Consider the following 54137-nt stretch of genomic DNA (forward strand, 5'->3'; position numbering starts at 1 on the left):
GGTAAATCTCTGTGAGTCGTAATGAAGGGCAGCGATGGTCCAGTGAGTTTCAGTGCTGTCCTGAAGGACAGTGTCCCCATGGCAACCTTCAACCGTGGTGGGCAGGTGTTGCTAATGTGTCTGTCACAGGGTGGGATCGAGGTACCAACCCAGCACCCTGCCCCACGTGGTCCTTCCCTTGTTCACTCCCCCCGTCTCCACAGCAACATCCATCTCCTCTGGGTGATGCCACCGTCCCCCACCTGGGCCGCCCGCCTTCACGCTGCACCTCCCCTTTCACCATTTTAGAAATTGGACTCTGATAAAGCTGACGTCACCTTCTACCTCTTCCTTCCTTACAAACCTCTAATGCTTCCTGGTGTCCACTCCTTTTTTGTTCATGTCTCCACTTGTTACACCCCATAATATGCTTTATTCCTACCACATGTTGACTCTGGCTTCCCTGTATGGTGTCCTGAGGAGAGGACCCTGCCTGTCTGGCCTGTCTGCCAGTGCTGTACCCTGAGCCGCAGACCCGAGCCTGACACAAGGAGCCTGACACACAGTACCTGTTCAGGAAAACGTTAAGGATGGACAGACCTCTGTATCTATTGTTTCCCTGGTCTGACCCAGCTGGACTCTGTCCCTGTTCAGACCAGCCCATCCCAGACTCTGTCTCCAGGGCCTTTGATGAAGGCTGACAAGGGTGCCCTTCCAGGGCCAAGCTTGGGAGGATGAGGCTGCATTCCTGAGCTAGCCATCCTGACTTGAGTGCCAGGGCCTAGTTAGGGCTCAAATTAGCACACGTGCTATCCCCACCATGGGTGTCAGGCGCTATAGTCAGGGTCACAGTGTTGGTTGGTCCCAGAAGTTCCTGTCTCACTTCCCTGCAGGCTGCAACTTTGTAGGAGGCTGTGTAGGGCGTCACTGTGACAACCAGCTTTGGGTGGAGCCCAGAGGTGCTCTGCAAGGCTGTGTTGCCAGACACCGTAGCCTGAAAAGCAGGCCAGGTCCCCTGCAGGCTGGTAATTGCTTCTACAGTCCAGAGGTCTGTGGGCATCGCCTGGTCCTTGTTTGTTCCAGGACTCAGTCCCAAGACCCACCTTGGTGCAGTTTCCAGTAGAAGAGGTGGTGACAGGTGTAGTCACAGGTTCTGACAGTGTGGGCTCATGAGAGTTGGGAGAGAGACACAGGGTGAACGAGCCAGATCCTGATGCCGAGTCTCCAGCCACCTGTGTAGTGAGAGAGGTTGGTGAGGGGTCCAGGTCATGGTGGAACCACAAGGCTCAGGGTGAACAGCTTCCATGCTGTGTCATTCCCCTGCCCCCCACCCCAATCCTGGGGATGGAGGGTACTCAACGCAACTCTGTCCTGTTACCCTTGGTTGTGTTTGTCCATGTAGGACACAGAGCTCAGCCCTTCTTGTTGAGGCTGGGCTTTTTGGAGATGGAGAGGCTGTGTGCTCAGTGAGTCCCCTGGGGCCCTAGTGGGGGTACGGCTGCTTGTGAGCACAAAGCAGACACAGGGAGATGGGTGTCTGGGTTCCCAGTCCACGCTCAGCCACGAGCCCCTCTTCAGGCTGTTCGCCATGCGGTTTCCTCTCTTTCCACTTGAATCCTCCCCTGCCTGCTCTAGGGCCAAGTGGGGAACATTCATGAGGATAGATTAGCATGCTTGTGTGGTTTTCTGGACTGAGTGGAAAATGAGGGGGTACCTGGGAAGTAGAAAAAGAAGGTAGCCAGGGGAGATAAACAAAGAGGGAATGAGCAGGGTCAGGAGACTTCAGAGCTAAGGGATTAGAGAGGGTCAGGGAAGGGAAAGGGTATGTGCCAGCCCCAAGCAGGAAAAGTCTGGAATAGTGTCAGCAGCACTCTGAGGAGGGCCAAGAGAGATGGGGCATGGTGGGAAAGGGGCGGGACGGTGAGCTCAGAAGGGAAGCTTCAGTCAGAGATGGAGAAGGTCCTGTCCCTCAGAGAAGACTGGAAGAGCAGCCCACAGGGGAATTGGGCAAGTGTAGAGGGAAGTTCAGGTGCAGAAGAGGTCTTTGAGTTCTTCTGTTTGCTTTTGCTTTGTTCTCAAACAAAGAGGAGCCTCTCCCAGCTCTGCATATGTCCTCCCAGGGAAGCTCCAGGTTGCAGCTCTGGGAGGTTTTTCTCTAATCCCAAGTCCTTAGTTCTTCTCTCAGAGGTTCCTCTTAGGCTCCTGTCTGCCAGCTGTTCTCCTTTTTATTTTGTACGATCCTAATATTTGCTATTAAGTATATACATATCCATACAGAATTTGCCCTTTGGGTGGCTGGGAGCTCTTAGAAATACAGAAATTCCACCCTCACTCCACACTCATGAATCAGAACCCACATTTTACGAGATCCATAGACGGTTCTTACCCACCTTAGAGTTGAGAGACACAGGTCCGGGGCATGCTCAAAGACACTGGCACGATTTTGGACTTGGGTTATGCCGATAAGGGATCTGTTACACTTCCCTCTGACACGTGCAGCTACTCTCCCTGTCTCGCTCTTTGTGGACTGAAATGCCAGGGACAGCGTCCGGGGGGTTCCCAGTGGCAATGGCAGGCATCTCCCCTGACTTCATAAAGTGCACAGACGAACACGGTGTTGTCTGACTAACAAGATGGATTACGAAGTATTGTCACTTCTTTATTTGACTAAGAAACCTTTGCTTTACTGTAACACTGCATCATAGAGAAATCACAATGATATTAAGCAGGCGTCCGAACATGTGTGCCCTTTTAATCAGTGGGAAGTTATCTGTATAACTCTTATAGGACATGAACAGTATATAACATGCCAAAATGTCAGCACCACGTTTGATTATGATTTTGGATACATTGAAATAGAAGTGAAAGCGTGCATTCAAATTCAGAAGTACAGTTATATACCGATAGATTACGGTTATAATATATTGATATTAATAAAGGTTTGGCATAGAGAACTTTTGGGAGGACCTTGGTGATATTCAATAATTTTTATAAAAATTTTATTTATTTATTTATTTATAGCTAAAGGGAAAGGGAGGCAGAGAGCTAAGCATCAATGTGTAGTTGCCTCTCCTGTGCCCCGTTCTGGTGACCTTCCCTGCAACCCAGCCATGTGCACTGACTGGGAATTGAACCCATGACCCTTTGGTTTGCAATCCAGCATCTATCTGCTGAGCCACAGAAGCCAGCACCGATATTCAATACTTTTGCTTTTATACAACCCGTGTGTGTTGTATTATGTACAACTCAGTGAAATGCCCTTTAGTGATATATAAAAGGAGCCAGCAAAGTAGACCATGGGAGGTACTCCTTTCTGGGGGGAAGGTGTTTGACCAGAGCCCTTAGCTCTGATCCGGCTCTTCCTATTCCTTCTGGATTATGAAATAATTGGGTGTTGCTTTTCCAGAACAAGTTCCTCCCAAATCATGTGTATTTCCTCCACTTTAGGCCTCAAGTACCCATAGGAATTCATTTCTACCCTTCCCTTCCCTTGTCAATGGATGGCCCACAATAGGCGTTCTTGAGAGCTGGTGTGTCTGATCCTGCCATCCCCGTATCATAAGTGCTGAGAAGGTTTCTGTCCTGCTTCCCCCTCTGGGTCTCTCACTGTGCCAAACACCACTGTACACCAGCCAGCAGTGGTACACGGCCTCGTCCTCAGGCTGGGCCCCTGAGAGGGTCAGGGCAGCTTTGCCCCCGAGAAGGGAACCTGAGAACCGGGCAGGGGTCCAGGAGTGTTTACTGCTTGTATGATAAAGCAGTGTCTTGGGGGCTTGGCCAGACTTCTGCTGGAACCAGTATGGATCGTGACCACTGGTGACAGCTCCAGTGCTAGAGGCACAGGTGAGAGTGACTGTCCCTCCTGGGGACACAGTCAGTGAGGGCTCCTGAGTCACCACAGCCTGAGACCCGGACCCTGAAAGAAAAACAGTCACATGTCAGGAATAAGGAAAGGAAAGCAGAGGATCTCCAAAGGCTCATAGCTAATATCCATATGCACCTGGGCAGAGGGTGAGGAGGGGGAGCAGGAGGACCAGAGTCCAGGCCATGGTGGAGACTTTCCGAATCCCCTGGCCTGAGTCTGGGGCTGCTCTCTGGCTGTCCCTTTATGTCCTCCTCAGCTCCCTGGGTGAGGGGTGTGTTTGCTGGGCATTATGCAAATAGGAGCCCAGAGCACCATCCAGTTCTGGGTCCTGGGCCCAGTTTATAGTTCTACTCTCAGGAGGAGGCAGGCTTCGTTGTGAGCTCTGAGTCTCCCCCTTGAGAGGAAGCACCTGCTGTCTCCTCTCACTGAGGCCCTGGATGTGCGCTCAGGTGCCATTGAATTAGAACCATTTGGGTTTGTTTCAGTCCTTGCAGCTCTGAGAAGTCCCACAGCGCCCCCTGGTGACATCCTGCACAGATGACTCATGGTGTGGGAGCTGTTCAGTAGCAATTGAAGCCCAGTTTTCATTTCAACAATCAATCAATCTGTAAATATACAACAAACAAATAAAGTAATTGATACACTTTATGTATCCTTGATTTCTTCATTGGTTTATGAAACTTCATCTTTGGTATTTTTTAGTTCTGCATTGCCATTTGGCATCTTTATCATGTCTCCTTCTATTTGAGTTCCTGTCCCTTTTTATTTTTTCCAAAAATGTCTGTATTTGCTGGTTACATGGATTTTATTACTATTGCTAAAGAAATATGTCACACAATTTTATTATCTGAGTCATTCTGAGTTGGTTTCAGTAGACTTTCTTGGTTTATTCAAGTTTTCATTTTCCTGGTTTTAGATGTGACCAGTGTTATTTCTTACTGGGTCCAGGACATTGGGAGACTGCATTAGGGTCCCTGTGTCCCATTTCCTCTGTCCTCCATCAGGCCGCCTGCCTGCTAGCTGCAGCACAGAGGTCAGGGGATGTATGTTCAGCTCCCACTGGCCCAGCAAAGGTGGAGCACTGACTCCCCTGCTTTGACAACTTCCTCGAGAAAATAGGGCAGTGACTGTGACCAGTTGGTTCCCTTCAAGTTAGGGTGAGTGTTGAACCCACAGCCAGGCCCTGTGGACTCAGGGAGGGAAGCACAGGGAAGAGGCGAGCTGCTGTGCTCAGTGGGTTGGCCTCCCAACTCCCCACTGGGTCCCTTCAGGGCAGCGCTGACTCAAGGAGGATTGGAGGCCCCTGCATGCCTCACTCACTTGTCTCCCACCCCTTACTCAGAGCTCTGAGTGCCACTGGGTGGTCAAGGCTTAGCTCCTCACTGGTTCCCATAGTTACAAGCAATGGGAGCAGGAGTGCAGACTAACTCTGGCCTGTACCCTGTATCGAGTCTCATTGCTGAGCGGTGAGGTTGAAGTTCAGGTCCCCACTGGGTAGCCAGAGTCATGAGTGGGAGAACTGGAGTGCTAACCAGCTTCAACTGGCCCTACCTGGCTGAGGCTTGTTGACTCTCTAATGGGAGGGAGTCACCTTCCACTGAATCACCCACACTGTCCCAGGTGGCAAAGGGACACTGCCAACTTGTGCTGGGAGGGAATGGAGAGCAACACCCTGGCCCTTATGGCTGACACCCCTGGATGGGGGTGCAAGTCGGGGTTTCTGTAGTGTGGGAAGTCAGTAGGTGGGTATCATACCAAAGATTTTCTCTGGCTAGGCATCTGGCTCCCAGGTTCTTCAGCTAGAGAGAAAGGGTCTTCTAGGAGCCTCTATCTATTTATCTATCTATCCACCATTTTGTTTGTATCTTAGTTGTTTGAAACCTTGAGGTCTCTGCACCTATCTGCTCTGTCTACAGGGAGGTAATGAGGACCCAAGGACTCCAAACCAGTCTGTTCCCCAGTTTGACAATGTAGGAAGTCAGCCTTCTTCTTTTCACATTGGAAGTCTACTTCTGCTTTGATTGACTAGGTCCAGTGTATGTAAGATTTCCTTGGCCCCACAGACCAGAGAAGGAGACTGACTGCATCATTCCATCAGGAGCTCATGAAGGGAAGTCACACTCAAGGTGCATTTTGGGCAGTGCCTTCCACAGGCACCCCCAGGCTATCTGCTATGTCTTTGAACCAGTGAGCCTACCTGCTGGGTAAGGAATGTGTCTTTAATCTAAGGGTGGGGCACCTTCAGGTGCCTCAGGCTCTGTGACTAGAGCTGGTGCAGAGACAGATAAAGACAAGGGAGGAACACAAAGTCTTTGTGCCTACTGGGGGCGGGGGCGGGAAGATACTGCAAAAGTCAAAAGGGCATGTTGGCTTCCAGATGGAGTTGCTTTGGTTGTACAGCCAGGAGCTTATACTTGAAGAGACTGTGGGAACAATGGGGCTCTTCATAGGGACTCAGTCCTGAAATTCTCATGGAATAGAATCCTAATGGTTTATTTCAGCCCTTGGATGAATGAGAGATTGTGCTTTTCTGGTTCTGCATAGATTAGGTATATACAAATAAGTGAAGATGATTAATATTGTCATATTTTTTTCTTAGCAAAGATGAACATGAACATAGAACACGTGGCCATGGTTTGCATGTGAAAGGCTGACTGCCTGCTCAGAAGCCTTGCCCTGCACCAGGGGCTGGCATTGGACTTCACCCTCCCAGGAGAAAAGGGAGTATATTTTCATTCCCATGTGAGTTATTTGAAACTTTTAATTTTGTAATAATTTTGCACTTACAGACAAAATGTCAGTAAAAAAAACCTTTTCCATATCTATCACCCATATTTTTTCTAACATTACAGCTTTGAAACACTAGTTCCATTTTTACAAACTGAGATGCTAACATTGGTCAGACAACATTAACTAAACTGCAGGTTGGATTGAAATTTCATGAAATACCCAATACATTCTTTTTACATTCTTAGAACCAGTCCAGGATTCCATAATGCCGTAAGTGCTACAGAAAACAATCACAGATAAATATATATATTCCAACATGCCAGATATTAAGGATTTTTCTTTTAAATTTATTTTGTGTTGAGTTGAAATAAAGTTCTTTTGAAGATTTTTTAACAAAGGTGAGTCCAGTAAATAAAAGGACAATGTCACACTCTGCTTCTCCCGTTGAGGCCCAGTGCCGGGCGCCCTGGGGAACCAGGTGTGGAGACACCGCCTGCAGCCCCTCCCCCGTCCCTGCACCAGGGGAGGGGGCCCAGGGCTGGGAGGCGTGTTTCTGGAAGCCACTTCTAAACAGGAGTCGTCTCTGAGTATCAATAATCATATAAGTTGAAAGGTTTTCTTAGGCTCTGCCGAGGAATAAATGGCTATTAGCAACCAGGTTAGGCAGTGTAGAGCTTTATTGGGGTTTGCGCGCCCGGGCGGGGTTTCCCGGTATCCAAGGTGGGGCCGAGAAAGCTGCAAGCAAACAGGGAATATGGCAGAATATTATTTTGGTTGGCCCTCTTCGTGGGGGCTGGGGATTGGTCCCCTCGGAACAAAGGGTCAACGTATCGTAGGCGGTTCTCCTCGCACCCTGGTTTGACGTCAGCCATCTCTTCTGGTTGTAGTTCAGCTGCCATTGTGTCCTACCCGGCCCATTCTGACATAAGTCCTAGAAATTGTCTCAAATCGTGGTTGTAGTTTTCAATTTAAAAACAAGGGAAAACAGAAATCAGCTCACAGTTTTCAATGATGATCTGAGATTTTAAACCTATTTCTGATCGTTTCAGATTTATGAAGGTTGATTTAGGAGACATGGTGACCACAAATTTAACTTGATTAAAAGTTACACAAAAGTGTTCAGGAATAATTTTATAATAATAGAAGTGTAGGTATATTTAAAACTTTAGTGTTCCTAAAATACTTTAGGAGAGACCTTGTTAAAACACTCTTTTGCTAACAAACACAGTTCTGACTGAGCAGGCCTAGTGACGGGACAAGCATCGCCTACAAGCTCCCAGTGACACTCTCATTTAAATGCCAGTAAAATATTTCCATTGTCTGCAGGCTCAATCAGTACATGAGTACATCTTGTTAAAGCTCCTGGAATGCATTCAGGCTTACAAGGAGCAATGTGGTCTCTGGGTCTCTCTGATGGTTAATGTGTCTGCACTCAGCATTTACCCCATCATGGATCTAGGGAGAGGGGAGGAGAGGAAGCCCATTGTGCCAGGGTCACATGGACACATGGGCACACCCTGGGGGAGACTGGAGAAAGCACATGCACAGGAGCCACTACACATGGGAATGGGGTCCTGGAGCCCCCTCTACTTGCTGTGTTGAAAGTTTCCACTTTCTCTCTTTCCTTCTGTCACTAAAGCTGAGCTATTCTGAGCACAAGAGGAGGTTTTGGTAGCCCTTCCCCATGGGTTCACATCACTGTGTAAGTGTAACTACCCGTGTACAGACTACAGTGTTAGTCGGCCTCACCCTCAGGCTGAGCCCCAGTGATGGTGAGGATGGCTTTGTTCCCAGAGATGGATCCAGAGAAGCGCTCAGGGACTCCAGAGATGTGGTTTGTTGTTCTGTAGATGAGCGTGCGGGGAGACTTGCCTGAGGTCTGCTGGTACCAGCTGGGGTAGTAACTACTAAAGGCTGACCCAGAGCTAAGGACACAGGTAAGTGTGACTGTCCCTCCTGGAGAAACAGACAGTGATGGCTCCTGGGTCAGGACAGTCTGAGAATCCACACCTAAAACCAACAGGAAAGACACGGATGTTGCTATAAGATACAAGATCACCCCGAGACCCAGCTTTGCTGTGTTCCCCAAAAATGCAGAGTCCCTTCCTCTGACCTGAGCTGTAAGCAAAGCGCCCGAGCAAGAGCACCATCCAGGCCATGGTGGGGACACTCACAGGACACGGTCTGCTCAGGATCCTGGGGTGGAAGGAGGTGTCCTTGGGGCCTTTTCTTGCCTCCCAGACCCATAAGGAGGAGGAGGTGCTTCATGCAAATCAGCTTCCTCTCTTGGAGCCACAGTGTCATCCTGCTGTCTCCTGGGGAGATGTGGAAAGAGGAAATCCTGGGACCTCACACAGACCAGTGAAGATAGAGTGACACAGGCACTGAATGAGCAGAGTGACCTCTGTCACCTAATCAGGGAGTGAGGAGGGTGAGGAGCAGAGAGACCTGGGCCATGATGGGGAAGCCCCAGCACTCTGCCTGCTCAGGCCTGGTTGTATCAACTGAGACTCTCCCATCTCCAAAGGTCTCTCGGCCTGTGTCCAGCAAGACTCATGGACTGAGCTTATTCATGCAGATTTGTCTATGTTTTGAGTCAGTCCACCTGTCCCTGTCTGTCTGCACATCAGGCAGGAACAACTCCTTGAAGGGGGAGAGAAATGTGAAGTAGGTGGGAGTGAGACCTCAGGGCTCATGTAGCTCCTGGGGACCCTGGTGATGACAAGTCACACACTGTGAGGATGTTGCTTCCCTCACTGGGCAAGATTCAGAAAAGTATTTTCCTAGTTGTCCTGTCACAGAACCCAGTCCTCCCAGCACCAGGCAACAGCACCCCTACTGTCTTCACAGCCCACATGCTCCAGGCCTCCTGAACCTCCCAGCTGTCCTGCAAGGGGCAGAAGGGGATGACTTTTGCACTTGAATGTTATCCGGTGTCAGTGACTAAGGCAGTCCCTTGAGTAGGTCCCTGCAGCATGGTGGAAGCTGAGGCACTGATTTTCTGCATCACTATTGACATCTGAAGAGTTAATACAGGACGTGGAGCACAAAGCTTGTTACTAGATATTTCAGGGCTACCTGGGAACACCTGTGCACTGCTCATTCTTACAGGTTAACTTATGTCCCTCTGTTGCTCTGGAGAGGGTCTACCGTTATCTGGGATTGTGTGTTCTGCTCTTCGTTAGTGCTCTGGGTCATTATCGACCCTCCTCTGTCAGCCTGGTGATGTCTTATTTTCTTGTGACTGTCTAGTACATTTCAGACATTAGAGTGTGATTACTGTTTTCTTCAGTGCAAAAGCTATTAAAAAACAGATAATCAAGTCTTTATCTTCAAATGACCCTGGAGTTTACAGCATCCGTGCCCAAATAAATTGACAATTATCCGACATCCTCCCACCCACATTACTGGAGAGGGAAACGCATTGGAAGTCATGACGCTGAGCTGGGACAGAGAGCACTCAATGGTCTGAGAACCTCTCCTCAGTGGGAGGCTTAGCCCAGCCCTGGGGGATGCAGGGGCCCCGAGGAGCTCTGATCTCAGGGGACAGGGAGACCCAGCTTCTGTAAGGTCTCAGAGCTCAGGGAGCTATCAGGGGAGCCCAGGCTGGCACCAGGAGACACACAGGGCCCTGGGCACGGGCTGCCTGGTTCTCTCAGTCACACAGGATGCACTTCTGTCCTCCTCCCCTCCCAACCACTCAGCTGGAATTTTCCTTTTTGTTAAAAAAATTTTGTTTGCATTGGGAGACCAGTGACCCTAAAGCAGATATTTCCATTTACTTTCTCAGGGGAGACTGAGTGGAGGCCTGCCCTGGCTGCCAGCTTTAGTAGCACAAGGGACAGCACAAGCCCAAAACTGAGCTGGTGTTGGTTCAGGGGCAGGGACAGGGCAGTGATGGGTCAGACAGGAGGTGGCAGGGGGCGGGGGCAGATTGTATCACGTGTCCCCATGGAGCAGGACCTCTCTGTGGCATTGGGGTTTGTCCATCTTTCTGACGATGAGCCTCAGACTGAAGGCCAGAGGTGATGACACAGGTTCTGGCGACAGACCTGGGTCAGGACAGTCAAGGTCGAACCCCTGGATTTCTCTCTGTGCTGTCTCAGGTAGGAAAGCTGGGGCCCTTCTGGGGGCCCTGAAGCCCATTGCCATGGCACCTCCGTGGATCTGGGGACCCCAGTGCAGGAGAAGATGACCTCAAATCTGAGCTCATTGAGAACTTCACAGGGAGGGTGACACAGGAAGAGTTTGGGGAGCACTGGCTCCTGCTGCCCCCCCGACCCAGCCCCCACCCTGGCCTGTTGGAGAGCTGCAGGAGGTGTGGGAGGGCCAGGGGCACAGTCAGTGCCCATAGACTCAGGGTCCACTCCCAGGAGTCCCTGTGGTCCTGAGCTGTGTCAATTGTCAGAGCGTCTCACCCCTGGACCCACTTTACCCTGGAGCAGGCTCGGCAATTCCCCAGGAAATGTAGACCATCCCCCATCCTTTCCTGAACTGTTAAGAAGTCTCCTGATCTCAGGACCCAAATTTGCCCTTGAATGAGCCCTCCTGTCCATGACCCCACAGCTGAAGGCCCAGGTACCCAGCCAGAGGTCCTGGCTGCTCTGTGCCTGGAGTTCTCCCACATCTTTGTCCTCCCCAGCATCTCACCACCCTGTACTGCATCCCTTGGGCCCAGGGTGCTCAGGCAGCCTTGAGTTCAGAGACTGAAAGTGAAGGGATGGGCTCTGCTTTGACCCCCTTTTTGGTCTCCTGACATCAAACCAGCTCCATATGCCTCTCCTCCCTCAGATGCAGGCAGGTCACGTGGACATGGAGCAGTGTTTTCCCAGGGCTCTAACATCCTCTATGATTTTATCACAGTTTCCAGTTCTTTGCTGAGATTTCCTACCTGGTCATTCATTACAGGTGGATGTCACTTGAATGGTCTCCAAAAATGTACACGTTCATATGGGGATGATTGATGTTTAAAGTATGACCATAAACTGGATGTGTGCTCATTTATTTAGGTCTTCTCCATATATCTCAAGAATGGTTTGTATTTCTCATTGTTACAAAACTTTCAGCTCCTTAGTTTTATCTTTAAGTACTTCTTATTTTTAATGTAATTATGGTTTTAAAATTTCATTATTAGTTTTTAAGTTTTATTCTTAATTTTTTGATGGTTTCCTGCTAGTGTGTACACTGCTGTTCATTTCCACATATTGTTTCTGGGGTTCAAAGCCCCAGTTAGAGCATTTAGGGGGGAAACAGTCCAGAGTCCTCCTTGGACTCAGGGCCGGGCACCGTTGGTCCCAACCACTGTCCGCACCTCCAGCATCTCCACTGGGAGATGTTTCTCCTGGAAAGGACTCTCTGACGCTGAGACAGGAACAGCTGAGACATGGTGGTGACAGTCAGTCTAAATGAGAGATGAGGGGAAGGTCAGATTGCTGTTTAGAGGAAACTCAAGTCCTGTCTGCAGAAGTCACAAGAGATATCATCATGAGGGACACATGATTGCAGCAGAGGAGGGGTGACTTCCCTGGCAGAGGGAGCACAGGTGCTGTTATAGTTTCACCAACCTTTAGAGCCTTCAGACTCTCGGCAGAGTGTGAGGATCAGGGCTGCTGTAATGGACACAGCAGCAAAGCCAGCCTTGTCCTCAGGCTGTAGCCCAGGGATGAGCAGGGGCCCTTCCCTGGTCGAGGGTCCTTCTATCCAGAGAAGCTCCTGCAGGCCCTGGAGCCCTAGTGCTTGTCACAGTCTGGGAGGTAGGACAGGAGATGCTGGGAAGGGCTCCCTGACTTCTGCTGGAACCAGTCTGTGTGGAAGCTGCCAAGATCAAATCCACTTTTCAGGGTGCATGGGACTCTCACTGATATTCCATGGGATGCAGAGAGGGAGGGGCTGAGCCACCACAGGCTGGGAGAGGGAACTTATAAACAGGAACATTCAAGGGTGATGGAGCGGGTACTCAGGGTCAAGTTTGTCAAGGCTCTGGGCGAGTAAAGGAAGACGCAACCTGAGTAGTTATCCTGGCCCCCAGAGTCCTGTCCCTACCTGTGCAGTGAGAGGGGAGCAGTAGGAGGAGAAGGGTCCAGCCATGATGCACACAGCCCCTGAGCCCACAGTGGGGCTGGGCTGCCCAGGCCTCCTTTTCTCTGCTCCCTCTGCCAGGGGAGGGGCTGTCCATGCAAACGTGTGTCCATCCATGGACAGCCCATCCCCTTCCTGAGCCCTGGTGGTAGAGCTCAGCTCATACCCCAGACAGAGGATGGGGTTGGCTTCATCCCTGGGGAGAGCCCTGGAGGAAGCACCTGCTGAGACCATTCAAAGTTCTTTGTTCAACAGACCCTGCCAGGCCTGAAAGAACATAACTGCTGAGTCTCTACCCATGATCACAGGGCCCAGCTCCCTGGCCCACATTCCTTTTGAGAGAATGATCCTCATTGAGCAACTGTTTAGACATTCCTGGGCAGTCCACCAGTGCGCCCTGCTGGTCATGGCCCAAAGCCCTGAGAGCCCAGCTTGTTTCTGCAGCTCACCAGGTGGCAGTCTCTATTCATAAATCCAGAGCCTCATGTGTAAATACTGTTGATCAATCATGTGGTGCATGATTATCCTACTTTTTTTCACTGCCAGAAAGAGTTCTGGTCTACAGAAAGTGAAAACATGCACATGTAAGTATTTCAGATGTCGGCATCCCCTGAATACACAGTAGGAAAAGTTAACCCCTATGTTCCATGAAGTCCAGTGTTCAGGATTAATTTTATAATAATAGAAGTGGAGATATATTTCAGTCTTTAGCACTCCTGAAATACTTTTGAGGGAGCTTGTTAAAACACAGAGTTTTCTCACAAACACACAGATCTCACTCAGCAGGCCTAGTCAGGGAAACAGCATCACCTGCAAGCTCCCAATGACACTCTCATTTAAATGCTAATAAAATATTCCCTTGGTCCACAGGCTGAAATCAATAGGTGAGAGCATAACTTCTTATAGTTCATGGGATACAGGCAGGTGTTAGGTCGCAGTCAGTTAAGAAACCAGGTGGAGGCAGCGAGCTACGGGGCAGTGTTTATCAGCAGGGAATAAGAGGAGAAGTGGAGCCAAGTGAGGGAGGTTGGACTCCCTGCATCTTTCTTAGGGCAGGGTTTTTAAGCACAATAACCCATGAAGGGTAGCTGTTTGGGTGTCAGCATCTGATTAGCTAGAGCTGGATGCTGGGTGCCCTTTCTGCTGCCCATTGTTATTGATACATCTTGTCAGGCTCAAGCAAAAGCCCATCGTGTTATGACAGATAGGAAGACCCCAGACCCCAATCTTAGCCAGGCATCTGTCTGTCCTGGGAAGGGTCTGCAGGCAGTTTCCCGAGGTGATTTTCCATTCCTCCTGGGCCAGCCTAGACCTGTGAACAGGCTGACAAGGGGCAGTGGGGGCTCGGAGTCTCTGTAATGGTTCATTGGGTCACATGGGATACATGGGCACACCCTGGGGGAGCCTGGAGGAGACATGTAGACAGGAATCACTGGACATGGGAATGGGGCCCTGGAGCCCCTCCCCTTGGTGTGCTGACCATTTCCACCCTCTCTCTCCCCTTCTGTCACTAAAGCTGAGCCATTCTGAGCACACGAGGAGGTTTGGGTTGCACTTCCTCATGGGGTCACATCACTGTGTGAGTGCCACTACCCATGGCCAGAGCGCAGTAATAGTCAGCCTCATCTTCAGGCTGGATCCCTGTGATGGTGAGGGTGGCTTTGTTCCAAGAGATGGATCCAGAGAAGCGGTCAGGGACCTCAGACGGCCGGGTATTTGTGTGGTAGATGAGCGTGCGGGGCACCTTGCCTGGGGTCTGCTGGAACCATTTAGGGTAGTTATCACTAGAGACTGACCCAGAGCTAAGGCCACAGGTGAGTGTGACTGTCCCTCCTGGAGACACAGACAGTGATGGCTCCTGGGTGACCACAGTCTGAGAATCCACACCTAAAACCAACAGGAAAGACATGGATGTTGTTATAAGAGACAAGATCACCCCAAGACTCTGCTTTGTTGTGTCCTGCAAGAATGTAGAGTCCCTTCCTCTGACCTGAGCTGTAAGCAAGGACCCCGAGCAGGAGCAATGTCCAGGCCATGGTGGGGAGACTCACAGGACAAGGCCTCCTCAGGCTCCTGGGCTAGAGGGTGGTGTCCTGGGGCCTTTTCATGCCTCCCAGGCCCATTAGGAGGAGGAGGTGTGTCATGCAAATCAGCTTCCTGTCTCCTATCCTGTCAGTGTCACTGTTCCCTGGGAAGATCTGAATATGGGCAGATGCTGTGACCCCAAATATATAAGTGACTGCACTGTGACTAAGGTCCTGAATGAGGGGTGTTGACCTCTGTCACCAAATCAGTTCCCCCATGTCCCTGGTGGCCTTAATGAATAATGTCTTTGTGAATTGGCTGTGGCCTTTACGATGGGATGACTGTATTTCCCTCCTGGTCCCAGCAATCTAGTTCATCTCAAATCTCATCCATCCCTAGATTAGAAGACTTCCTCCTTATTCAGGGAAAACCATTCTTCTCTAATTTGCAGGGGGTAGCAGGCACTTTCCCCTCCTACACGGAGTCCACGGGGAAACCACAGAGTTCATGGGTGGGGAGTGAAGGCACGGGGTCTCCCCTGACTCACCCTGACCCAGCAGCCGCAATGGAGGAGCAACCAGGCTGAGAGTGGACACAGGGCTGCACCACCAGGTGGGGAGGGCGGCTCTCCTCTGTGCTGAGAAGCCGGCAATTATGTGGCACAGCTTCATTTTAACCGAAGATTGTAAGTAAAGTCACCATGAAGTCCTGAGATACTTCACAACATCAGACATGCAAAGTAGGAAATTACATCTTATGATCAGAAATAAAAATAACTGTAAATCATGCTTCTGTGTGAACATGATGGAACTTCTAAAAGCTCTGTTTCCCTCTGCATTGGGCTGAGGGGCCGAGGGAGGGAAGGGCGGACGAGGGATCTAGGACGTCAGAGGACGGGCAGGAGGCAGAGCGTCTCCAGCCTTCGGGGAAGACCGCACAGTGGGTGCGTCAGAGGGAAGTGACATTCTGCCTGGGGGTCCATTCCCAAATTGCTAGTGCAGTCGTCTCTCGCTATATGGCAGTTCACTTTATTGTTTTAAAACCTGAGATGCAGTGAAGCCGCAATAAGTGAACCACGATATAGCGAGGGATGACTGTGCACTTCACTGGTGAGCACCCATATAGAATTTTATGTTGTTAAATTACGTAGGTTTAAGAGTGTACAAAGTGTTTAAGAGCATATGAAGTGTTTATAAGAGTGTGGGAAAGGTTAATAAGAGAGTGGGAAAGGTTTATAGGAGTGTGGGAAAGGTTTATAAAGCCTTAGAAATTATATAAATAATAAAATAAATATAACGCCGCTACTTCGTGGATTTTGACCTATCTCGGGGGTCTCTGGAATGTAACTCCCGCGATAGTTGAGGGATCACTGTAAATTGTGTGTGGAAGAGAACTTGAATGCTCATTTTTCCTTTCCTTTCCTATGTGTTTGAGACCTGAGTTCACAGGAGACAAAATACTCACACCGAATTATTTTCCCATTATTCAACTGTATCTGTGATAGTGTAGAAAGATATTTGAAGTGTACACCCATTGTACTTTGAGATTACGAAGAGTGTTAAGACACAAGAAAAGCAGAGAGCTGAATGTGTGATTAATACCAGTCCCATAGGTCACTACACCATCGAAATGAATGAGAAAGGGCAGACCAGGAAGAAATAACAACCTAAACACTGAGAGAAAAAGATGAAGGCCTTTATTACCAGTTTCATCAACAACACACTTGCAAGTATAGCAGCAAATGACCCTGCGTTTTACCACAGGTACAAACTGTCTCAAGCTTCCTCTAGAAACCGTGTGTCCCTTTAAGGATTAGGAGCCAGTGTGGGATGGAGGGAATGATAGGCTGGGTGTAGGGACTCTCCCAGGACCCCAGGAGCCCCTCCGACACATGAAGGAGACAGAGCAATGTCCCCTGTGGGTCCTGAGGAACACAGCCTGACTCAGCGAGCACTTTCCTTCATGAGGTGCTTTCACCTCTGAGAGACACACTGCTGCAGGCAGACCTCGGTCTCTTCATAGCTGCTGTCCCCAATTCCAGGTCCATCATAACCCAGAAGGGTGAACATATTCTAGCCTCAGCCCAAATTCTCCCTGTGAATCAAGGGGAAGGTTTCTTGATGAGACATGGGTTCTTTTTGCTCATATGTTGAGTCATTTCTGAAAATATCAGCTACAATGAAAAATGAGATACTTTGGGTAATTCTCCAGTAATTCTTTTGAGTTAAGCTTCTTTGATCTGCTAGAATTAAAACGTTGGTATAGGTGACATTCTCTCTCTCTGTGTGGCAGGGACAGCACTGTGTAATCCAGGACCAGAAGCAGGGCTAGAAGGTGGCAGAACTAATGGCACAACCCAGCAGCTGTGCCCTGATTGCAGGAGGAAAAGGCAGTGCCAGTGCCTCCCCCCACGTATCCTCTCAGGGTCCACGGGAGCAAAGTCCTTCTGCAGTGAGTGAGGATGTGACTGAAGGATCCAGGCCATGGTGGGGAAGCCCCAGAGCTCTGCTGTCTGAGGCCTAATTGTTGACATTGAGACTGTCCCTGCCTAGGCGTCTCCTACCCTGTGCCCAGGGACAACCATAGGGCACGTGTTTTCTTTTTTTCAAGGAAATTTATTTTCATTTTGTGATTGCCCACCTACCTTGTCCTGTGAATCAGGCCTGGACAACGGCTACATGAGGGGAGGAGGTCAAGATATGAAGCATGTGTGTGAGTCAGAGCTGAGTGTTCATGTGGCTCCTGGGGACCAGGTGCAGGACAGTCACACTTCACTGAGGACACTGCCTGCCCAAGTGTGCAAGGGCCTGTAGAGCCTTTTCCCATCCTGCCTGGCCCAGAGCCCTGATTCTCAGGCCAGTCCACCAGCTCCCCCTGCTGGTCTGAGAAGGCACATCCTCCAGCTCATCTCACACCTGCAGCTGTCCTGGGAGGGCTCTGCTGTTTGCAGTTGGGTCTTTCTGATGTCACCACTCAGGGCAGTGGAATGAGCAGGTCCCCTCTGTGACTCTGGGATGAGTCATTCATTTTTTCAGGTCACTAATGACTTCCATGGAGCTACATGAAATGCTGTGTTCCCAGATGGTAAAGGATTACATGATAGTTGAGTTTCCTTCTGTGAGGCCCCTGGGTCTGTTGCTGGTACATGACCACTCTGAGTCACTTTTGAGGTTTAAAGTTCCTCAGGGAGCCCGGTTAGTTCATAGCTGGTTCTATGTGGGTGATTCTTTCAGGTGGAAACACACGGTGTTGTTTTTCTGTTGTTGTAATTGTGAGGGTTTCCTGCTGGGTCCCTAGCCCCAGGACCAGGCCTTGGCTTTCTCTTCCTGCCTTTGCCATGAAAATGCACACCTGGGAGGAGCTCACGCCTCGTGTTCAAGGGTAAGTAAGGATTCTCACTTACCCTTGAGTGTGATGCCGACAATACTTCCTTCTGGCTCTGGACGTATTTAATATTTTTTTTGTCTAATTTTATAAATATTATCAACACAAGAAATGATTAAAAATAACATTATTAGGAATGGTATTCCACATGTTTTTAGAGGTTCTTTCTCCATTGTGGGATTTAGAAACCCTCATTTTGTATTTTCCAGTATCCATTAGCCCTGATCTGGTTACTTCCGATACTATTTTGTATTGATTTCTGGTGCACAGCCGAGTGGTTAGACAATCAGATCCTCTACAAAGTGTTTCTTGTGATGTTCCCAGTCCCCACGGGGCCCTGTCCCCACTGGGGCAGCATCACTGACCACACTCCCTATGCTGTGCTTCACATCTTTGTGACCCCCTGTTCTTAGGGTGCCTCAGGGGTGTGAGCTCCACACGTGTCCCCTTCCTGTCTGAACCCCAGGCTGTTCTGCTCCCTCTTTCAGACACATTGCTTTTGGCGCAACAGGGAGACAACTGAATGAGTGAGTGAGGAGCAGGATGCACCACGCTGATTTCTTCAAACCAGATGAGGGCATTTCAGGACAGTGTCTCAGTGTCTGGAGGGAGTGCGGCCTCCTGAAGCCATGTGACCAGCAGAGAGCCCACCCCCTGGAACCCTGCCCTGGGAGGAGGCAGTGGGGGTGACAAAGGATGTGGATGAGCAGGTGTGGAGGCAGATAACAGAGACTGGACACCCTTCCCTGCACAGACACAGAATCCTGTGTTTGTGCTGCTCTCCTCTTTTTCCATCGGTTTTTATTTCCCTGCCCCCAGAGCCGGGGCTGCCACCAGGGTCCTGACCCACAATGACACCTCCAGCATTGTTAACTGTGTCCAGAGTCAGCCCTGAGTCCCCTGCCTGCCCTGTCCAGTGGCTGCTCATGCTGCCCCTCCCCCCTATAGTGTCAGAGGTAGCTCTGTTCTTCAACTGGAGACAAGTAGCCCCTGCAGTGCGTAAGTGCACCCCAAGAACCTTTGTGTGCCCCAGTACGCAAAACCCCAAGCCTCAGCACTGTAACTCAGTAGCAGGTAGCCATCTGTTCTTCCCGTGAAAAAGTGACAGTTCAGGTGAGTCCCAGTGAGTGGGAATGAAGGGCAGTGATGGTCCTGCGAGTCCCTGTGCTGTCCCACGAGGAGCGTGTTCCTGTGATACCTGTGAAGGGGGCTGTTCACCTTCTGGTGTCTCGGGGCCACACTGGAAGAAGAAGAGTAGTCTAGGGCCACCCATAAATACACAAACACTAAAGACAACTGATCAGCAAAAAAGGGTTCGTGCATACTTTACTTGTTATCCAGTGCTGCAGATAAGCAACACGGTCCTCACATTGTAACCCTATTATGCAGTGGCTCTTTTCATGACCTTCTACAATCATCTGGCAATGGTAACTGAAGCCACGCATGCATATGTATAGTGAGAGTGAACACACGTTGATTTTATGTGACATTGTGACACATAATCACAAAAATCTCCTAAAGTTTTTGGTAAATTTATGATTTTGTTTTGGGCCCCATTCACAGCCATCCTGGGGCACATTTGGCCCGTGGGCCTCACTGTGGAAACCCCTGGTCTGTAACTTGATCACGTCTGCGTGTAGCTCCTTGTCACCTCTTCACAGCAGGCTGGGATTCTGAGTGTAAAATTCATTTTCCACACTTCCACATGATGTAGATGGAACCGAAAAGGATTATTCTCAGCCATTTGGAGCCCAACTGCATGGGACACCCTGTCACCTGCGCTCCCCAGTGACTCACCACTGACGAGTCCAGCCTTGGGGCCACCACTGTCCTCACAGGGCTGCTGCCCTTGCAGCTCTCCCAGAAGAAAGTTAGTATAAATAAGTCTTTGCATAACTTCCATTCACATTTTCTCTGGCATTACATTCTGGCATTACTAGGGTTGTGTTTAAACCCTAAGAAGATAACTTTCGTAAAATAATAGTAACTAAACTGCAGGTTGGATTTCAATTTCATGAAATACCCAATGTACCTTTTTTCTGTTCATAGAACCAGCCCAGGAATCCAGTAATGCAATAAACATCACAGAAAATGAGCACAACCAGTATACATATTCCCAACATACTAGATATGATGCTTTATTCTTGTATTTTGTGTAGCCTTGATACAACGTTTTTGTAAGATGTTCTTAATAAAGATGGGAAGTGTTAATAACAGGACAGGTTCACTCACTGCTTCTCCCCTCACGGCCCAGTGCGGGGTGCCCTGGGGAACCTGGTGTGGAGACACTGCCTGCAGCCCCTCCCCTGTCCCTGCACCGGGGAGGCAGCCCAGGGCTGGGAGGAGTGTTTCTGGAAGCCACTTCTAAACTGGAGTCACCTCAGAGCATCAGTATTCATGTAAGTCATGGAAATCCTCTCAACTTCTGGCTGTAGTTTTCAATTTGAAAAGAAGGAATAAAAGAAATCAAGTCACAGTTTTCATTGATGATCAGAGATTTTAAATCTGTTTCTAAAGGTTCCTGGATACAAAGATTGATTTAGGAGACATTGTGACCTCGATTTTAACTATATTAAATATCAAAGAGAAATGTCCAAGAATGCTTTTATAATTATAGAGGTAGAGGCAGTTTTCAAACTTTAGTGTTCATAAAAAAGTGTAAGTGACTTGTTAAAATACAGATTTTGCTCACAAACACACAGCTCTGACACAGGAGGCCTAGAGTGGACCAGTACAACCTGCAAGCTCCCTGGGACATTCTCACTGAAATGCTAAATAAAACATTCACAACGTCTACAGGGTGAAATCAATACATGAGAGTACATCTTGTTAAAGCTCCTGGAACACAGGCAGGACTACAAGGGGCAGTGGGGGCTGTGGGTCTGTCTGATGGTTAATGTGTCTGCACTCAGCCCTCATCCCATCATGGATCTAGGCAGAGGGGACCAGAGGAAGCCCATTGTGCCAGGGTCACATGGGACACATGGGCACACCCTGGGGGAGACTGGAGGAGGCACATGCACAGGAGCCACTGGATGTGGAAATGGGGCCTGGAACCCCTTCCCTTGATGTGCTGACCATTTCCACCCTGTCTCTTTCCTTGTCACTAAAGCTGAGCCATTTTGGGCACAAGAAGGGGTTTTGGTTGCACTTCCCCATGGGGTCACATCACTGTGTAGATGCCACCACCCATGTATAGACTACAGAGATAGTCGGCCTCGTCCTCAGGCTGGGCCTCGTTGATGGTGAGGATGGCTTTGTTCCCAGAGATGGATCCGGAGAAGCGCTCAGAGACCCCAGAGATCCGGTAGCTTGTCGCATGGATAAGTGTTTGGGGAGCCTTGCCTGAGGTCTGCTGGTACCAGCCAGGGTAGTAACTAGTAGAGACTGAGCCAGAGCTAAAGCCACAGGTGAATGTGACTGTCCCTCCTGGAGACACAGACAGTGACGGCTCCTGGGTGACCACAGTCTGAGAATCCACACCTAAAACCAACAGAAAAGACAAGGTTTTATTATAGGCGACAAGATCACCCCTGAGCCCTGCTTTGTTGTGTCCCCCAAGAATGCAGAGTTCCCTCCTTTGACCTGAGCTGTAAGCAAGGAGCCCAAGCAGGAGCACCTTCCAGGCCATTGTGGGGACGCTCACAGGACACGGCCTCCTCAGGCTCCTGAGGTAGAAGGTGGTGTCCTTGGGGCCTTTTCATGCCTCCCAGACCCATTAGGAGGAAGAGCTGCTTTATGCAAATCAGCTTCCTCTCTTGGTGCCATAGTGTCATCCTCATGTCCCTTGGGTGATGTGGAAAGAGGAAATGCTGGGACCTCACACTGACTAGGGAAGATAGAGCTACTCAGGCACTGAATGAGCAGAGTGACCTCTGTCACCTAATCAGGGAGTGAGGAGAGTGAGGAGCAGAGGGATCTGGACCATGATGGGGAAGCCCCAGGACTTTTCCTGCTCAGGCCTTGTTGTAGGAGCTGAGACTTTCCCATCCCCAAGGATATTTCGTCTGTCTCCAGCGACTGATGGGCCGAGTTTCTTCATGCAGATTAGCTTCCTCTGTGTGTATTTCCACCTAACCCTGTTTGTCTGCACATCAGGGGGAAAAACTCCTTGAATGGGTAGATGAATGTGAAGCAAGGGTGTGAGTCAGACCTCAGGACTCATGTAGCTCTTGGGGACCCTGGTGATGGCAGGGTCCCCAAGGGACACTGATTTTTCACATCCCTAATGACATCTGAAGAGTTAAATACAGGACGTGGAACACAGAGCTTGTCACACACTGTGAGGACACTGCTTCCTTGAGTGGGCAAGGTTCATAAAACTGTTATCCTAGTTGTCTTGTCCCAGAACTGAGTCCTCCCAGGTCCAGTCAACAGCACCCCCTGCTATCTTCACAGCCCACATGCTCCAGGCCTCCTGATCCTCTCAGTCCTGCAGGGTTGGATGACTTTTGCACTTGGATGTTATCTGCTGTCACTGACTAAGACAGTCCCTTGAGTAGGTCCCTGCACTGTGGATTGGGCCCAGACACTGATTTTTCACATCCCTAATGACATCTGAAGAGTTAAATACAGGACATGGATCACAGAACTTGTTACTAGATATTTCAGGGCCACCTGGGAACACCTGTGCACTGCTCATTCTTACAGGTTAACTTATGTCCCTGCTGTTGCTGTGGGGAGGGTCTCCTGTTGGTCCCCATCCCCCATTGCACAGGCTGTGGCTGTGATTCCTGTCTGTGCATGAGACTCATCGTTGTCTGGAATCGTGTGTTCTTCTCCTCCTTACTGCTCTGGGTTTCCTTTGGCCTTTTGTCAGCCTGGTGATGCATTACTTTCTTGGGACTGTCTAATACATTTGAGACATTAGAGTCTAATTACTTTTTTTTGCCGTGCAAAAGCTATTATGAAACAGAGAATCAAGTTTTTGTCTGCAAATGAGGCTGAAGTTTATATAATCCATGCTCAAATGACTGACATTTATCAGACATCCCTCTACCCAAACTACTAGAGAGGGAAATGCATTGGAAGTCCTGACACTGAGTTGGGACAGTGAGCACTCAGGGGTCTGAGAGCCTCTCCTCCATGGGAGGCTTTGTCCAGCCCCGGGGATGCAGGGGCCCTGCAGAGGTCTGATCTCAGGGGACAGGGAGACCCAGGTTCTGTAAGGTCTCAGAGCTCAGGGAGCTATCAGGGGAGCCCAGGCTGGCACCAGGGGACACACAGGGCCCTGGGCATGGGCCACCTGGTTCTCTCAGTCACACACGATGCACTTCTGTCCTCCTCCCCACCCAGCCACTCGGCAGGTATTTTGCTTTTCGGTATAAAAGAATTTTGAGTTCGGAGACGAGTGACTCCAAAGCAGATGTTTCCACTTACTTTCTAAGGATGGACTGAGTCGAGGCCTGGCTGCTCTGGTTTTAGTAGCACAAGGGACAGCACAAGCCCAAAACTGAGCTGATGTTGCTCATGGGCAGGGACAGGGGAGCAATGGGTCAGACAGGAGAGAAGAGTGCGGATTTGACCATGTGTCCACATGGAGAAGGAGCTCTTTGTGGCATTGGGGTTGTGACTGTTTCTCCAATGATGAAGTGCAGCCTGAGCCTCAGACTGGAGCCCAGAGGTGATCACACAGGTTCTGGTCGCAGACCTGGATCAGGATCGTCAAGTTGGACCCCCTGGAAGGTGCTTCTGTGCTGTCCCAGGTAGGAAAGCTGGGGTCCTGCCTTGGGGCCATGGGGACCTTTGCCATGGCACCTCCTGTGGGTCTGGAGCTCCCTGTTCAGGAGAAGGTGACCTCATCTCTGGGCTCATTGAGAGCTTCACAGGGGGTGTGACACTGGAACAGATTGGAGAGCACCCACTCTTGCTGCCCCTCTACCCAGTCCCCACCCTGGACTTTTGGAGAGCTGCAGGAGGGTGTGGCGGGGCACAGTCAGTGCCTGTGGACACAATGATCCACTCCCAGGAGTCCTCAGGGCCCTGAGCAGTGTCTGCTGTCAGAGTGTCTCATCCACGGACCCACTTTACCCTGGAGGAGGATTGGCAATTCCCCAGCCAAGGCAGACAATCCCCCATCCTCTCCTATCTTATTAAGAGATCTCCTGAACTCTGGTCCCACCTTTTCCCTTGGATAAACCCTACTATCCTTGACCTCACTCCTGAAGGTGCAGGTACCCAGCCAGGGGTCTGGACCACTCTGTGCCTGGAGTTCCTGCCACACCTGTGTCCTCACCTGGCATCTCAACACCTTTTACTGTGTCCCAGGGACCCAGGGTGCTCAGGCAGCCTTAAGCTTAGGGACTGGAAAGGAGGGAGGGGCTCTAATTTGAGCCCAGGTTTGGTGTCTTCACATCAAACCAGCTCCATATGCCTCTCTTCCCTCAGCTGCAGGCAGGCCACGTGGACATGGAACAATGTTTTCCCAGGGCTCCAATGTCCTTTATGGTTTTCTTATGGTTTCTACTTCTTTGCTGAGATGTCCTACCTGTTCTTTCATTGCAGGTGGATGTCTCTCCAGTTGTCCCGTGAATGTGTAAATATGTATGGGGATGGCTGATAGTGAGTGTCTGACCATAAACTAGATGTGTGTTCATTTATTCTGGCCTCCATGTATCTCAGGATAGTCAGTACCTCTCATTTTTACAGAACCTTCAGTTTTTTAGAGTTGTGTTTCAGTGTTTCTTAATTTGGATGCCATCATACATTTTTTATTTTATTTTGTTTTTTTAAAAAGTCCTCACACAGTGAAATGATTGTTTATTTTAGACAATGAGGAAAATAGAGGGAGACATAGAGAGAGATTGAGATCAATGTGAGTAACGTCAGCCAGTATTCTGCCATAAGCTCCCAACTGAGGACAAGCCTGTGCCCTCAGTGTGTCCCCTGCCCAGGATCACCCCGCTGCCTTTCTCCATGTGGGCTGATGCTCCAACCAACTAAGCCCCCCAAGCAGGCCCATTATAAATGCCTTTGCACTTGTATTGTTAATTTTTGTTTTCTTTTTAATTATTGATGGTTTACTGCTAGTGTGTACATTGCCGTTCACTTCTGCATGCTGCTTTTGTACCTCAAAATCCTGATTAAAGCATTTAGAGAAGAAACATCACCAATTGTTCCCAGGACTCAGAGCTGGGCACGGCCGGTACCAACCACTGTCCACACCTGCAGCATCTCCACTGGGAGGTTTCCTCCCTGAGAAGAGCTCTCTGCCTCTGGGAGAGGAACAGGTGAGACATAATGGCGATGGTGAGTCTCAGTGAGAGATGGGGGAAGGCGACATGGCTGTTACAAGGAAGCTCAGGTCCCGTATGCAGTAGAGACAACAGATGTGAGCCCCGCATTAGGCTTGGATTCACTCAGAGCAGAGGTGAGCTTCCCCGGAAGGAGGAGCCCAGGGAGGTGTTAGTTCCACTACTCTGTGTAAGGGAACACTGTGTAAAATAACTGCTACTGTGAGGTACTCCACAGCAATAGACCTCTTGTTCTCAGACTGGGCCCCTGTGATGGTAAGGATGGCTTTGATCCCAGGGATAGATCTGGAGAAATGCTCAGGGACCCCAGGGAGCCAGTGTTTATGTTGTTGATGAGCGTGGGGGGAGCCTGGCTTGGGGTCTGCTGAAACCATCTGGCGTAGTTACCACTAGAGACTGACCCAGAGCTAGCACCACAGGTGAGTGTGACTGTCCCTACTGGAGACACAGACAATGATGGCTCCTGGGTGACCCCAGTCTGAGAATCCACACTGAAAACCAACAAGAAAGACATGGGTATTGTTATGACAAACATGATCACCCGAGACCCTGCTTTGTTGTGTCCCCCAAGAATGCAGAGTTCCCTCCTTTGAGCTGAGCTGTAAGCGAGAAGCACGAGCAGGAGCACCTTCCAGGCCATGGTGGGGATGCTCACAGGACACGGCCCCCACGGGCTCCTGGGCTGGAGGGTGGTGTCCTTGGGGCTTTTCATGCCTCCCAGGCCCATTAGGTGGAGAAGGTGCTTCATGCCACTCAGCTTCCTCTCTCTTCCTGCCCCAGTGTCACCCTGATGTCCCCTGGGGAGATTTGGAAAGAGTCGGGAGCCTGGGCTTCACACTGACCACTGACTGCACAGTGACAGAGAAACTCAATGAGGGAACTGATATGTGTCACCAAATCTGTCCTCCATATTCCTGATGACCTGAATCCTAAATTTCATTCCCAGAGAATCTGAGGTTCACAGTTGAGATGGCCGTGTTCTCCCCTCCTGCCCCCAGCGATCCGTTCTAGACCATCCCCACCCCACCCTGTGTCTGGGAACATTCTTCCCTCCTCAGGGTCATCCTTCCTCGTCTTCTTTGGAGGATCTTAGCGGTCACTCCTCTGCCCAGCTGCGAGTCCTCTGAGACTTCCCAGAGCCTGTGTCTGAGCTGTGAAGGGACAGGGGCGTCCCCATGACTTCATCCAGGGCGTGCCCCAGTAGCCGTGGTCAGTGGAAGGGGTGGGGGTTCTGACACAGACTGATGCATGGATGCATCAGGCATGGATGTCTCCTCTGCTTTGCTGTATAAACTACCTATTGTATCAAGTGTCTCCGTGAAATTATGAGATCCTATTAGTGTCTGAAAAGGTAGTAGGAACATGTAATTCGTTATCTGTGATGAGAACAGCGCTGTGTGTCAGCCCCTGGGTGTGCACGTGATAGAAGATTTAAATCTCCCTTCCCTTCACGTCCTGCTGTGAAGCCGAAGGAGCAGGGAGGGTGGACAGGGGTTTGGGAGGTCAGGGGATGAGCAGGGGGACGATGTGGCTCCGGTGACTGCAGATGAGAAATACACACGAGGGCGTCCCTCAGGGTGTGAAATAAAACTGTGGCTTGTGGTATTTCCATTGGAATCACTAACAAGTCATCTATGTTTATAAAGTTGATGATAAATCCTTTCTTTTCTCATGAGTTTGAGAGTTCATGGCGTAGAAAAACTCATAGCAAATGATTATTCTGTCATATAAACATGTAACTGATAATGGACAGAAATACAGAAATTTCAATACCTATCAAATTTGGAGATGAGGAATATTAACTGTCAAGAAAAAGAAAGAATGAGAAAGCAAAAGTGCACACTGCCAGTCTCCATAATCCCTCCGAAATGCTGGAGTAACTGAGAACTCAGGGGTGAGTAGAACAACAGCCGGCCTGAAGGCAGATAAGGACGCACGCACTACGTTTTGTAGCAGGAACACACTGGGGTCATGTTAGCAGCAGGTCCCTGAGGGTCCCTGAGGAGAGGTCCAGCCCTGCAGCTGTCTCAGGCTTCTCCAGGCCCCGCAGGTTGCATAAATGTTTCCCGTGCAGCAGACCTGTTTGGGGATTAGGAGACAGTGTGGGGTGGAGGGTTGACAGGCTGGAAAAGGGAGATGCACCCAAGGCCTCAGGAGCCCCTCCCACATGTGAAGGAGACAGAGAGGCGTCCCCTGTGGATGCTGAGTAACCCTGCCTGACTGGAGGCTGGGGAGGATGGGGTGGGGAGCAGGGTGGGCACTGGGGGGAGTCTTCTCAGAGAGATCCCTCATGCCTGCAGGCTGACCACGGCTTCTACACATCTGCTACCCCCACAATTGCAGGTCCGTCATCATTCAGAGACTGCACACGACCTAACCTCCTCCCAGATCCTCCCAGAGAGTCAGGAGAATTTGTGTTGATAAGACTTGGATTCCTTTTGTTCGTACATAGAGCCATTTGTGCAACTATTAACTATGAGTATAAATATTTTTTTGTATTTTTCCCATATGCAACTGTGCTTGTTGTGTTTGGCTCTTTTGATTTGCTAGAATGAAAATATTACTTAGGCTACATTCTCTCTCCATCTCTCTCACGCTTTCTGGCAGAGAGAGCACCCTCTCATCCAGGGCCAGAAGCAGGGCTGGAAGTTGGCAGAAGAAAGGGGACAACCCACCAGCTGCTCCCCGATGGCAGCAGGAAAAGGCAGTGCCAATGCCCCTCCCCACACATCTTCTCAGGGTCCCTGGGAGGGAATTACTGGATCAGTAATGAGTGAGGAGGTGCCGAGAAGGGTCCAGGCTATGGAGGCCCGATTGTTGGCATGGAGAAAATTCCTCCTCAGGTGTCCCCTACCCTATGCCCAGGTACCATCGTAGGTCACGTTCCAGGTTCAAGATTTCTATTGTGTGTGCAACTGTTTATCTCTGGTGACCTGTCATTCAGGCCTGGGCAATTGAATCCATGAGGGTAGGAGGGTGAGATGTGAGGCACGTGATTAAGTCAGAGCTGAGTGCTCACATGGCTCCTGGGCCCAGGTGCAGGACAGTCACACTTCCCTGAGGAGTGCACACTGTCTGCCCAAGTGTGCAAGGGCCAGTAGAGTCTTTCTGGCTCAGAGCCCTGAGCTCTCAGGCCCAGTCCACCAGTGCCCCCTGCTGGTCTCAGAAGGCACATCTTCCAGCTCATCTCACACCCCCAGCTCTCCTGGGAAAGCTGTGATGATTGCAGTTGGGTCTTTCTGATGTCACCACCCAGGACAGTGGAATGAGCAGGTCCCCTCTTGATGTTTGGGTTGAGTCATTATTTTCCCAGGTCACTAATGATCCTCAGACAGCACAATGAAATGCTGTGTTACCAGATTTTAAAAGGTTACCTGCTAGTTGAGTTTCCTTGTGTCTGGCCCCTGGGTGAATTTCTGGTACATGACCATTTTGAGCAAAATTGGATGCTTAACTATTTCTAGAAAGCCCTTTTAGTTCCTACCTGGTAATAAATCTACTTGGGCGATGCTTGCAGGCTGAAATGCTTGGCTGTTGTTCTATGATTGTTTCTGTAGATGTTGCACAGGCGCCTGTTAGATTTCCCCACCCCCAGGGACACGTCTTGCCCTTTAGTCCCGCCTCTGCCATGAGAACCCCACAGTGTCAGGGACGAACGTCTTGTGTTCTCTGTTCCTCCCTCAAGTCCTCATTTTCCCTTGACTGCGATGCTGACACTGCCTCTGACCATTGAGGTGTTGAAGTGAGTTTGCATAATTTTTTAACTTTTTTCCTGAAATGATTCTCATTTCATATCGGTCATGGTTATCAATTGATTGACACAAATCATGTTCCTCTGATTGGAACTCTGCCTCTTTCTACAGGCTCTTCCCCCGCTATGGAATTTCCAATCCCTCATGTTCCCATCTCCAGTCTGCATTAGCCCTGATCTACCTCAGTTGTTGGAACTCCACGGATTTAGGGGGTACCGGGTTTATGAGGTCTAGGCTGAACCAACTACTAATTATCACAAACCATCCCAACAACACAAACAATAACAGCACAAACCAGAGTGAAAAGTAGAACCGGCCTCGGGGACACACGGGAGGAGGGGAGCCAGAGCCTGAGAGCCGGGCCCTTCATGGGGCAGGTCTCCCAGCGCCTGGGCATCAGGCGCTCATCAGAGTGTGATCTCCAGAAAGAAGACAATCCCAGCTTCCCTAAGGGGTCAGAATTGCAGGACTGTCTCATTCCTGCTCACCGCTCTCCCCCACAGACACCCATCAGCTGATCTGTCCAGGTTCATAGGGCCACCCTGAGGTCTGGGCCGCCCTGAAGCAGGCAGCCCTGGGGCAGCAGAGCAGGAAGCCCAGAGAGGGGGCTGCAGCCACCTCCCTCCCAGGGTCCAGGAGAAGCTCTGTCTTCCTTCGACCCTGGCCCGACCAGAGCCTTTTCCTCAGACACAGGTCCTGCCCTCAGAGACCCGGGAGTCTCCGCCTGGGTTTTCTCTCTTCTCAGCCCTCCTGACACAGCTCTCCATAATTCTGAGCTCCCTGTGTCAGGAAATGGTAGTAACGTGTGCACGGTTTTATTCACAACCCACACGTTACCCTCCTGATCCAGGAGCGAACTCACAGGCGGCAGCATCAGGGTGCAAACTGTGTGGTGGGGTCCTTTCCTCAGCAGAAACCTTCCTACTGGGTTAAGAATTCTGCAGAGGTAACCAGTATGGCCCTAAGTGACAGAGTGTCCAGGGAAAACACAATGTCTTTCTCACTGCTGTGCTCTCTTCTGGGGCCACTGAATGGTGCACAGTGCCTTGGGGTCACAGGAGAACACAGGACCTGTGCCATCTGCACATGACACGACCCCATCCCCAGTGTGTGCTCCCCGGGGACCGCAGGTCGTGTCTGGGCTCAGCCAATGTGCCCTGGTCTGGGATCACTCACTGGCTGAGGAACAATCAGGCGATGGTGAAAGCCAGGCTTTAATGCTGGCTTGACTCTGAAAGCCACCCCGATATTGGGGTTCTGCCAGAAGTGAGATTGGGGTACAGCAACGAAAACTGATTTTCCAGGTAATGACCTATGCCCATCTTTCAACAAATGCTGTGTCCCTCTCGGGCGGTCTGGGTTTCTGACACGCGGACATGGCGTCTCCATGTGTGATCTCCGTGATTAGCCAAACTCACCCAGGGAAGAGGTTTGCATGTGAAAGGTGGACTGTCTGCTCGGGAGCCTCGCCCTGCCCCAGGGGTTGGCCTTGGACTTCGCCCTCCCAGGAGAGAAGGAGTACATTTTCATTCCTGTGTGAGTGATTTCAAACGTTTAATTTTGGAAGACTTTGGTACTTACAGACAAAATGTTAGTATAGACAGCCTTTCCAAACTCTCATCCACATTTTTGTGACATTACATTTTTGAAAAACTAGGGTCATATTTAAAACCTAAGAGGCTAACTTTCGTAAAATAATGTGAACTAAACTGCAGGTTTGATTTAAATTTCATGAAATTCCCAATATATCCTTTGTCTATTCATAGAACCAGTTCCAGGAAGCCAAAATGCAATAAACATCATATAAAACAAGCACCCATGAATATACATATTTTTAATATACTACATATAATCATTCTTTCTTGTTTTTTAATTTTTTAAAAAATTTTTAAAGATTTTATTTATTTACTTTTAGAGAGGGAAGGGAGGGAGAAAGAAAGAGAGAGAGAAACATCAATGTGTGGTTGTTGGGGGCCGTGGCCTGCAACCCAGGCATGTGCCCTGACTGGGAATCGAACCTGCCATGCTTTGCTTCAAACCCTGCACTCAATCCACTGAGCTACACCAGCCAGGGGTTTCATTCTTACTTTTAAATTTATTTTGTGTTACTCTGACATGAAGTTTCCCTGAGCAGATTTTTAGCAAAGATGAGAACAGTAAATAAACAAGCAATTTCATACTCTGCTTTTACCCTCACGGCCCAGGACTGGGCAGCCTAGGGAACCTGGTGTGGAGACACCGCCTGCAGTTCCTCACCTGTCCCTGCACCAGGGGGAGCTGCCCAGGGGCTGGGAGGTTTCTGGAAGCCACTTCTAAACAGGTGTCATCTCAGAGCATCAATATTCACATAACCCCGGGAAATCCACTCAACTTGCGCTTGTAGTTTTCAACGTGCAAAGTAGGAAGCAGAGAAATCAAGTCACAGTTTGCAGCAATGAACTCAGATTTTAAACCTCTTTCTGAACGTTCCAGGATTTATGAAGGTTGATTTAGGAGAGGTTGACTCCTGGAATGTTAACTTGGCTACATTTCAAACAGAAGTGTTCAGGAATAATTTTATAATAATAGAAGTGGAGGTATATTTCAGTCTTTAGCATTCCTGAAACATTTTACAGGGAGCTTGTGAAAACACAGATTTTTCTCACAAACACACAGATCTCACTCAGCAGGCCTAGTCCAGGGAAACAGAATCACCTGCTGCTCCCATTGACACTCTCATTTAAATACTAATACAATATTCACATGGTCCACAGGCTGAAACTAATAGGTGAGACCATAATTCCTTAAAGCTCCTGGGATACAGGCAGGTGTTAGGTGTCAGTCACTCAGGAAACCAGGTGGATGCAGCGAGCTAAGGAGCAGGGTCTATCAGCAGGGAATAGGAGGGGTAGTGGAGTCAACTGAGGGAAGTTGGGACTTGCTCCATCGTTCTTAGGGCAGGGTTTTTAGACACAAAAAACCCATGAAGGGTTGCTGGTTTGGGTGTCAGCATCTGATTGGCTAGAGCTGGATTCTGGGTGCCCTTTCTGCTGACCCTTGTTCTTCATACATCTTGTCAGGCTCCAGTTAAAGCTGCATCGTGTTATGGAACACAGGCAGACCCCAGACCCCAATCTTAGCCAGGCATCTGTGTGTCCTGGGCAGGGTCTGCAGGCAGTTTCCCTCGGTGATTTTCCATTCCTCCTCGGCCAGCCTAGGTGTGTCAGCAGGCTTACAAGGGGTAGTGTGGGATCTGAGTCTCTCTGATGGTTAATGTGTCTGCACTCAGACCTCGCCCCATAATGGTTCTAGGGAGAAGGGATGAGAGGAAGCCGATTCTACCAAGGTCACATGGGACACATGGGCACAGCCTGTGGGAGCGCAGAGTAGGTAGGTGAGAGGAGTGACTGGAGAACCTCCCTTTGGTGTGCTGATCATTTCCACTCTCTCTCTTTCCTTCTGTCACTAAAGCTGAGGCACTCTGAGCACAAGAAGAGGTTTTTGTTGCACTTCCCCATGGGTTCACATCACTGTGTAAGTGTTACTACCCATATGCAGAGCACAGTAGTACTCGGCCTCGTCCTCGGGCTGGGCCCCTGAGAGAGTCAGGGCAGCTTTGCCCCCAAGGAGGGAGCCTGAGAACCGGGCAGGGGTCCAGGAGAGTTTACCGCTTGTATCATAAATCAGTGTGGTGGGGACTTGGCCAGACTTCTGCTGGAACCAGTATGGATAGTGACCACTGGTGACAGCTCCAGTGCTGGAAGCACAGGTGAGAGTAACTGTCCCCCCTAGGGACACAGGCGGTGAGGCCTCCTGAATCACCACAGCCTGAGACCTGGAACCTGAAATAGAAACAGTCAATGTCAGGAATAAGGAAGGAAAGCAGAGGGATCTCCAAAGGCTCATAGCTAATATCCATATGCACCTGGGCAGAGGGTGAGGAGGGGGAGCAGGAGGACCAGAGTCCAGGCCATGGTGGACACTTTCCAAATCCCCTGACCTCAGGCTGGGGCTGCTCTCTGGCTGTCCCTTTATCTTCTCCTCAGCTCCCTAGGTGACGGGTGTGTTTGCTGTGGCATTATGCAAAAAGGAGCCCACAGCACAATCCAGTTCTGGGTGCTGGGCCCAGTTTATAGTTCTACTCTCAGGAGGAGGCTGGCTTGTTGTGTGCTCTGAGTCTCCCCCTTGAGAGGAAGCACCTGCTGTCTCCTCTAACTGAGGCCATGGATGTGGGCACTGGACCCTTTGAGTTAGAACCATTTGGGTTGATTTCAGGCATTGCAGCTCTGAGAAGACCCACAGCGCCCCCTGGTGATGTCCTTCACAGATGACTCATGGTGGTGGGAGCTGTGCAGTAGGAATTGTAGCGCAGTTTTCATTTCAACAATCAATCAATCAACAAACACTAACAAACATTCAAAATAACCAATAAACTTTTTGCATCCTCGATTCTTCCATTGGTTTTAAAATTGCATCTGTGGTATTTTTTTTTAATTTATTTTTAGAGAGGGAAGGGAGGGAAACAGAGAGAGAGACAGAGAAACTTCAATGTGCGGTTGCTGGGGGTTATGGCCTGCAACCCAGGCGGGTACCCTGGCTGGGAATCGAACCTAGGACACTTTGGTTCCCAGCCCGCGCTCAATCCACTGAGCTAGGCCAGCCAGGGCTCATCTCTGGTATTTTTTAGTTCTACATTTCCACTTGGTGTCGTTTTACCATATCCCCTTCTATTTGAGTTTCTGTCCTTTTTCATTTATTCTAAGAATATCTGTATTTGCTGGTTACATGGATTTTATGACTATTGCTGAAGAAATTTGTCACATAATTTAATTATCTGAGTCATTTCTGTGTTGGTTACAGTAGACTTTCTTGGTTTGTTCAAGTTTTCATTTTCCTCGTTCTAGAGGTGACCAGTATTATCTCTTACCATTTCCAGGATATTGGAAGATTGCATTAGGGGCCCCTGTGTCCCATTTCCTTTGTCTTTCATCAGGCTGCCTGCCTGCTGAGCTGTAGCACAGAGGTTTAGGGGGTGGATGTTCAGCTCTCTCTTCTCCAGCAAAGGTGGAGCACTGACTCCCCAGCTCTGTGCTCTGACACCTTCCTCGGGTCAGTGCGGTAGTGACTGTCACCAGTTTCTTCCCTTCAAGTTAGGGTGAGTGTCGAGCCTACAGCCAGGCCCTGTGGACTCAGGGAGGGAAGCACAGGGAGGAGGGGAGCTGCTCTGCTCAGTGGGTTGGGCTCCCAGCTCCTCAATGGGTCCCTCCATGGCAGCACTGACACAAGGAGGGTTGGGGGCCTCTGCATGGCCCACTGGCCTGCCTCCCATCACATACTCAAAGCTCTGTATGCCATTGGGTGGTCAAGGCTTAGCTCCCCATTGGCTCCTGCCAGGATAAGAAGTGGAGCAGGAGCACACACTAGTTCTGATCTGTACCCCATCATCCAGTCTTTTGCTGAGGGGTGAGGTTGAAGTTGAGGTCACCACTGGGTGACGAGAGTCATGAGTGGGAGAGCTAGGGTGCTAACCAGCTTCAACTGGCCCTACCTAGCTAAGGCTTATTGAGTCTCTAATGGGAGGAAGTGAGCCTTCCAGTGAATCACCCACACTGCCCCTGGTGGCAAAGGGACACTGTCAACTTGTGCTGGGAGGGAATGGAGACCAACACCCTGGCCCTTATGGCTGATGTCTCTGGATGGGGATGGGGGTGAAGGTCAGGGCTTCGATAGTGTGGGAGGATATGGGGCCTGTGTAGTCCCAAAGATTTTCTCTGGCTAGGCATCTGGTTCCCAGGTTCTTCAGCTAGAGAGAAAGGGTCTTCTAGGAGCCTCTATCCATCTGTCTATCTATCTATCTATCTATCTATCTATCTATCTATCTATCTATCTATCTTTCTATCAGTTTGCTTGTATCTTAGTTGTTTTAAATCTTGAGGTCTCTGTATCTATCTGCTGTGTCTACAGGGAGGTAATGAGGACCCAAGGACTCCAAACTACTCTGTTCCCCAGTTTCAGAATGTAGGAAGTCTGCCTTCTTGTTTTCACATTGGAAGTCGACTTCTGCTTTGATTGACTAGGTCCAGTGTATGTAAGATTTCCTTGGCCCCACAGACCAGAGAAGGAGACGGACATCATTCCATCAGTTCATTAATGGAAGTCACACTCAAGGTGCATTTTGGGCAGTCACAGGACCACTTGCATTTCCTCTGTGCCTTCCACTGCCACCCCCAGACTATCTGCTGTTTCTCTGAACCTGTGAGCCTACCAGCTGGGAAAAAAAGGGGTCTTTAAAGTAAGGGTAGGGCACTCTCAGGTGCCCGAGGCTCTGTCACTAGATCTGGTGCAGAGACACTTAAAAACAAGGGAGGAGCACAGTCTGTGTGTCTGCTGGGGGTGGGGGAGGTGCAGCAGGAGTCAAAATGGCAGGTTGGCTTCCAGATGGAGTTGCTTTGGCTGCACAGCCAGGAGTTTATACTTGAAGAGTCTGTGGGAACAATGGGGCTCTTCACAGGGACTCAGTCCTGAAATTCTCATGGAATAGAATCCCAATGGTTTATTTCAGCCCTTGGATGAATGAGAGGCTGTGCTTTTCTGGTTCTGCAGAGAGTATTTATATATACTTAAGTGACTGGTAAACATGATTAGTATTTTCATATACTCTTTACTTTAAAGTAGATAAAAATGAGCATAGAACACGTGGCCATGGTTTACATGTGAAAGGTTGACTGCTCAGGAGCCTGGCCCTGCACAAGAGGGCGGCCGTGGACTTCACCCTCCCAGGAGAGAAGGGACTGTATCTTCATTCCTGTGTGTGTGATTTCAACCTTTTAATGTCACAATAATTCTGCTCTGACAGGAAAAAAGGTATAACACAAACCTTTTCTGTGGCTGTCACTCACATTTTGTCTAGCATTATAATCTTGCAAACCTAAGGTTATATTTAAAAACTAAGAAGTTAACTTAAGTAAAATAACATTAACAAAATTTCATGCTTTATTAAAATTTCACAAAATTCCTGTATATATACCTTTTCTTTTCATAGAAATATGCCAAGAATCCAATAATTCAATAACTTTTATGGAAAAAATTTCACTCAAATATATATATATATATATTCCTAACTTACTAGATGTAATGCCTTTTAAAAAAATTTATTGTGTGTTGCCTGGATATGAAGGTTCTCTAAGAAGACTTTTTAACAAAGATGGGAAGTGTTAATAAAAGGACAGGTTCACTCTCGGCTTCTCCCCTCACAGCCCAGTGCCAGGTGCCCTGGGGAACCGGGTGTGGAGACACCACCTGCAGCCCCTACCCTGTCCCTGGGTCAGGGGAGGCGGCCCAGGGCTGGGAGGAGTGTTTTGGAAGCCACTTCTAAACAGGTGTCATCTCAGAGCATCAGTATTCACATAGGCCCTGGATGTCCTCGCAACTTGTGGTTGTAGTTTTCACTTTAAAAACAAGGAATAAAAGAAATCAAGACACAGTTCTCATTGATACCCTGAGATTTCAAACGTGTTTCTGAACGTTCCTGGATTTATGAAGGCTGATTTAGGAGAGATTATGACCAGGAATTTAACTTGAGTAAATTTCAAACAAAAGTGTTCAGGAATAATTTTATAATAATAAAGGTAGAGGAAGTTTTCAAACTTTATTGTTGCTAAAGAAGTCTAAATGACTTGTTCAAACAGGTTTTGCTCACAAACACAGTCACTCAGCAGCCTAGTCAGGGAGCAGCATCACCTGCAAGCTCCCAGTGACACCCTCACTTAAATGCTAATAAAACCCTCACAAGGACTACAGGGTGAAATCAATACATGAGAGTAAATCCTGTTAAAGCTCCTTGAACACAGGCAGGACTACAAGGGGCAGTGAGGGCTCTGGGTCTGTCTGATGGTTAATGTGTCAGCACTGAGCCCTCACCCCATCATGGTTCTAGGGAGAGAGAAGGAGAGGAAGCCCATTCTGCAGGGTCACATGGGACACATGGGCACACCCTGGGGGTAGACTGGTGAAGGCATGTAGACAGGAGCCACTGGACATGGGTATCGGGCCCAGGAGCCCCTCCCCTTCCTGTGCTTACCATTTCCACTCTGTCTCTTTCCTTGTCATTAAAGCTGAGCCATTTTGAGCACAAAAGGAGGTTTTGGTTCAACTTCCCCATGGGTTCACATCACTGTGTAAGTATCACTACCCATATCCAGAGCACAGTAATAGTCGGCCTCATCCTCAGGCTGGGCCCCCGTGATGGTGAGGACGGCTTTGTTCTCAGAGATGGATCCAGAGAAGCGCTCAGGGACCCCAGAGGGCCGGCTGCTTGTGCTGCAGATGAGCGTGCGGGGAGCCTTGCCTGGGGTCTGCTGGTACCAGCCAGGGTAGTTACCAATAGAGACTGACCCAGAACTAAGGCCACAGGTGAGTGTGATCTTCCCTCCTGGAGAAACGGACAGTGACGGCTCCTGGGTGATGACAGTCTGAGAATCCACACCTAAAACCAACAGGAAAGACACAGGTGTTGTTATGGGTGACTAGGTCACCCAGAGACCCTGCTTTGTTATGTCCCCCAAGAATGCAGAGTCCCTTGCTCTGACCTGAGCTGTAAGCAAGGACCCCGAGCAGGAGCACCATCCAGGCCATGGTGGGGACACTCACAGGACACTGCTTCCTCAGGCACCTGAGGTAGAAGGAGGTGGCCTTGGGGCCTTTTCTTGCCTCCCAGACAGATAAGGAGGAGGAGATAATTCATGCAAATCAGCTTCCTCTCCTGGTGCCACAGTGTCACCCTGATGTCCCCTGGGGTGATGTGGAAAGAGCAGATGCTGGGACCTAACACACACCAGTGTAGATACAGTGACTCAGACATTGAATGAGCAGAGTGACCTCTGTCACCACCAAATCAGGGAGTGAGGAGGGTGAGGAGTGGAAGGATCTGGGTCATGATGGGGAAGCCCCAGCACTCTGGCTGCTCAGGCCTGGTTGTAGGAGCTGAGACTCTCTGATGCCCAAGGGTCTGTAGTCCAGTGTCCTGCACCTCTCATCAGCCGGGTTTCTTCACGCAGATTTCTTTGTGCTGTGAGTCAGTCCGCCTGACCCTGTCTGTCTGCACATCAGGCAGGAACAACTCCTTGAAGGGGGAGATGGATGTGAAGCAAGGGTGTGAGTCAGACCTCAGGAACTGTGTAGCTCCTGGGGACCCTGGTGATGGCAAGTGACACACTGTGTGGATGCTGCATTCCCAAGTGGGCAAGATTCAGAAAAGAATTTTCCTAGTTGTCCTGTCCCAGAACCCAGCCTCCCAGGCCTGGCACAGCACCCCCTACTGTCTTCACAGCCCACATGCCCCAGGCCTCCTGGATCCTCCCAGCTGTCCTGCAAGGGGCAGGGAGGGATGACTTTTGCACTTGGATGTTATCTGACGTCAGTGACTAAGGCAGTACATTGAGTAGGTCCTTGAAGTGTGGATTGGGCCCAAGCACTGATTTTCCACATCACTAATGACCTCTAAAGAGTTAAATACAGGACGTGTAGCATGGAGCTTGTTACTAGGTATTTCAGGGCTACCTGGGAACACCTGTGCACTGTCCATTGTTACAGGTTAACTTATCTCCCTGCTTTTTCTGTGGGAAGGGTCTCCTGTCAGTCCCCAGCCCCCACTGCAGAGGCTGTGACTTTGATTCCTGTGTGTTCACGAGACGCATCATAGTCTGGGATCGTGTGTTCTGCTCTTCCTTACTGCTCTGAGTTACCTTTGGCCTCCTTTGTCAGCCTAGTGATGCCTTACTTTCTTTTGACTATCTAATGCATTTCAGACATTAGAGTCTAAATAATTGTTTCCTCAGTGAAAGGTTAATAAGAAACAGAGAATCAAGTTTCTGTCAGGTGATGGGTTTGAGTTCACAGGATCCATGTTGAAATGATTGACACTTACCCAACATCCTCCACCCAAACTACTGGGCGGGAATCACATTGGAGGTCATGATGCTGAGCTGGGATGGTGAGCACTTGGTGGTCTGAGAGCCTCTCCTCCATGGGAGGCTTTGCCGAGTCCCGGGGATGCAGAGACCCCACAGAGCTCTGAACTCAGGGGACAGGGAGACCCAGCTTCTGTAAGGACTCAGAGCTCAGGGAGTTATCAGGGGAGCCTAGGCTGGCACCAGGAGACACACAGGGCACTGGGCACGGGCCACCTGGTTCTCTCAGGCTCACATGATCACTTCTATCCTCTTCCCCACCCAGGAACTGAGTCAGAATTTTGTTTTTTCTAAGAACAGAATTATGTTTGTGTTGGGAGACCAGCAACCCCAAAGCAGATATTTCCATTTACTTTCTCAGGGGAGACTGAGTTGAGGGCTGGCCCCCCAGCTTTAGTAGCACAAGGGAGACCACAAGCCTTCAACTGAGCTGGTGTTGGTTCAAGGGCAGGGACAGCGCAGTGATGGGTCAGACAGGAGAGGAGGGGGCAGATTTGATCACGTGTCCCCATGGAGCAGGAGCTCTCTGTGGCATTGGGGTTGTGCCTACTTCTGTAAGGATGAGCTTCAGCCTGAGCCCCAGACTGGAGCCCAGAGGTGGTCACACAGGTTCTGGTGACAGACCTAGATCAGGACCATTAAGCTGAATCCCCTGGAAGGTCCCTCTGTGCTGTGTCAGGTAGGAATATTGGGGCATTGCCTGGACACTTAGGGACAAGTGTCATGTCCAGTCCAGTGACTGTGGGGCTTTCTGTGCAAAAGAAGGTGACTTCAAATCTGGGCTCATTGAGAGCTTCACAGGGGGTGTGACACAAGAACAAATTGGGGAGCACCCGCTCCTGCTGTCCCACCACACAGCCCCCACCCTGGCCTGTTGGAGAGCTGCAGGAGGTGTGGGAGGGCTAGGGGCCCAGTTAGTGCCCAAGGATTCAGGGATCCACTTCCAGGAGTCCCCATGGTCCTGAGCTGTGTCAGCTTTCTGAGTGTCTCTTCCCTGGACCACTTTACCCTGGAGCAGGCTTGGCAGTTCCCCAGGAAACGTAGACCATCCCCATCCTCTCCTGTCCCATTGAGACATCTCCTGGTCTCAGGCCCCAAACTTCCCCTTACACCAACCCTCCTGTCCATGACCTCACACCTGAAGATCCAGGTACCCAGCCAAGGGTCCTGTCTGCTCTGTGCCTGGAGTTCCTCCCACACTGGTGTACCCACCTGACACCTCACCACCCTGTACTATGTCCCTGGGGCCCAGGGTGCTGAGGCAGCCTTGAACTCAGGGACTGAAAGTGAAGGGACAGACTCTGCTTTGACCCCCTGATTTGGTCTCCTGACATCAAGCCAACTCCATAGGCCTCTCCTCCCTCAGATGCAGGCAGGTCACGTCGACATGGAGCAGTTTTTTCCCAGGGCTTTAACATACTTTATTATGTTCTTACAGTTCCTGCTTCTTTGCTGAGATTTCCTACCTGTTCTTTCATTGCAAGTGTATGTCACTCAAATTCTCACTGAGAATGTATAAATGTGTATGGGGGTGATTGATGTTCAGTGTCTGACCATAAAGTAGATGTGTGTTCATTTATTTAGATCTTCTTCATGTATAACAGGTATTAGTTGTACCTCTCATTTTTAGAAAACTTTCAGTTTCTTAGTTTTATTTTTAAGTATTTCTTATTTCTGATGCTATTATAATATTTAAAATTTTTCTTGTTAATTTACAAGTTTTCTTGTTAATTATTGATGGTTTATTTTTACTGTGTACATTGGTATTCAGTTCTGCATGTTATTTTTGTATTTCAAAGCCCCGATTAAAGCATTAGGAGGAAACATCACTGAGTCTCCCCTGGTCTCAGAGCCAGTCACGGCCGATCCCAACCAGTGTCCGCACCTCCAGCATCTCCCCTGTGAGATGGTTCTCCTGGAAAGGACTCTCTGACACTGAGACAGGAACAGCTGAGACATGGTGGTGATGGTGAGTCTAAATGAGAGATGAGGGGAAGGCCAGATTGCTGTTTAGAGGAAACTCAAGTCCTGTCTACAGAAGTGACAACAGATGTCACCTGTGAGGGAAACTTGATCCCAGCAGAGCAGGGGTGAGGTTCCCTGGCAGGGGGAGCACAGGTGCCTTCAGTCTCACCAACCTGTGACTCTCAGCAGGGTGTGAGCATCAGGGCTGCTGTAATGGACTCAATACCAAAGCCAGCCTCATCTTTAGGCTGCAGCCCAGAGATGAGCAGGTGCCCTGCACTGGCCGAGGTGTCTTTGGATCCAGAGAAGCTCCTGCAGGCCCAGGAGCCCTGCTGCTTGCCTGAGTCCGGGAGGTGGGACAGGAGATGCTTGGAAGGGCTCCATGACTTGTGCTGGTACCAGTCTGTGTGGTAGCCGCCAACATTAAATTCACTTCTCAGGGTGCATGGGAGTCTCAGTGATGTTCCTGGGGATGCGGACAGGGAGGGGCAGAGTCAGCACAGGCTGGCAGAGGGGACCTAAAAACAGGCACATTACTGGTTGGTGGAGCAGGTACTCAGGTTAAAGTTCCTCAAGGCTCTGTTCAAGTGAAGGAACATGCAAGGTAAATGGCTGTTCTGGACCCAGAGTCCTGTTCCTACCTGTGCAGTGAGAGAGGAGCACCAGGAGGAAAAGAATCCAGCCATGGTGCACAGAGTCCCTGAGCCCACAGTGGGGCTGGGCTGCCCAGGCCTCCTTTTCTTCCCATCCCATGCCAGGGGAGAGGCTGCCCATGCAAATGTGTGTCCATCCAAGGGCTGTCCAGCCCCTCCCTGAGCCCTGGTGCTGGAGCTCAGCCTAGGCTACAACTGAGGAGGATGGGGGTTGGCTTTATCCCTAGGAAGAGCTCTAGGGGGAAGCACCTGCTGAGGCCACACAAAAATCCCAGCTTAGGGGACTCTACAAGGCCTGAGGACACAGTGACTGTATCTTCATCAGTGAGCTCCATCAGTAAGCACAGTGCCCAGCCCCCAGGCCCCCATTCCTTTTAGAGAATGATCCTCACTGAGCAAGTGTTTAGAGGTTCTTGGGTGGTCTACCATTGCCACCTGCTGATCCTGGGCAAAGCCCTGAGGGCCCAGCTGGTTTCTGTAGCTCACCAGGTGGCTGTCTCTATCCACACATCCAGGGTCTCATGTGTAGATACTGTTGATCAATCATGTGGTGGGTAATTACCCTACTTCTTTTCACTCCCAGAAAGAGTTCTGGTCTGCGGGAATGAAGAACATGTACAAATCACTATTCCAGATGTCAGTGTCCCAGAATACACAGGAGAAACAGTTAACCCCTGTGTTCCATGAAGTACAGGGTCACACAAGAGGAGCAGAGTCAAACGAGTGTGAAAAGAATTTTCCAGAAAGTGAGGCTGGTGGCATATTCAAATCAGGGCAAAGCCTTAGAACTTTGATAGGGAACAGAGAATGTCCAGGGATTTGTGAAGAACTAACACATTGGTGTGCTTAGCATTTACCAGTGTATATACTTCTTTGCATCAAGAATCGATTTTTCTTTTTCTGTATTTGCAGTATTCTGCATATGCTGCCACATTTATTTTGCACATTTTGTCCTAGTCATGCATATACTATGCATATATACTCTTTTTTATGTACATGTGTTTTAATGTTCTGAAACTCCTGTGCATTAAATCCACTGCTGTCACAGCACTGACTTGTGTTCCATGTTCCCAAGTGCTGAGCGATGGAACTGATGAGCTGATGAAAGTCAGGGATGGACAATGGGTCCTCATCATGCAGGTCTGAGGATCACGGAAGCACACGCTGGGAGGAATGAAATCCAGACTGTGACAGAAATTCTCACCTCCTCATTTCTGGCTGTTTTGCCCTCACCTCGCTTTGCAGAAGCCTCTCCTCTGTGGATGCAGAGCACACAAACCCATCTTCACTTCTTTCAAGAATGTTGCCATCATGGTTTTTATGGGATTGGGGATGTGGAGCTGTATACTAGAGTTTCATGGGTCACGTAGTTCTCTGTAGATAACATGTGTGGACAAATGATTATGTTATGGGACCTTAGTGAAGGGAGACAGCAGTGCACATTCACCCAACTGTCCTGTACTCAGCACTGTACTGGCTCTCGGAGGGCATCTGTCGTCCTCAGCCTCCCCTGCCATCTCCCTGACACTGTGGTTCTTCACTCAGGTCCTGGTGACTCATCACAGCCTCTCCATTTTCTCTGCCTGAGGCCCTGGACCCAGGTCCCTGGCACTGTCCCCTTCCCCAGCCCTGGGGCCAGTACCTCACCTACATGGTTAATTAAGGAGCTGAGGACTCACATTCATGGCACTTTCCTGCTTTTCAGACTCTGGGGTCAAATGTTTCACACTTCCTCTAGAACTAACTCAGAACCTGAATGCCAAAATGCCCAAAAGCAGAAGTCTTTCTATGGGCCTCAGATCTGCTCCTTTTCCCAGATCACACATTTAGGCGCCCAGACATATTCACTCAACAAACATGTTTGAGTTTGTCCTTCATGCCAGCCTGTGTTCTGGATCTGTAGATACATTGATAACAAAACACAAAAACATTTACAATCTCAGTTCTCATGGAGCTTCTACACCAGCAGGAAAAGTCACAGGGAACAGAGTCACTGTCATCACAAATGTCCCCACGTGGCTGGAATCCCCACTTGGCCTGGGATCCCCCTCAGATCTGGAGGCAACCCCTGATGGCCGAGAGACAGGAGCCTCACAAAGGAAGGACAGTGTTGGACTGAAGGGCCTCCCACAGTGCGTCCTGGTCCTCTGGCCCCGCTGCAGGGCTCCAGGGATTCTGTGCATGTCCCGTCTCACTTACCAGGGCCACGCACCCATCTCTGTCCGGTGCTGTGCACCCAGCTTTATTTAATTTTTGGCATTATCGTCACAGTGATAGTTGAAATGCATACATACGATGAAGCCTGTCTCCGATTGTAAAACTCCAAATCGTTGCCTCCCTATCATGATTAAATAAAAATCTTTACTGTCTGATTCAAGGTATCTGGGGGCCTGCCGTGAACTGATGCCTGTCTCCTGCCTCACTTTCCCATCGGTAGTCCGTAAAAAACACAAATGGATCCTGTTTGCAACTGATTCTTAACCCTGAACATCTGAGTCTCATTTCATTACACTCTTCACATCTCTCAGCTCACATCCTGAGTGCCCTTTCCCTGGGAGACCATAGGGGGTCTCTTATCCAAATTGAGACTCTGGCAGTGTCTGCTCAGAGCAGTTGGATGACAACCCTCTGCCACTGGGCAAGGACACTCTGTCTTGGAAGAAGCAATCACAGCAGGACAGTGCGCCATCCCCTACGATCCACCCCTATACCATGTAGATCCACCAGTTTCTGTCATCTGTCTCATAAGGTGTTCTTGCAGGACCTTTGGGCAGGTTTCAAGGGCTCAACCATGGCAAGAACTGTAGCATCTGCTGCTAGGTGTGTCTCGAGCAATATGGATGCTGCTTGTCCTCTCCTTCCCCCTCCGGTGCTGATTCCCTGCCCTTTCTAACCACCAGGTCCAGGTGGCTACCTCGCAGGGTGGGTCAGAACCTTCTCCTCGAAGGGTTAATGGTCAAATCCACTTCCTTCTGAGGACGTGTTTGTTGTTGCTGTAGCTGTTCTTTTCCCATCCCAATCGGGGAGGAGAGACTCTCCAAAGCCAAGCTCAGCACTTCTCATCCCCATTCTGTGAAAGCAGCCCCACCACGTCTTGATAATCAAAGTCAACTGTCCCTGCCAGGTTGGTAACTTTTCTCTTCATGTATAGGTCCCAGTGGAGCTGACCTTGGAAATGTTAGGATTTCTCATGTGTTCCTGGAATAAATATTCCTCATCTCCCTGCAGCAACGTGAGAGCCCACAGAGGCCAGCACTGCAGGAAATGGAGGCAGAGACGCCCCACGTGGACCCCAGCCTTGACAGAAGGAGTGGTCTCTCCTCTGCTCCCCTTGTGGTGCTGGGGTCCAGACTATGCTGCAGGTCAGGACAGAGCACCATGTCCATAGTCACAGGTTAGACTTTTATACACCACAGGTGCTGTTCAGCTACCATGATGGGTAACCTGTTGAGGTGGATCCTGAGAGAGGTTGGTAAGGAGTTAGGGAAATTGCTTGACAAGTGGAATATGGGAATTGAAGAGAAAAATATTAAACAAGGTGAAACAGATTGACCAAGTACAGCCAGCTAGTGAATCACCAGCTTTTATGATACGTCACTAAGAACACGTGGAGCAAAAGGGTCACCCGTGGCAGACTATCCTGGGGCAGATCAGCAATTGTCCTGGTCTCTTGTCAATATGTTCTTAAAAATAAAACTCACCAGAAAATATCCTGCCCCTGTATATGTGCATTTTGATGAATCATACATTGCACGACACCTGGAAAGTTAATGAATATTCTGTTAAGACCCCTCTGAGATAAAAACCCTCAGGACAAGGATCCCTGGGGCCATCTCACTGGATCCTTATGTCTCTGCTCTTTCTCCCAAACTTAGTGTGCCCCCATGAGACTTGCAACCAGCGAAGCAGTGGGCAGTGGCCCCTGGTCCTGGGCTAACACACTGTAAATGTCTCCAAGAGCTACATTTATAAAAATTTACTTCATTGTGTTCTTTCCATTAGAATTTATCCATCTCATACCCTCTTCTACCCCTCCCAACCCCACAGTTATCTTACTATTGCTGGTGTCCATGAATTCTCTCTTGTTTTCATTTTTGCTCCATCCCTCCATCCACTCCCCTCGCCCCACGGAGCTGGCGGTGTGCTCTGTTCTCTTCCTTGCATGTTCCAGTCAGAATCAGCATCACTGAGAGTCTGCATATTTGATGACCTCTGCTTGTTGGTTTTTCTGTTATCACCTCTTCACAGCAGGCTGGGATTCTGAGAGTTAAATTAATTTTTGCACACCCAGATGAGGGAAATGGCATGAGAAGGAGATTATTCTCAGCCATTTGGACCCCAACTGTGTTGCACACCCTGACTCCTGTGCTCCCCACCCACTCACCACTGACAAGGCCAACCCTGGAGCCACCACTGTCCTCACAGGGCTCTTGCCCTTGCAGCTCTCTGATCATGAGACCCCTACTGAGCTGCTGAGTGACATCTCCAGAGTACTCATTCTTGTCTCTGTCCCTCTTTCCGGGAAGTTGCTGGGCTCTCCACAACTGGGTGACAGTGTCTGGAAGAGATCTTGAACTGAGAGTTTGTCCTCATACAACCTATCCAAGTGCAGCCCAAACAAGCTCCCACTGGACCTCCAGAGGGTGGGCTCACACTTTCTCACTGTCCCCTGACAGCCTCTGTCTCAGTCCCCACACAGGGCAGCCCACACTCAAGGCAGAGGTCACACAAGGGGGCAGAGGGCATGAGCAGCAGGATGTGGGGCACAGGCTGTCTGGGTGGTTTTTTGCATTCTGACATCCAGAGGTTCACACCTCTCACTCATCACACACATATTCTAGAGCTTCTGTTCAACTTTGCATACACGGGAAGGAGCAGAGCTATGGCTGAACCCAGAGTTTATGTCTTACTTCCTCCTCTGCACCTGACACTGTGGTAATGGTCACTGTGCCACAGAATACAGAAGTACTCGGCCTCGTCCTCAGGCTGAGCCCCCGTGATGGTGAGGGTGGCTTTGTTCCCAGAGATGGATCCAGAGAAGCGCTCAGGGACCCCAGAGGGCCGGTTGTTTGTGCTGTAGATGAGTATACGGGGAGTCTGGCCTGGGGTCTGCTGGAACCAGTTAGGGTAACTACTGCTAGAGACTGACCCAGAGCTAGACCCACAGGTGAGTGTGACTGTCCCTCCTGGTGACACGGACAGTGATGGCTCCTGGGTCACCATAATGTGAGAATCCACACCTAAAACCAACAGGAAAGACACGGATGTTGCTATAAGATACAAGATCACCCTGAGGCCGCGCTTTGCTGTGTCCCCCAAAAATGCAGTTTCTTCCTCTGACCTGAGCTGTAAGCAAGGAGCCCGAGCAGGAGCACCATCCAGGCCATGGTGGGGACACTCACAGGACACGGCCTCCTCAGGCTCCTGGGGTCGAAAGAGGTGTCCTTGGGGCCTTATCTTGCCTCCCAGACCTATTAGGAGGAGGAGATGCTTCATGCAAATCAGCTTCCTCTCTTGGTGCAACAGTGTCATCCTGATGTCCCCTGGGGAGATGTGGAACAAAGCAGATGCTAGGACCTTGCACAGACCAGTGAAGATAGAGTGACTCAGGCACTGAATGAGCAGAGTCGCCCTCTGTCACCAAATCAGGGAGTGAGAAGTGTGAGGAGCAGAGGGATCTGGGTCATGATATGAAGCCCCAGAAGTCTGCCTGCTCAGGCCTTGTTTTGGGAACTGAGACTCTCCCATTTCCAAGGGTGTCATGGCCTGTGTCCAGCAAGACTCATGGGCTGAGCTTCTTCATACAGATTAGCTCCTACTGTGTGTCTGTCCACCTGAAACTGTCTGTCAGCACATCAGGCAGGAACAAGTCCTTGAAGGGGGAGCTGGATGTGAAGCAAGGGTGTGAGTCAGACCTCAGGGCTCATGTAGCTCCTGGGGACCCTGGTGATGGAAAGTCACACACAGTGTCAATGCTGCTTGCCCAAACGGACAAGATTCACAGGAGAATTTTCTTAATTCTCTTGTCATAGAACCCAGTCCTCCCAGGACCAGACAACAGCACCCCCTACTGTCTTCACAGCCCACATTCTCCAGGCCTCCTGACCCCTCAGGTCTCTCCCGCAAGGGGCAGGGAGGGATGACTTTTCTACTTGGATGTTATCTGGTATCACTGACTAAGGCAGTACATTGAGTAGGTCCCTGCAGTGTTGATTGGGCCCAGACATTGATTTTCCACATCACTAGTGACCTCTAAAGGGTTATATACAGACCATGTAGCACATAACTTGTTACTAGATATTTCAGGGCCACCTGGGAACACCTGTGCACTGCTTATTCTTACAGGTTAACTTATGTACCTGTTGTGGCTGTGGAGAGGGTCAATTGTTATATGGGATCGTGTGTTTGCTCTTCGATACTGCTCTGGGTCATTATTGGCCCTCCTCTGTCAGCCTGGTGATGTCTTATTTTCTTGTGACTGACTAATATATTTCAGATATTAGAGCCTGATTACTGTTTTCTTCAGTGCAAAAGCTATTACAAAACAGATAATCAAGTCTTTGTTTTCAAATGACGCTGGAGTTACAGCATCTATACCCAAATGAATTGACCTTTATCCAACATCCTCCACCAAAAGTACTAGAGAGGGAAACGCACTGGTAGTTCTGAGGCTGAGCTGGGATAGTGAGCCCTCGATGGTTTGAGAGCCTCTCCTCAATTGCAGGCTTTGCCCCGTCCCAGGGATGCAGGGGCCCTGCAGAGCTCTGATCTCAGGGGACAGGCAGACTCAGCTTCTGTAAGTCCCAGCTCAGGGAGTTATCAGGGGAGCCCAGGCTGGCACCAGGAGACACACCAGGCCCTGGTCACTGGTTCTCTCAGTCACACAGGATGCACTTCTGTCCTCCTCCCAATTCAACTGCTGAGCCAGAATTCTGCTGCTTGTTACAAAAAAATTATGTTTCTTTTGGGAGACCAGTGACCCCAAAGCAGATGTTTCCATTTACTTTCTAAGGATGGATGGAGTCGAGGGACAGACCCCCGGCTTTAGAAGCACAAGGGACAGCACAAGCCCCAAATTGAGCTGGTGTTGGTTCAGGGGCAGGGACAGGGCAGTGATGGGTCAGACAGGAGAGGAGGGGACAGGTTTGATCACGTGTCCCCATGAGCAGGAGTTGTCTGTGGCATTGGGGTTGTGTCTACTTCTGTAAGGATGAGCTTCAGCCTGAGCCCCAGACTGGAGCCCAGAGGTGATCATATTGGATCTGGTGACAGAACTAGATCAGGACTGGCAAGCTGGAACCTCTGGAAGGTTATTTGTGTTGTCTCAGGTAGGAAAGCTCGGGCCCTACCTGGGGACCCTGGGGACCATTCCCATGGCACCTGCAGTGGGTCTGTGCACCCCTGGGCAGGAGAAGGTGACCTCAAATCTGGGCTCATTAGGAGCTTCCCTCGGGGTGTGACACAGGAACAAATTAGGTAGCACCCTCACCTGCTGCCCCATCACTCTGTTCCCCTACACCAACCCTCCTGTCCATGACCTTACACCCAAAGGCCCAGGTAGCCAGCCAGGGATCCTGGCTGCGCTGTGCCTGGAGTTCTCCCACACCTTTGCCCTCACCTGGCATTTACCGCTCAGTACTGTTTCCCTGGGGCCCGGGGTGCTCAGGCAGCCTTGACCTCTGGCACTCAGAGAGTGGGATAAGCTCTGTTTTGACCCCCTGATTGGGTCTTCTGATATCAAGCCAACTCCATATGCCTCTCCTCCCTCAGATGCAGGCAGGTCACGTGGACATGGAGCAGTGTTTTCCCAGGGCCCTATGATTTTGTCAGTTTCCACTTCTTCACTGAGATTTCCCACCTGGCCATTCATTACAAGTGGAAGTCACTCAAATCATCTCCAAGAATGTACACGTTCGTATGGGGATGATTTATATGGTGTGTCTGACAATAAACTAAATGTGCGCTCATTCATTTCAGTCTTCTTCATGTATCTCAAGAACAGTTTATATCTGTCATTGCTACAAAACTTTCACCTTTTTAGTTTTCTCTTTAAGTATTTTTCATTTTTGATGCCACTATAGTTTTAAAATTTTTATTGTTAGTTTTTAAGTTCTATTCTTCATTGTTGATGGTTCACTGCTAGGGTGTACGCTGATATTCATTTTTTCATGCTGGTGTTTCATATCAAACCCCAGTTAAAGTATTTGGAGAGGAAACATCACTGAGTCTCCCCTGAATCAGAGCTAGGCACGGCTGGCACCAACCACTGTCTGCACCTGTAGCGTCTCCACTGGGAGATGTTTCTCTCTGAAAGAACTCTGCCTCTGAGACAGGAGAGCTGGAACATAGTGGTGACAGTCAGTGTAATTCAGAGATGAGGGAAAAGTCACTCTGCTGTTTAGAGGAAACTCAAGTCCTGTCTGCAGAAGTGACAACAGAAGTCACCTGTGAGGGACACATGATCCCAGCAGAGCAGGGTTGAGGTTCCCTGGCAGGGGGAGCACAGGGGTGTTCATTCTCACCAACCTTTAGAGCCTTTAGACTCCCAGAGAGTGTGAGCATCAGGGCTGCTGTAATAGACACAACAGCAAGGCCAGCCTTGTCCTCAGGTTGCAGCCCGGAGATGAGCAGGTACCCTGTACTGGCTGAGGTGTCTCTGGATCCAGAGAAGCACCTGCAGGGGCAGGAGCCCTGGTGCTTGTCTGAATCTGGGAGGTCAGACAGGAGATGCTGGGAGGCGCTCTGTGGTTTCTGCTGGTATCAGTCTGTGTTGTAGTCGGCAACATTAAATCCTCTTTTCAGGGTGCATGGGAATCTCATTGATGTTCCCAGGGATGCAGAGAGGGAGGGGCTGAGTCAGCACAGGCTGGCAGAGGGGACCTATAAACAGGCACATTCATGGTTGATGGAGCAGGTACTCAGGTTAAAGTTCCTCAAGGGTCTGTTCAAGTGAAGGAACATGCAAGGTAAATGGCTATCCTGGACCCAGAATCCTGTCCCTACCTGTGCAGTGAGAGAGGAGCACCAGGAGCAGAGGAGTCCAGCCATGGTGCACACAGCCCCTGAGCCCACAGTGGGGCTCCTTTTCTCCCCACCCTCTGCCAGGGGAGGGGCTGGCCATGCAAATGTGTGTCCATCATGGACTGCCCAGCCCCTTCCTCAGCCCTGGTGCTGGTGCTCAGCTCACACCCCAGACAGAGGATGGGGGCTGGCTTCATCCCTGGCAAGAGCCCTGAAGGAAGCACCTGCTGAGACCACACAAAGGTCTCAGCTCAGGAGACTCTGCCAGGCCTGGAAGGACACAGCTGCTGATTTCAGGTCAGTGAGCACAGTGCCCAGCCCCAAGGCCCAGATCCCTTTGACTGAATGATCCTCACTGAACAACTATTTAGAAGCTCCAGGGTGGTGTACCAGTGCCCCCTCTTGGTCATGGCCCAAAGCTCTGAGACCCCAGCTGGTTTCTACAGCTCACCAGGTGTCTGTCTCTATCCACACATCCAGGGTCTAACGTGTAAACACTTTCAATCAATCATGGGGTGCATAATTACCGTACTTCTTTTCGCTGCCAGAAAGAGTTCTGGTCTGTGCGAAGTGCAAATATGCAAATATAAGTATTTCAGATGTCAGCCTCTCCAGAATACACAGTAGGGAAAGTCAAGCCCTGTGTTCTATGATGTCCAGTGATCAGGAATAATTTTATATTAATAGAAGTGCAGGTATATTTCAGCCTTTAGCATTCTGGAAAAACTTTAGAGTGGGCTTGTAAAAACAGATTTTTCTCAATAAAACACAGATTTCTCTCAGCAGGCCTAGTGAAAGACATAGGATCACCTGCAAGCTCCCAGTGACACACTCATTTAAATGATAATAAAATATTCACATGGTCCACAGGCTGAAGTCAATAGATGAGAACATAACTTCTCGAAGCTCCTGGGATACAGACAGGTGTTAGGTCGCAGTCGCTCAAGAAACCCAGTGGACGCAACAAGCTAAGGAGCAGAGCCTATCAGCAGGGAATAGGAGGGGAAGTGGAGCCAACCCAGGGAGGTTGGGACTCGCTCCATCGTTCTTAGGGCAGGGTTTTTAAGCACAAAAACCCACGAAGGGTAGCTGGTTGGGGTGTCATCATTTGATTGGCTAGAGCTGGTTGCTGGGTGCCCTTTCTGCTGACCATTGTTCTTGAGACATCTTGGCAGGCCAAGTTAAACCTGCATGGTGTTATGACAGATAGGATTAACCCCAGACCCCAATCCTAGCCCGGCATCTGTGTGTCCTGGGTAGAGTCAGCAGGGAGTTTCCCGAAGTGATTTTCCATTGCTACTGGGCCAACCTAGGACTGTCATCAGAATTCTAGGGGGCAGTGGAGGCTCTGAGACTCTCTGATAGTTAATGTGTCTGCCCTCAGCATTCACTCCGTCAGGGTTCTAGGGACAGGGGAGGAGAGGAAGCCCATTGTGCCAGGGTCACATGGGACACATGGGCACACCCGGGGGGAGACTGTTGGAGGCATGCAGACAGGAGCCACTGGACATGGAAATGGGGCCTTGGAGCCCCTCCCCTTACTGTGCTGACCATTTCCACCCTCTCCCTTTCCTTTTCACTAAAGTTGAGCCATTCTGTGCACAGGAGGAAGATTTGGTTGCACTTCCCCTTGGGGTCACATCACTGTGTAAGTATAACTACCCATATCCAGAGCACAGTAATAGTCGGCCTCGTCCTCAGGCTGGGCCCCCGTGATGGTGAGGACGGCTTTGTTCCCAGAGATGGACCCGGAGAAGCGCTCAGGGACCCCAGAGGGCCGGTTGTTTACGTCGTAGATGAGTGTGCGGGGAGCCTTTCCTGGGGTCTGCTGGTGCCAGCCAGGGTCATTACCACTAGAGACTGACCCAGAACTAAGGCCACAGGTGAGCGTGACTGTCCCTCCTGGAGAAACAGACATTGACGGCTCCTGGGTGACCACAGTCTGAGAATCCACACCTAAAACCAACAGGAAAGATATAGGTGTTGTTATGGGTGACTAGGACACCATAAGATCCCTAGGGGTGTCCCGCAAGAATGCAGAGTCCCCTCCTCTGACCTGAGCTGTAAGAGAGAAGCCCAAGCAGGACCACCGTCCAGGCCATGGTGGGAACACTCACAGGACACGGCCTCCTCAGGCTCCTGGGGTGCAAGGAGGTGTCCTTGGGGCCTTTTCATGCCTCCCAGAACCACTGGGAGGAGCATGTGCTTCATGCAAATCAGTTCCCTCTGTCTTGTCCTGACACAGTGTCACCCTGATGTCCCCTGGGGAGATGTGGAAAGAGACAAGTGCTGCTGCCTCCCAACACCAATGACTGCACAGTGACTAAGGCCCTGAATGCACAGTGTTGATCTCTGTCATTAAATCAGCTCCCCCAGATCCCTGGTGGCCTTAAAGTTAAGTCTTTGTGAATTCTCTGTCGCCTGCATGATGAGATGACTGGGTTTACCTCTGGCCCCAGTGATCTATTTCATCTCAAATCTCACCACGTTTCTTAGATTAGAACATTTCTTTCTTCTGCAGTAAAAACCATTCTTGTCTTATTAGCAGACACTGCCTCCTTCCCCAGGGAGTCCTCAGGGAAACCGAGTTTGCGTGTGGGGAGTGAAGGAACGGGGTCTCCCCTCACTCAGCTCTGACCCAGCAGCCTCAGTGAAGGAGCCGACCAAGGCTGTGTGGACACAGTGTCACTGCAGACCATTGAAATGAACGAGAAAGGACAGACTAGTAAGAAATGACCACTGAAAGGATGGCAGAAAAAGGTGAAAACATTTATTACCAATTTTCTCATCAATACATTTGCAAGTGTAGCAGCAAATGATCCTGAGTTTTGCCACAGGTACAGATGTGTCAGGCTTTCCCCAGACACCATGTGTCCTTTCAAGGATTAGTAGCCAGTGTGGGATGGAGGGAATGATAGGCTGGGTGTGGGGACATTCCCAGAACCCCAGGAGCCCCTCCTCCATATGAAGGACACAGAGTGGTGCCAACTGTGGGTCCTGAGGGACACAGCCTGACTCAGGGAGCACTTTCCTTCATGAGGTACTTTCACCTCTGAGAGACACCCTGCTGCAGGCAGACCTTGGCCTCTTCACATCTGCTGTCCCCAAATTCCAGGTGCATCGTCACCCAGAGAGGTGACATATTCTAGCCTCAGCCTAAATCCTTCCTGCAAATAATGGGGAAGTTTTCTTATGAGACATGCATTCTTCTTGCTCATGTGTTGAGTAGTTTGTGAAAATATCAGCTATAATAAAAAGTGAGATACTTGGAGTAATTGTCCAATAATTCTTTTGTGTTAAGGTTACTTTATTTGCTAGGATAAAAACATTAATTTAGGTGACATTGTCTCTCTTTCTGTGGCAAGGACAACACCATCCAATCCAGGACCAGAAGCAGGGCTAGAAGGTGACAGAATTAATGGGATGACCCAGCAGCTGCGCCCCGATGGCAGCAGGAAAAGGCAGTGCCAGTGCCTCCCCCCACG

The 54137-nt window shown here is 49.9% G+C and overlaps 7 gene segments (V, D, J or C); all 7 read right to left on the bottom strand.

The window, feature by feature from the left end:
- Positions 1-760: 760 nt before the first annotated feature.
- LOC123810831 lies at positions 761-4028 on the bottom strand. The segment is given in 4 exon segments: positions 761-973; positions 1083-1211; positions 3597-3895; positions 3980-4028. Coding segments are annotated over 4 exon segments (690 nt in total).
- A 4281-nt stretch (positions 4029-8309) lies between these two features.
- On the bottom strand, positions 8310-8733 carry LOC123810997. The segment is given in 2 exon segments: positions 8310-8584; positions 8688-8733. Coding segments are annotated over 2 exon segments (321 nt in total).
- A 5486-nt stretch (positions 8734-14219) lies between these two features.
- LOC123810832 lies at positions 14220-14715 on the bottom strand. The segment is given in 2 exon segments: positions 14220-14539; positions 14643-14715. Coding segments are annotated over 2 exon segments (366 nt in total).
- Positions 14716-21224: 6509 nt separating this feature from the next.
- Positions 21225-21729, bottom strand: LOC123810833. The segment is given in 2 exon segments: positions 21225-21544; positions 21647-21729. Coding segments are annotated over 2 exon segments (366 nt in total).
- Positions 21730-36688: 14959 nt separating this feature from the next.
- On the bottom strand, positions 36689-37748 carry LOC123810999. The segment is given in 2 exon segments: positions 36689-37530; positions 37634-37748. Coding segments are annotated over 2 exon segments (366 nt in total).
- Positions 37749-40859: 3111 nt separating this feature from the next.
- Positions 40860-47065, bottom strand: LOC123810834. The segment is given in 4 exon segments: positions 40860-40948; positions 41205-41444; positions 46542-46871; positions 46973-47065. Coding segments are annotated over 4 exon segments (705 nt in total).
- A 5223-nt stretch (positions 47066-52288) lies between these two features.
- On the bottom strand, positions 52289-52794 carry LOC123810835. The segment is given in 2 exon segments: positions 52289-52608; positions 52709-52794. Coding segments are annotated over 2 exon segments (366 nt in total).
- Positions 52795-54137: the final 1343 nt, after the last annotated feature.

Source organism: Phyllostomus hastatus, unplaced genomic scaffold (assembly GCF_019186645.2).
Source record: "Phyllostomus hastatus isolate PE091 unplaced genomic scaffold, TTU_PhHast_1.1 phas_scaffold_760, whole genome shotgun sequence".
NCBI lineage: Eukaryota > Metazoa > Chordata > Mammalia > Chiroptera > Phyllostomidae > Phyllostomus > Phyllostomus hastatus.